The sequence below is a fragment of the Aphis gossypii genome, chromosome X (assembly GCF_020184175.1).
Source record: "Aphis gossypii isolate Hap1 chromosome X, ASM2018417v2, whole genome shotgun sequence".
NCBI lineage: Eukaryota > Metazoa > Arthropoda > Insecta > Hemiptera > Aphididae > Aphis > Aphis gossypii.
Window position 1 is genome coordinate 48,497,125 of NC_065533.1, and position 72,089 is coordinate 48,569,213.

General features: G+C 27.6%; 3 protein-coding genes, 3 long non-coding RNA genes and 1 pseudogene across 11 annotated transcripts in view; 3 read left to right on the plus strand and 4 right to left on the minus strand.

The window, feature by feature from the left end:
* The first annotated feature begins 14,531 nt into the window (after positions 1–14,531).
* Positions 14,532–19,937, plus strand: LOC114131885 (transmembrane protein 205-like). The gene is made up of 4 exons (XM_027997208.2): positions 14,532–14,896; positions 16,887–17,089; positions 17,217–17,383; positions 19,149–19,937. Exons 1-4 carry the CDS (start codon positions 14,658–14,660, stop codon positions 19,419–19,421), a joined length of 882 nt encoding a protein of 293 aa, XP_027853009.2. The 5' UTR covers positions 14,532–14,657; the 3' UTR covers positions 19,422–19,937.
* Positions 19,938–20,969: 1,032 nt separating this feature from the next.
* LOC114131887 (uncharacterized) lies at positions 20,970–24,822 on the minus strand. The gene is made up of 2 exons (XM_027997212.2): positions 24,693–24,822; positions 20,970–21,510 (listed from the first exon to the last, which is right to left on the minus strand). Exons 1-2 carry the CDS (start codon positions 24,727–24,729, stop codon positions 21,263–21,265), a joined length of 285 nt encoding a protein of 94 aa, XP_027853013.1. The 5' UTR covers positions 24,730–24,822; the 3' UTR covers positions 20,970–21,262.
* Positions 24,823–26,354: 1,532 nt separating this feature from the next.
* On the plus strand, positions 26,355–30,799 carry LOC126552237 (uncharacterized). Of its 6 annotated transcripts, none has more exons than XR_007606072.1 (6): positions 26,355–26,725; positions 27,890–28,000; positions 28,164–28,330; positions 28,654–29,953; positions 30,206–30,427; positions 30,515–30,799. It is a non-coding gene; the product is annotated as an uncharacterized LOC126552237 (long non-coding RNA). The 6 variants fall into 6 exon arrangements; XR_007606070.1 differs by lacking the exon at positions 28,164–28,330 and having other exon boundaries at positions 28,654–29,659; positions 29,831–29,953; XR_007606071.1 differs by lacking the exon at positions 28,164–28,330 and having other exon boundaries at positions 28,654–29,432; positions 29,511–29,953.
* On the minus strand, positions 26,999–29,646 carry LOC114131886 (uncharacterized). Its single transcript, XR_007606074.1, has 3 exons — positions 29,507–29,646; positions 27,643–27,749; positions 26,999–27,567 (listed from the first exon to the last, which is right to left on the minus strand). It is a non-coding gene; the product is annotated as an uncharacterized LOC114131886 (long non-coding RNA).
* A 13,715-nt stretch (positions 30,800–44,514) lies between the features above and the next one.
* On the minus strand, positions 44,515–50,019 carry LOC126552236 (RING-box protein 1A-like; annotated as a pseudogene).
* LOC126552238 (uncharacterized) lies at positions 49,817–57,206 on the plus strand. Its single transcript, XR_007606075.1, has 3 exons — positions 49,817–50,113; positions 56,668–56,937; positions 57,017–57,206. It is a non-coding gene; the product is annotated as an uncharacterized LOC126552238 (long non-coding RNA).
* An 11,093-nt stretch (positions 57,207–68,299) lies between these two features.
* The window catches only part of LOC126552514 (uncharacterized), a 7,353-nt gene continuing 3,563 nt past the window's right edge, over positions 68,300–72,089 (minus strand). Inside the window, exons 2-3 of the mRNA XM_050207226.1 lie at positions 71,166–71,290; positions 68,300–69,352 (exon numbers count right to left, since the gene is read on the minus strand). Of these exons, the coding sequence (XP_050063183.1) occupies positions 68,300–69,295 (996 nt within the window). The 5' untranslated portion in view covers positions 69,296–69,352; positions 71,166–71,290. The remainder of the gene's footprint in view (positions 69,353–71,165; positions 71,291–72,089) is intronic.

The following is a 72,089-nucleotide window of genomic DNA, read 5'->3' on the forward strand; positions in this document are numbered from 1 at the left end:
TAAATATGAAGAACACAAAATACACACAGGCGAAGCCGGGTAAAGGTCAGCTAGTATTAATATATATATATATAATATATATATATATATATATATATATATATATATATCGATAAAATAATACGATTCCTCGCGCGTTATCGATGAGTTATAAAAATGTATTAATTTATAGGTAAAATGTTGACGGTTCAAACATTTTATTTATTTATTTAATACCGACAATGTCCAATTCACAACATATTTGTATAAAAAGCAATAATATAAAATAATTTAAAATAATAAAATATGACATTAAATAAATGATAATAAAAATAATACATAGAATAATAATAATAATACACACAATGTTAATTATAGTTATTTACTGTTTCGAGTTTCCTGAATACATTAAAATGTTTGTTGGGTCGTTTGACGTACCTATACTTTTTAGAAGAGTGAGTAATATAAAATAACTACTAATTGTTGCGAGTGTAACGACTAGCGTTAATTAACTTTGAAATTTAATTGAGTTAGATAATATAAATGAATCATCAATCTCGATATTCAACATTTTGGAGAGGAAGGTGTTGTATGATAAGTTTCTATGTATTTTTAAAGTTTCTAAGTTTAATTATTTTAAAATGTTTTCATAACCGGAGTGAGGAGTTCTTTGTATATTACATTTATGACTTATGAATCTGAGAGCTTTATTTTGCACTTTTTCCAGTATGTCCTGCATTGTTTTGGCCACAAACTAATGGGGCGTATTCTAACTAGGAACGAACTAGTGAGGTAAATAGACATTTTAGAGCAAGTGGATCATACCAAATATAATAGCTAATGCTTTATTTTTTATCTCTACCTAAAACATAAGCATTGAATAATAGTTTAGAATCAAATAAAATTCCTAAATCCTTAATCAAGGGTGAACAATGTAAGTTGATATCACATATATAGGTAATAGTTAAAATGTTATTGATGAATAGGTATACTGATAAATTTCCGATTCAGATCTCAATGTTATTAAAAAACGAAATATGCATACATGTACCTAATAGCGTTTAAATAAATGCAAATATTTTATAAAACTGAAAACTGACGTAAATTTTTAATTGACGTTCCTTATTTGTAAATTATAGCTATACTTTTAAAGTTAAATGAAGGATATATACCTATATGTATATTTGTACATTTTATTTTTATTAGGTATTACGCAGTTTTACATAATCAAATTATAAAAATGTTTATCTGTTTATGTTTGGAGATATAACAACGTATATGATTATAAGTAAATAATTATATTATCATAGCTTCCTATCTCCAACACAAGCTGCGTAAGCTTACAGGAGGTATATATTAAATAGATTAATCAATTCTTAAAAAATTTAATGTTGTTAAATACCTAATAAATGTTTTGTTTTTAATTTCTAAATAAAAAAAAATTCACATACATAAAATACATTGATATACATTATTGTTTTTAATTGATGTATACCTAATATTTTCAGAAAGCAAAATCCTGAAATTGATGAATTATTAAAAAATATTATGACGTTATACGTCAAATGTTTAATTATGTTTATGAGTTTTATGTTTATTTATATTTCCATTCTGGTAATAACATTAATAATGACAATGGCGATGTTGTATATTATACTATAAAATATTGAAAAACAAGTTCAAAAATATGTGTTTAAAATTAAATTATCTTAATAAAAACTTATATTTTGACATTTATTATTTGTGCCGTAAGTTTTAACCTTGTTACTTAATGAATAATTCATAATATATATATATATATATACTTAATATACATATAATATGTTTTTTAATCTGTACAGAGAAGGCATAAACGAAAATATACCTACAAATAATGCAAACACTTATTAAACATTGAATTAGAGTTAGACTACCGAACATTTCATTATCTTACTAACCATATTATTGTAACATACTCGTTCTTGACTACGGTTGAAAACTTGAGACACTATATTCGCTGTTCCAGGACTTACTATAGTTACTGGAATTGTATAATAGCAAATAGCTATAATTAAAGTAAGTAATTTATACAAATTAAAAGAAACCTCTGTTTATTTGGTAGGTACCTTATACTTATACTTCTCAAGCTTAATGTAATAATGTCATAAAAAATATTTATTATAGCAAATGATGATTGTAATTATTAAATATTATCAAACTACCTAAGTATATTCTTAGAGAAATATTTAAAAAAAAACATTTTAAAATAATAAATTTGTATAATCAGAAAATATTTACTATACATGATTTATTAATACCCAAATACTTATTGAAATTGAATATCGATGTAAAAACTAAAAACAACTTTCGAGGGTGCCAATATTGTATCTGAGCTGCCATTTCGCGACTGTCGTCGCGTTCCGCGCTCCAGTAAATGCGCCTGCGACCCTCGTCTGCCTACCGGACCGGATGCGAGTATATGTCGCAGAGGCGACCTGCAATGGCCTATGTATATAACGATTCGTTTTTACACTGCTATTTTGCACCTCCCATTCTGCTCCGTCGTATGGTATGGTATCCCCCTCACTTTACCGATGTCTTCGGTGTTGGAGCCTTGGAGGGGGAGGTTGTGCGTGCAGGCTCACTCCTGCACGCGCACATTGCAACAGCACTTAATGCACCACCACGCTTTTGCCAGTTGGCTTCCTTTGAGTGGACGTTTTAGAAGTTCGCCTTCCTCGTCTTTCTTATCAGCAGAGCCGGCTTAAAGGTGGTTCGAGCTGCGCCATGGCACATGGCCCCACGGATTGAAAGGCCCTGAGGGCAGCAGCCTGTTACAAAATTATATTTTAGACATTTTTAATACGTTGCAAACGGAAAAAATTAAATTAACTTTTTTATGTAAATAATCAATGGTCAGTTACTAAACTGTATTGTGTTAATACCTATCAATAAATAAAATGTTAACTGCAGAAGAAATTGTCACCCTAACCTTAGAGGTTTTGGCTTAAACGAGATAGGTCCATAGATCATGTATTCAGTTAATGATTCAGATTAAAATCGAATTATCGATGTATATGAAATGAAATAAATAATGACTAATAGCCGATCCAGGCCTAAATCGTGAATGTGTTTATTCGTAGCAGCTGATTTTCGTAATACAAATTCGTTATGGCTGAACGTCGTAACTTTAAATGTTCGAAGTAAACACTGCAACCCCCTACTCTCTAGAATCTAGATACATGTATTTATCTAGATCAATATAATAATCGTACCACGTCTCGTCGTAATAATAATGATTATTGCTAGTAGGAATAATCTTATGGTATAACTAACATGACATACAGCCGCAATAAAAATCATTGTGATAGATGTATAAAATATTATATACATATACATAGGTACGTAACTATAGTGGATTTCCGTCATATTTTTGTTAGTTATAAGAATTAATAATAAAAATAAGAAAATACTTTTTTTTTTTTTAAAAGGACTTTTCGTCCGAGATTCCTAACCATTTGTGTAAATCATTATCAATATAGTATATTATACTATAATTGAAATTATTAATTATTATTTATAAATTATTTTTTTTGACACGTAGCTGTCGTTAAACTGCATTAAATGTTATAACTTATAACATAACATAATATAATGTAATATAACGACATAACGATGTATCGCACTTGGAGTGATACTATGTATAAAATATATTTCCTAAATTACGGTACTTTGATATTGACTACAACGTCCACAACATAAATAAATAGGTACTTCATAGATAATATTCATTATTGTATGAAATATACGAATGCATACAATACTTCATTATAAATGGGCGCCCAGTAAAGAAAAATAATTGTTATTTTAAAGAGAACAAAAAAAAATTATCCTTAATGAAAACGATAACATACCTACAACTAAAAGACAAAATAATAATAGATACTTGCCGTAAAAGTTCACGATATCGCAAGTCACGGCAACGACAACGGTCTCGGTAGACAAGTCTCTTCTACGCACGATTGTAAAAAAAACTTCAATACAACTCTAGAACAATGTAATATAGAAATGACACTCGATCAGCATGTACCGTGCTTCCACAAGACTAGTGAGTCTATACAGAGAGTCTCTACTCTCTGCGCAAGACCGTGGCGTAAACATAGATATTAATATTATACACAACAATATATACATTATAAATAGTGTAGGTAATAGTATGTAATGTCTATGGGCGCAAATAAAGAATGAGATAACGGTCAGTAGCCAAATCTGTGATCGACGCTTGGCCACAACTACCAACTACCAAGGTTTAACCACAGAATATAATAATAACTGGTTTAACTCAGTTTCTATATTATTATTATTCATCCGTTACACGGGACACACGGGATAACAGCGAGCTAATAGCTAATTAATAGCTGAAGTAATTTATAGGCCTTTTTTTGTGAGCTGGTCCACCGTATGTATCCACCTTGGCGACAATGAACCGTACGATAACGGATACTGCTGTCACAGATTTCTATGTAGAATGTAGCCTGGTATAGAACATCTGTGACCGCGGCTGTCCACGACTGTGAACAGTGTGAACGGCGTAACACGTTGGCCAACTTTCGCGGACGATGACGGTGGATGTCGTATTGTCGTCTGGCACTCGAGACGCGAAACTGTAATCGCACGACGACAACGGCGGCACGCGAAACAAGCGTCACGAAAATCAAATCACACGAGTCGTGAGAAAATGCAAGATAATTATTTGATGTTTGATAGAACGATAAGTAGCTCGCGACGACTTGCAAAACGAGCGCGCACAAAGCGACGTCCGGAGGTTGGAAAAAGTTGAACTGATAACAGGTAAACACAGTGAGGCATTTATTACGTAAAAGCGTGTGGCGTAGGAGTACACTAGAATGTCCGGATGTCCAGAACGCGACTTTGCGGATCGACCGTTACTTATTGTTGGTGCAAAAGTGCAAAACTGCAAAAACGATACGGATTTGGAGATAATTTTAGATATATAAGTTCAGTGAACGTAGATTTATCAAAAGTGGTATAGTCAATACCTTAGGAAATTTTCTAAACAACAGAGCTTTATTTAAATAAATTGGATACCTACAATTTTTACTATTTTCAAGGGACCATACAATCCAAAAGGCTCATTTCCAAAAAAGAATTATTAATAACAAATATCGTTTAAATTTTTAAAAATAAATCGTTATTTTTGTTGTAAAAGAAGGTTTTTGACTGGGGACTGGGAGTAACACGTTTCCACCAAATGAGTTCTACCTAATTTAACCACGTTATTTTTACTAAAACAATTTGTATACTACGCTTATATTACAACCTTTAATACATTAATAAGTTTATCTAACATACTGTCATGATACCAATATGGCTATATATCATACTATGTATAATATTGATATAATATATTATAATATTATCATGCTATTATGCTAATATTATATTTTCACGATTATATTATTTAAATTAAAATAATCTTGTAAGGATGTGAACCGCCCTTTACAAATAAACTATACATTTACTTTTTACATAGTTTAATTAAATAGCCTTATTAAATATTAAATTATAGGTATCATTATAGAAATTTAGAAATACCATCATTGAATGTGTAAATAACAAAGGTACAAACTACAAAGTATCAAGATAATGAAAGATAAGAAAATCACATAAAGGCAATATTTATACATTAAAATAATAATAATTGTAAAAATTGTTTTCAATAAATAAATAACTCACTAGGGACGATTTGACCTCCGAAAAAAAACGTAGTATACAAATTATTTTGGCAAAAACGTGGTTACATTAGATGGATTTCATTTGGTGGAAGAGAAGAAGGGGAAACGGGCATCGCCTCTCTGTCTATTATGGCCCTAAGCCCTTAGGCCACCAAATTTCTCGTTACGTCAATGAGTAGTATTATTATATATATAGTTAGAAACTTAGAAATCATGTAGTAAGATTTCAAACACAAAATAATAATAAAAACAATATAATATAGGTTCGTACTTGATGAGTTACGATATAATATGAACGTAAAGCAATATATATATTATGTATAACCATGGGCGTAGTATGCATGGGGGCTATGGGGGCTACGGCCCCCACAGAAATTTATGTAGCCCCCTCAATCCTCATGGTGTTTACTTTCATTTTTTACATTTTATCCAAAATTATAGTTTTAAATGTTTTTATAATTTTCCCTAAAATTCGTCAAGGCTTCATAATATATTAGCAGTGTAATGTTTATTGACAATACTATTGTACTTACATACATATACCTATTTATTTTTATCATAAACACATTTATTTATAGACCAACGCGGAAACACCGTATTAACTATACGTCGTGTCGTGCATAATATTGTCGCGTCGTCCGATGACGATAACCCGATAACGGACAATTATAATTGTTTAGAATACACACATAATATTTATTTATTTCAGTATATTTCTGGAAACCGGTGTTTGTTGTTTGCTCATGTACTGCAATCACATACGTCTCTTTTATTTTTCTTAAAGTATATTTCAAACATTTTAAATTAATTTTACTTTTTTTATTTCATTTTTCTCGTTTCTCTTGTGTTTTTTTAAACAAAATGTTTAGTATATTTAATATTAAGAAAAAAGCTGACAAGAATACACCAACTAGGGATAACGAAGACTTTGCAGTGGATGATCCAAGTCCAATAAATATTAATAATTCATCAATACCAGAACCGGATGCTCCTAATAATATTCAACCTGAGCATTCTGGAATTACATTAAGTGATTCGTTTCAGTTAGATTTAGGGGACTTGGAATCAGGACCGACTCAACGTATACTAAATGTAAATACTAAAATACTTGATGAAATAAAATAATTCTCGTGTACCTATTTCATATTAAATTTACAGAGTTATCCCAAAACATTAAATGGAAAGCAAAACCGTTCATTTTCTTCAAATTACTATAATACATATCCATGGCTAGAGTATAGTGTTAAACTAGATGCGGTATTCTGCTTTTCTTGTCGAATGTTTAGTACCAGTACTGGCAATACTAATTTTAATAGCGACGCGACTTTTGTTGAAACGGGATTTCGTAACTGGAAAAAGGTAAATTTAAAATAAACTATTCAAATAGTATTTTCAACTTAATATTCGTTTGCAGCTTGGTGGCAAAGATTCTAGATTAACTTACCACGCACAATCTAAAATGCATTTGAAGTGCATGGAGAGTTGGTTAGGTTACACTAAGAGTAAATCTACTGGAAGTGTGATTGCTCAAATATCAGCCCAATGTAGAGAAGAAATTATAAAAAATCGAATGTATGCAAAACATATAATTGATATTATTTTATACCTCTCACGTCAAGGAATTCCATTTAGAGGCCACGATGAGGCAAAAAATTCATTGAATCAAGGTATCTTTCCCTAAGTTTTATAGTTAGATAATTTTAATGAAATAAATAATTAAGCAATCATATATAATATGTATTTTATTTAATGAAATAGTTTAAATTGATAATGATAAATAAATATTATTATTCATTATTTATAAATGATGACATAGGTAACTTTAAGGAAGCTTGTTTGTTACGAGCTCAGACTGACGTAGAATTTAAAAAAAAATTAAATACATCATTTAATTTAACAAGTCCAGACATACAAAATGAAATAATTTCTATATGTTGTAATATTGTAGAAAAAAGTATTGTCTCTCAAATTAAAGAAGTAGGGTTTTTTGCAATAATGGTGGATGATGCAAGGTAAATTTAATTTGTGACTAAGTTTAAAATATGATCTAATTCTTTTTTATATTTAGATGCCATAAGTTGGAATATATGTCTTTATGTGTAAGATATGTAAAAGGACTAAATATATTTGAAAGATTTCTAGGATTTGTAGATGTTTCGGAGAAACAAGATTCTCAAACACTTGCTGAAACTATTTTAAATTTTCTTAGTCAATTAAATTTGCATAATGTACCTATAATAGCACAATCTTATGATGGTGCTAGAGTGATGTCAGGTTGTAAAAATGGTGTACATGTTAAAATACAATCAAAACATCCATTTGCAATGTATACACACTGTATGGCTCATAGAATGAATCTAGTTGTTCTAGATTTATGTAAAAATATTGAGGTATTTAAAAAAAATAATTAAAATTGTTCATTGTTCTTTAGGTACTTATATAATTACATTATACTTTTTAGTATTCAAACATTTTCTTTAACGGAATTGAATCACTATATGTTTATTTTGCTCGGACTTCAAACAATAAAAAACTAAAAGATATGCAACAAATTATAGGCATAAAAGCATCAACCATTATGCGAATAAGTGATACTCGTTGGGTATGTAGATACAACAATTGTAAGTCTGTTAAAGACAATTATGCAGCCATTCTTAAAATTTTAAGTGAAGAAATTTACAATAACAATGATATGGATGTAGCACAAGCAATAGGTAAATTAACCTAATTTATTCTTTTAATTATTAAAATAATTAAGTAAGTAACCATGTAAATAATTTTTTAAAAGGGATTCAAAGTATGATGAAAAAGGGAACATTTATAGTCTTTTTATTTTTATTCCAAGACATACTTACAAAAATAAATATTTTAAGTACTCAACTTCAATCAAAAAAAGCTACATTAGGAAATTCAGTTAATTTAATAAATGGTATAATAAAAACTTTTGAAACTGATCGTTGTTCTGATAAATTTAAAATAATTTGGAAAGATATAAAAGAATTTGCTGATAATTTGGACATTTCATTAGACATCTGTAAAAGTATATTTTAAAAACTTTCCTGTATTCAATTATTATTTATCAATTTAAATTCAAATATTTATACTTTTAGGTTCAAAGCGTAAAAAGAAAGAGCCAATACATTTAAGTGACTATTGTGTCAGTTCTAAGACTGGGGAAGCGGATGATTGTTCTTCTATCATGAAATATGATAATATATCTAACGATGTAGCAAATTTTGAATATTGGAAAATTAATGCTTATTTTAAAATAATGGACTGTGTAATAAATGGCATGAAAAATAGGTTTTCATTAGAAAGTCTAAAAATCGGTTTAGGAGTGGACAATTTTATACAATTAAAATATGAAGAAAGTATTGAGTTTGTTAATAAGTATGAGGTACCTAACCTAAGAAGTTTAAAACTATATATTAAGATTTATTTATTTATTTTTTAAATTTTTTTTCTAGAAAATATTAAACATAAGTCCAGAAAGATTGAAGGCTGAAATGATAGTCCTAAAAAATATGGTCAATAAAGAAAATTATGAAATAGATGACATCATACCTGTTGTAGACAACAATATTTTTCCAAATTTTTATAAACTTTTGCAAACTGCACTTACTATACCAATATCATCTGCCTCATGTGAACGTTCATTTTCTGTTATGAGGCGAATAAAGAATTGGACTAGAAATACAATGACAAATGATAGGTTTACAAATTTGTCAATACTTCATATTGAAAGAGATTTATCACATGAAATAGAATCTGAAAATGTACTTAATATTTTTTCAGAAAAACACAGACGCCTATGTTTGATTTAATAATTAAATTTTAATTGTTTTATCTTTTTTTATATTGCATAATAAAATGCCAGGTTAAGAAGAAGGCAAATATAAATTGTTTTTATTTTTAGAAAATGTTCTTTTTCTTTTTAATTCCAGTTAAACGAAAGGAGTTTTTTGAATGGTATATTTTTCTAGTCCTATGTAGCCCCCACATATAATTATGCCAAACTACGCCCATGTGTATAACATTAGCACATATGAAACTAAATTTTAGTTTTAAATAAAACAAGAATTTAGTAACTCAATTATTCCAATGCAAACAACAATGGATTCAATTTTAATATTATAAAAAAATTATGAGGGAAAAACATAGGCAAGTGGGTAACGCTCTGCTGTGACTGCTGTAAGATAGGTTAGGTTAACGTACCTACATCATAGCAAATTTGCGTTCAGCAGAACACATTTTGTGATGTTAGCTTTAATATTAGATTAAATTTAAAGATAAAAATATTATTTAGGAAACGTTATATACTTTTATGGATATTATCATTTTAAAGTGAGTTATAGCTAAGTAAAATATTACAACTTTAAAATAATAATATCAATAAAAGCATATGACATTTCCTAGATAAAATTGTCACCTTTAAATTTGATAATATGTAAATTTACTCTAATATTAAAGCTAACACCGCAAAATATGTACGTTAGTAAAACAGAGACAACACATGGGGATATAACGTCCTCTTAACAACACTTAACGTCTTCTTTTCACTTATCCATAATAGATTGAATCATTTTTGTAACTATAAAAATGTCACCATATACCTACTAAAAAAAATCGAACCCCGGTCTCATGCATGACCGGTGGAGATACTTTCCACTAAACTATTACTATAATTATATATCATTGCTGTAAAATATAAAATTGAATATAAAAGCATTTAATTCGAAATCATCGTTCACTCCTCGGTAGTTTAGTGGGAAGCAACCCCGCTTGTCATGCATGAGACCGGGGTTCGATTCCCCGCCGGGGTGGAAAACTTTTTTAGTATATAGTAACATTTTTATAGTTAAAAAAATGATTCAATCTTTTATGGATAAGTGAATCTTGTTAATTAATTTTGTTATTAAAATATAAAACCTTTAAACTTCTTATTAGTGATATGTATTTATAGTATATTAGTAGGTATGTATAAGTTATCATTATTTCAACTTCTTGAAAACATCGCTTATTTGAAACATAAAACCAAAGTATTGTTAAATATTAATAATTGCCAAAAAATGAAAAAAATATATTATATTATTAACATAATCACGAATTGTCTTATTTGTCTATTGCATTATGTTTGATTGTATAGTGGTTCCTTACTAGGGTATGGATAGGAAATTATGTTAATCAGCTATATATTAATGACATCGCACAGCTATTTTTCAACCCTAAGTATATCATCAACATATTATATTTTTTTCTTTAGACTTTCATTTGAAAGTTTATAATTGTATTGGTTTTAATGAATAAATATTATCAATCATTAATTTAAAACTTAAAATGCATTGTATTAGGTACGTATAATCTAAAGACTATCTAAGTACGCCGAATGTCGAACTCCGTAAAAACGAAAATTTACTTTTTTACGTTTTTATTTTCTAATTCTTTTTTATAGGTAATTAAATTGTCTACGGTTTTTTTTACTATAATATTTTTGCCTTTTGGTTAACTTAAAGGAATGTTTGTGAAAATAGTTAAATCGTTCGACAAATTATGATATGTTTTACTTATTAGTTATTAATGAATTCGAACTTTAAAAAAATACATTTAAAAAAAAGAAGGAGCAGTATATTATATCAATACAATGCGGCAAATACTAGGATTAAATTATTGATGCGTAAAATATTTGTGGTTAATATGGACCATGATTGAGAACCTTTTTTTTCTTTTTCTTTTTTTTAGAAGTTAACGCTATGAGCCACCTAACATAATAAATTGTAATTTACAACGTACATTTGACTGTTATTTTAAGTGAAATAAATGTAATTTTTGTAACAAATGGCCCTTTTATAAATTTTACAATTTTACAATTTTACAATTGTACAATTTGCGATGATAATTGAAAGACGAATGCTGTAGTAACACTCGTGATTTTTTAAAAGAGTTTTTATGGTTACGTTCACTTTATATTTCGTCGTGTGGTGGACACGATTAATGTCATAATTCAAGGTCCTGATGAATCGTGTGGCGCAAACTATACCCAGCCCTTTTATACGGTAGAGGGAGTGAAGGAAATTGACCATTGTGGCAAACCACTCCCCTATGATGTACATTTGTGCGTGTGTATAAAAATGCGAAGAAATAAAAACGAACGGTTCGATGTTCGAAATCGATGCGTCGAAATTTTCATCTATATAAACGGATCCTCGATTAAGGACAGGTGCTTAAACTCGGGTTTCGATCGAGAAAAATGATCAACCGACAGGCCACAACATAACAAAAGAAACGTACTTACCATCACGTTTTTATATTACATATTATTTTTATCTATACCTGTATATATGTGATGTGCGATGATACATAATACTAGTATAAAATAAAATGTTATTATATTCAATTCGGAACCATAATATTATACACTCGTTTCTCCCACGATAATATTATATCCTCAAAAGGTTATGTTTGTCGAAAAAAAAACTTTAAGCATCTCCTCTTAGGTACCCTACTAACAATTAGCTTGCATGGAATACTCGCCTAATGTAATAATATTAAATTTGTAAATGACAATACTACGGATATTATGCAAACAAACTGGTTTAAAAATATTGTTGTTTTAATACATATTATAGTAGGTACTATAGTTTATTATTCATATCTATTTCAAACATTTTTATTAATATTATTATTGACTAGCCCATAAAACAATTATCTCGGTTAATTTATAGTTCCTATGTACGATTTGTGTACAAGGTCCAGCTTACTTTTTCAATGTTATAAATTTTAATATTATACTATTTTCATAATCACAGTGAATATTAAATGATAATTAATTATACTTTTATTTGTCTGTAACAAAATAAAACTAATAATCGCGTTTTGGTATCGTATATATATAATAATTATAATAAGTATAATTATTACATAAATTATAAATTATTCACTCCTACTAATTTTTACACAGTTACTCCAGTAATATACATAATGGACAATATGTTAATAACATTAACAAAATTTGAAATGATATTTTTTGAAATATACTCGCGTGACAAAAATAACTTTTTACTAGGTAAGTGTAAGACTAAAGAAAAAGCATGCTATCATGTATATTATTTGGCGTACAATTGAAATTTGATCAATTTTTGACACTTTTGCCACTAATTCTGACACGCGTGCCATAGGTTCTCCTGTTCTTCACCCCTGATAATATACCTATACATTATAATATAATGTCAATGTATATTATTATTATTTTTATTATACAAATTACAATAAATAAATTACTTGTGATTTATGAACTGTACTTAACATGAAACTGAACATAACTTATAACAGATATTAATTAGTATATTTTTTTATAGATATACTGGCATATAATTTATATAAACAATATAATCAAATCATATTATTATATATTGTATAATATATAAAAATTATTGGACAAACAGACTAACGACCTAAAGCATATAAGCGGTAAATAAATATAATTATTATTTTAATTTTACAAAAATAACTGCAGTGATCAACTATAAAACGTATATTATAGAAGACATATAATTAATGACATTGTGTTTATATAATGTAATGAATTTGAAGAAACAGTATTTAATGTTTCGATTCCGGTCGTATTATTATTACATTTTTTAATAATTGCTTGTACTTCAAAACCAATATTGAACCAAAAAAAAAGGTTCTAATCTTTGTAGACGTTAGTAATGGTTAAATGTAAAATCAACTGATTATGTCCAAAAAATAACACATTTGTTACATTAATAGGAAAATAATCGGTTTATTTGCAGTGTTCTTCATAACACGTACAGTGTACACTGTCATACATTCAATAATTGTATTATATTATCTACGAAAATTAGTAGACAATGATAACTTTAAACAATATTTAACAATTTAATATTATTAATACCTTTTAATTTATATTTATAAATAATCAGTAGTAAATAATATGAGTGGTTCTAATTACAAAATTATAAGTTTAAAAAATAAAGTCTTATTATTAAAATATTTACAGACATATTTTCCCAAGAAGAAAAATACTCAAATTCTTAAAATGCGATTAATAATTTAATTAGTACTTTAGGATCGAGCCACACTAGAGTAGTTTTGACACGCTCTATTATATACCTACTTAGAGTGCATTTTCATCTAACATTTTTGACGCGCATTGAAAACGCGTGTTTACCCGGTTAAAACTTCTCTATGTGGCTATAGGGCCTTAGTAAAACCACTATTTTTCAAGTTTCAAAACTGTTATACCTAACATATTAAATGAAACTTAGTAGGCTCATTGGATTTTTTAAAGTTAAAAATATTGAGTTATTATTCCTAAAGATTCCCATTTTATTTAAAACTTTACTTAACAAAAATCATGGTATAGCGTGTATGTATTACAATATTTCTGGTAGCACTGGCATGGGATGAATATAACAAATTGTTGGCCACCTCCTTTCGGTTGTATGGTTTTAAAGTATTCGGAGAAAATATTGTACCAAATTTTTACTGGACATTGTTATTGTTATTGTTGTTGTTATTATTATTATTATATTATTATTATTATTATTATACTACGACGCAGTACCCTCAAAACGAGACGCCATTTATCTTGTCAGCCAAGGGGGCGTTCGCGGTCACTCGGAGTATTGTGTTAGTGCAATATAGTATTATTGTCGAACGATAAAATGCGATAGTGTGTAAACGTCGCTTTTATATCGCATTGGTCACGTAGGCCATTTCGCCGCCGCCTTTATAATACAAGACGGGTCATGTGTATGTACACTGCTTTTCATTGCTAACAACGATCGTGTTCGATACACATCCACAGTCACTGTTTACGTGTATAATACACCAAGTCGAGTTTACCTTACTGTTCCACACCACAACTGACCTAGTTTTTCAAGCACTTTATTCTATAAAGTCGTTTTTCCATACACCACAATGAGTAAAACAGCCTATAGCAAATCGAAACGCGGATACGGTCATCCACATCATTTGTTCAAGTTGCCGACGATGGCTGATGCAGCCGCCAGCAAGGATTTGGTCAAGGAAGAGGAGACGACACAACCGCTGACTGACCATCATGAAAAACCCGGCAACACGCTGACCGCCTTCACCCGATACGTCGTCAACAAGTGCGCATTATTCTACGAAGGGTTGCAAGAAAATCCAATTTTCAAGTGAGCATATTATTTTCTATATTAATCAGAGGCGAATTTTCCGTGCATGCTCAGCATGCGCTGCATCATGTTCAAGGGTATAAACATAATAAGTTTAAATACAAACATTATTTTCATCAATAATATATATAACGTGTATTTAAAAACTTCGAAGTCAGCATTCGCCACTAATATTAATAGAATGCAGTGTGTTTGTTCGTGTGAGCGGTCCACAGCCAAGTCTATATGGCACTCATAGTTCTGAAATTTGGCACATAAGTAGTTTATTATCCGCTGATGTCGTACATTTTGAAGTCCATTTTTTTAATTTTGCATTTTAAAGAATAGCTTACGTGGAGATTTGGTGCGACTCGTGGAAAATGAATATTTATTTTTCAAATAAGGTTGTCATTGATTGCGAAAAATAAAATTGTTATTATAGTTGTATTTCATTTTAATCTTGTGGTATTTTATAATTTACCTATAATATTCAGTCAATACCACCCAGTACTGTTTTAAAAATATACGTGCAGTAGTTTTCATTTAACTTTCGTAGTTAAGGACAAAAAAATTATAAAAATAAATAATATTAATATTATAATATTATAATTAATAAAATTTCAAGCGTGAGTATTTACCATCTAATTCCGTGATCATCAAAATTGACAGGTCCTTAATATACGTAATGCTGTCAATATACTTAACAACAAAATATTGCTAAACTAAAAAACTATTACTGTTTTATAATTAATCGGATAATTAATGCAATGACGTACAAATTATTGTTAATACCTAATAACAGCGTTTAAATGTAATGATTATGTCATAAAAATGACACTTCTCGTATTAAATATTGAATAAACATTTACCTTCAAAATATCTATTAGGTTTATTCAATTCGTATTGTTATATAAAAGGAATATAGGTAAAAACTTAAAGTAGCTTATTATAGTATATTATATTGCAGCTTATAAAGTGTAGGTACACAGAAAAAAAACTTTTGAAATACCTGTATAGGTAAGTCTATATAGGTTAAGGCTATTTCTAAACGAATACCATTTTTTTTTTTTAAGAAACCAACCTTTACCTATAATCATTAATCCTAAATGATGGCTTTGGATAAAAATAAACAGTTAAGTAATATACGTAAGTATAAAAACATCGTGCGTTTAATTTTCTTGGATATTTTTACGTTAAACCTGTGCAATAAGTAATATTATTACACATTACAGTTGTATGTACACAGGCAACGGGCAGACGGAAACTAATGGCATGCGAAAAAAATATAAAATTAAAATAAAATTACACAATATATATGATTAATGTATTATATAATTACTAATGTATCATTTATACTTATTGACGTTACAAATCTTCTATAGGTACCTACCGCATTATAATAATTTACAGTGGCGGCTCGTATAGATAGGGGCGATGGGGCGATCGCCCTCCTTCTAAAATTATAATTTATTAATAATTTATAAGTTAAATATCAAATTTCAAATTTTTATTATAAATAAAAGTTGTGTTTTCTATATTTACACTAATAAATATTATGAAAACATTATCGATAACCAATAACAATTTTCCGGGACACGCGAGCAGCGAATGCGATGCTTGGGCATTGTTAAAAGTCGCTCATCATAACGATGATCGGAATACAAAAACTAAGAAGGGAGAACACAATAATAATACTGCGGCGGGGGCGATGATTTTAATCGGCCGATGTGTGTACGGATTTCGAACTTGAGTGTGTTTATTATTTACTTTGTGCGGTTGTAACATAACCAAATAATATACATAAATATATATATATATAAATTAATTTATATGTATTAAACGGATTTAATTAATTAACTATCATTAATATTATTTGTGTTCGATACTTTCTATAAATAAGCAATTTTATATCGCCCTCCCGCTTTCAAAGCACATGAGTCGCCATTGATAATAATTTATATTCCCGAATTTGCTGTAGTTAATTATAATAATGATTGCTTTTATTTTTTAGGATATTGTTCTTCGTACAAACAGCACATATATTTATGGCGTTGGCCGTTATTCTGGTCGCTGTTACGATGTTGACTGCAGGTGATATCAATAAATCGTCAAGGATAGGTGAAAGAGTCAAACCAAGAAAATTGGTTAATATTATTCATTTGGCAGCTTTCTGCACACACTTCGGCGCACATATATGGATGACATTCATTTCAGGTGAATAAAATAGATCATTTTATCAAGTTGCCAATATTATATTATATAGTCGCATATAAGTACTCTCTATATAACTACTAGCAGAGACTGAGGTTATTTATTTATTCATATGTTTTCGTTTTCTCAGGAGTATGTTTGTATTATAAGTTATCAAGACATGCTTTTGCCGATGTCCAAAAGGTGCTGTTTCCAAAATATTACACCACGAGCAGTTGGCTAAACGCATTTATTCTAATCCAATTCGGAAAGATTTGCGTTTCAGACAATGTGTGGGATATACACACGTATTTACAGGTATACACAATTTATCAATAATAATAATAATAGTATTACTGAAAAATACTTAAGTTCCTGATTTATATAATTATGGTATAATCGCGTACCTACTTACATTGTACGGTATAAATTATATACATATAAGTATATTCAATATTCATATATATAAATAGTATAATTAATATACGCATATTATGCGTATAATTTTTTTGATATATTTTTATATTGTTCATTTTTCACTATTCTCCTTTAAATAGTGGACATTATTTTGACGACTGAGAATATTCGGTATTTATAGATTTCACTCTATGTATAAAAATATGTGTATATAATATATCCCATATTATATACATGCGTATAAATAACATAGGATAAACATAATTCAAAATCCGTAGTCACACAAAAACTTACCTAGATGTCTTTATATTAATATTTTAATTAATAACCTGTATGACATGGACGTTAATATTTAGTTTGAGTAGTCTGAGTTCGAAAGCTTACTGTTTCTCGAAAATGCAATCGTGTTTATATATAGACCGAAATGATAAATCATTAATAATTGCCCGGTGAGCGCATAAAAGAAAAAAATTCAAAATATAATAAATATAAAAACATATCTAGTTGAATTAAATGTATATATATAAAAAAATGTCTTGTATGCCTTTTTATTTTTATTAATCACAATACAATACACATACATAACAATAGGACATATAATAAATGATAATAAATGGACATCCCTACAATAATACGTATCTCCATATTATATATTATGGTGAATAACTATAACGAAAAAGTTTCGAGAAACCGTCCCCCTTTTTGAAGAATACCTCCCTCTTAGAAATATTGAAATCTTTTGCTATTTATGTTTAACCATCATAAAATCAGATACCTATATGAAAAACAACTCGATTCGATGTACCTATGATTTATTAGTTGATTTAACTATTTTAAGTAGGGCTGGGATTTTGATGCAAATGCATCTTTTTTTCTAGCGTTTCAAAACGTTATACCGTAAGTATAAAATGTGTTTTGGGCGATGCTGATTAATTTGAAGTAATTTTTATTTTGCATCTTTTTGTATTTTTTGTCAACATTAACCTTATATGCATTTTTAAGGCATTTTTGAAGATTTTAGGGCATTTTCTTAGTTTTTAGAGCATTTTTCACAATTTGTTCATAAAATAAACGAACATTGTTGCGATTAACAAGATATTTTCAGCAAACTGCCGACGCGCCACGGTACGATTTATAAATAATATAGCACGAAAATCGATTATCGTCGATAACAATTTTATCATAGCTAGGACTTTCCGCTTAAATTATCGCTGTTATTTACCTATTGGCTAATATTATGTACTAGCAAAAACAAGTTAAAATATTAAATAATTTTTTTTTAATTATTATTTTATAATGAATGATTAAGAAAACAGAAATACAACAAAACAAAACAAGTAACAACGTACAATAACAAAAAATTAATTCTACAATTTTTTTTAAATTTTTTTGATAAGTTATAATAAATATAAATGCATTTTTTTTATTATTATTATTACGGCTTCTACAACAAGGTCATTAGCCAGAAATGCATTTTTATATAGCAATTTTTGAGTTTTTTAAGTCATTTTTGCATTTTTTTAAGGGCATTTTTTAAGATTTTTTAGGGCATTAAAATCCCAGCCTTAATTATAAGTGTATCCTCACTGCATTGTTTGTACCTTTACAATAATCATTATTTTAATATTGATAATAATATAGTGTGTTTGCATATTTTCCTGGACAGTTATGTGCACTGAGTCTATGCTTCTTGGTGGAACTTAGCATCCGTCTGTATGTGGTACCGCCGATGTTAAGACTTATAACCGTCAAGATGGCTATAGAGAAGTCGGCGGGCATTGGTCACGAAGTTGGGCGCCAAGATCTAGGTCCGTTGCTCAACTGTCCCCATTACATGGCTTTACATCGAACTTTTCGGAAGGTGCACATGGCCATGGCAATTTGTAATATCATCACCATGATGTGTAACGTTTTTCATTTGGTGTACATCGCAACCTAATGCCACCACCGCAGCTACCATCACAATCGTCCCAGAACAATCAAAAGTAGTTTTCAGTACAACAAATAATTTAATCACTACGCATAATCTATAGGTATAAATAAAAAAGAATGTCGTTTTTTATATAATTAAGTTTTTATACAAATGAGAAGATAGATACATCAGTTAATGCTTACAGTGATGGCGCCATTTTTTTTTGTGCGAATAATATTATTTGATCGTTGTCGAAAACGGCAACACAAAACACTCATTTCCGGTGCCACCACTGTAACACCATAATAATGATGGTAATATACATTAATACATTATAATACCTTACCATACTTTATTAACTGCTAACAAAATGACAGCCATTACTTATAGTTACTATTACAACTTAGGTACAAGTTATAACTACTATTATATAATTCCTTTTACAAAAATCAACGAAGTACAAATTAAAATAATATTAATCTACGTATAGATATAATATTTAATTCATTATATATTATTTTTTATTCTTCTTTTGTTCCTATATGTATTATATTTATTATTACAAATATCTAGTTGTGCATAATACATGTATTGTAACACTATAAAATAAATATATTTTTTGTATTGTATTTTAGTTAACTTTTATTAGATATATCATACATGTATAGTTTATACCTACTCATTAGTAAACATACATTTTTCAACTACACGGTCTACACCTATACCTATAACCGTATAGGTACCAGATATCTTCTATAAAAATATAATAATATACTGTACTATATTACGACTATTTCATGTGTTCGAAATACTTACAGTGGGTAATAAAATAAAGAACGTTTTTTATATTTTATTATATAGTATAGGTATATTTGTAGGTATTACAAGAAAATAATCAAAAATAATGAGTTAAAGATATATTTAAAGTTCATATATACCTATATACTAACTATAATTAGTTTTTACATAATATTGCACTATGAAACATTTATAAAACTAAATAAACTTATTTCATAACATATTAGTGTACGCTAATTCTCTGTTAATTTAATATTGTCAATAATTAATTTAATTTTCATCTCAGACATTTGTAACTTGTACCATTAGAATCAGTATTAAATGACTAGGAAAGTTGTTATTATTTAATACATAATATGTCCAACTGAAATTATTTAATGGCTTAAAATCCTTGTTTTAAATGAAAATTATATTCGAATATACACAGTTTTTATTATTATTTTGCAAATTAAACACTCGTTATAACTGCATTTGAACAGCTTTAAAAATTAAATTTACGACAAACAAGAATCCATGAAATCTTTATTATAAAATTATTAAATTAATTGTACAATATTTTGGTTTGTTTATTCTTATAATTGATGTTTATTTGTATAGTCTTTTAGTATATACTATATACCTACCTATATATTTAAAAATTACTATTAACTAAAATGGTTATAATATTTTCAAATATAATAATAATAAGTCAAATTAAAAGTTATAAAATTAGTAGAATTTTGTTTTGTTATTTTAGTGGACAATAACAGAACATAATATTATACAAATGATACAATAACTTCTTATCGACAAGCTGTGGTTTCAGAAAATATGACAGTATTAAAAAAATTAATAAAATCTGGAAATAAATAAGTATTAATTTAATTTAAAGCTTAAAAGTCTCAAAGATAAATTATACAATGGCATTGGATATTTTTTTTAATTATTGTAATTTTTTTTTTTTTTTTGATAACCTGTATTGACTTATGATAATAATAAAATTTAAAACTAGGTACCTACGTTCTACATATTATGTTAAAATAAATGTTGAAGTTAAAATTGATACATTTTTAATGGTCTTGTGTTCATTATTACAACTCTGTGTGTTGGGCAGGAAATTTTTTTTGTATGGCAAGGTATAGAGTTCGAAATGAATATAATGCCATTGCCAGAATTAAAACGAAACTAGTAACTAATACAGCTGACATTACTGTGGCACTGATAAGATTCTTTTTTTTGCCGTTCTTTTGAAACTCTGAGGTACATCCATCTCCAGACTTTTCTTTCTGGCGAATTAAATCTCGCAAAATTTTTATTTGTTCGATTTTCTCTTCAGCACCTAAGAACGAAAATAATAATATTGACATATTATGTGGTACAATATGTATAAATATTAAGTAAACTAGGCAAATATTTAATATCTAAAAAAATTTGATCTACATGAAAATGATGTTACATTTTAAAGATAATTATTAAACTATTAATAGATACTATTCACCCTTTATATACACATTGTATGTTTTTCAATAATTACATGCTCGAGTGCACGATGTATGTTATGCACCAATTTGGTTTACACAGAAATCAATGTGATGTGGTATACTGTTATTGTATAGTATATAATTTCTATATTTATTTATAAAATAATAAAGTGCTTGGTAAGTAGATACTCAATTTTGTTTAAAATTTAATCATAAGATACTCACACTATTTTATGTTATGATGTATTAAGTAATTTATTTCATGAAAAACTTCTTTGTGCAAGTTATCAGTTACTTACCTAGTTAATAGTAGATATTATATTTCTATATTATATTGTTTTCTGTTGTACATAATTATAATATCATATTAAAGATAATAAGAATTGATATATATATATATTATTATAATACATTGATAGTTGGTTATATATAAAACATAACAAAAAATAAATAAAAATAATAATATAATACAATGTGAAAATGATAGTTATGATTATTTATTGTGCCTACTTATATTTTATGCTCAAAAAATTATTAGTTACAAATATAACATATTTATAGTTTTACAACTTTTTCTATCAATGAAACACTTATGAATACTATTTTGTTGACTTGAAGTTGATGTTTATTTATTACAAATATCTCATATCTATGATTCAATTCTGTATAAATTTTAATGAAAACTAATGAGTTTTGGTAATTTAGCAAAAATTACATTAGATTTTCCACAGTATTGAAACCATACTTATGATACATTCATAACTAATACAAATTTGTTCATGTAAATCCATTTTATTATGCTTGTGAATACTATTTTGTTGACTTGAAGTTGATGCGTATTTATTATAAGTATTTCATATACATGGTGCAATCCTGTATACATTTTATAAAAACTAATGAGTTTCGATAATTTACCAAAAAGTACATTAGAATTTTCACAGGATGGAAACCATACATATTTATTTATAAAATAATAAAGTGCTAAGTAGGTTGGTACTTAATTTTGTTTAAAATTTAGTCATAATATACTATACTCACACTATTTTATGTAAAACTTCTTGAGCAAGTTATCAGTTACCTACCTAATTAATAGTTTATACTATATTCATGGGCGCCCATTGGGAGGGGCAAGGGGGGTCACTTCTCCCCCCTGGACAAAAAATATTAAAAACTTGTAACTCAATAAATATTACCATAATATAATTATTATCTTTACATTTGAGAATTTTTTATTTTAACCCCCCCCCCCTAAAATTTTACTTAGGGCGCCCATGACTATATTACTATATTATATTGTTATTATAGTATTATATTATATATTTTATTTCATACATTATATATAAAATGTGTGATAATAATAAATTGACATAATATTAATTTATTATATATAAACTATGGGTAATAGGTATACAAAATAAAAACAGATCCAAGATATTTTATAGATCATAGCTGATAGCTCCAATAATGCATGTACAATAGATTATAAAGCCAAAGGGTTAATAAAATGAATGTATACTAATAAGTTAAAACTAAGCATTTAAAATTATAAATAATTTTTTGGTCTATTTCCTACATAATTTGGTAAGTATAATTCTAACATATTAATTTGTAGATACCTACCTATAGGTACTTATATACTAATAAAATATTTATTACTTGTTGTATTACCACCTGCTACTAGTGCTACTTTATTTTATTTTTCAAGATTAATTATTTTAAAATGTTTAGTGATTATTTATTATTTATTAACAATAAATTTAATTACAAACGTAATATTGATAAATATATTCAGTAGCTGTGATGCTTTCTTCACTAAAAATTACAGACATAGAAATTGTGTGATATTAATGGATCTTAAAAAATGGATACATAAAACACATAAAAATGTGTAGTTAGGTATAGCTAGTGCTTGTAGGTACATATACGTATCGTATTATCTAATACTTATACTACCTATATCATACAATTTTATATCTTAGTTAAATGATTTTATTCTATGACTTTTATTAGTACATTTATTATGTATATAATGAGTAATTATAGTATAGATATCTGAGTGAATAGTAAAGCATCATACCAACCCCTTTTATTCTTCAATAATCAATTTATTCAAATTCTAATTTTTGGGATCTCAGTTCCTATATCTCTAACTAAAGATCAAATTTTCAGGTTTTTATATACTAATTATGAAAAGAGTGTTAGTTTGTGATGGCATTACAAACTTCTATTTTTCAAGTGAAAATCCCCTTTTTACTGTACCTTAATTATTAGGTAGTTAAATTTTTTTTAAATATTGATATACCTAAATCAAAATTCAAACTAGTATTTTCTGAGTTATCAAAATGTTTTTATTAATGTCTAATATAGACCTTAAAAATGGTTTACAAAAGTATATTGGATCTAATATTTACTATATAATATATAGTTGGGTCACTTTTAAAACTTAATATTTATAGATTATCAATATCTATGTACTAAAATTTAAAATCACATAGCACTTTAATTTCTAAGCCCCTATCATGAACTGATTATCCTTAGTACAAATAGTTAGATAACTAAAAAGCTAAGCGTTTGAATTTTTATTTTGATACAAGATTATTAGAAAAAATATCCGCAAAATAATTTACAATAGAAAAGATGAATTCTAATTTGAAAAACAGAAGTTTGTAAATCCAAAGCAATATGTTCCTTAAGCAATAAAAAATTAGAAAAATTTAAAAACACGATTTTTATGTAGTTATATTTCAAAATTCTAAATCAGATTTTAAATACCTTCTGGAATTATTCACTTTAAAAAGTAGGCGAGAATATTATTGGTAAATCATTATTATATTTAATTTTTTTTTTGGAAACATTTGGTGAAAAACACTCAGTTATTAATATTTGAAGTTTGAAACCTATTATATTTATTTAGATATTAAAATACTTATACATATATATATATATATATATATATATGACTATAAAATAAAGTTAAAAAACTTAAAAATGTAAAGTACCTAATATTTTATTTTACAAATTAATGATTTTCATAACTTACTCATTTCATCGATGTCCAACGATGTCGTTGTTGACATTTTGTTTTATAAAAAAACAAATAAATATATTTTATTAAAACTCGTAAATAGTTACCTACTATGTATGAACTCAGCGAAAGTTGAATATATTGTACGTACGTATCTGATTATTGATTTTTATTGAGTGTCCAGGGTTACCATAGTTACACTAGGGATGCTGGAAATCTATATAAAGGGTCCGTGTGTGTGACACACTGCATCCCAAATGCCAAAACTTGTTGATAACTGCGAAACGCAACACGTATTTTCCTCTCGTAACACAATATTTGATGGTGCATCCTTATATTTAAGTATTTCAAGTATTTGGAAAGTAGATCACTGTAATAGGCATTTTGTTAAATTTGAATTCAATGACAAATCATTATAGGTATACCTACAAAAAAACGATTTTAACGGGGAAGATGTCCTTTATTTCTAAGCATATTTTATGTTTTATTATAATTAGTAATTTATTTTTCTTTAAATAATATGGAATAGTTATTAAGTAAATACAACTATACTCAATATTTATAATTAAAATTATTCAAATACTTGAGATTAAATTTTTTTTCATCACAACGAAATAACTAAAATCTTCGTTTTTCGTTAAAATATACAATTTTAACAAATAATTATTACTTCAAATATATATAATTTATTCTAGGAAAATAATCATATCTACCTTTTCATTTTTAAAATAACAATTTTGAAATTTCCAAGCATTATCTATTGACATTTTATTTGAATTTTGAATTAACTACTAAAGAGTTTTGAAATTTTCATAAGTTTGATGAATATTTATTTTTATATTTTATCGTAATGTATTCACAATATAGGACACAATAAAATTATTTTGAAAAGATTTTACATTTGTATACCAAGGGCCTAGGTACTATAATTTTCAAATCAAAATTGTGTCCAAATAAATACAATTTTTAGTATTATTTTGCAATAAAACACTAGGCTGTCATCTCACATATATGTAACTAGAACCATTAGAATAAAAATGTAATGTTAATAAAGCATAATATTGCTTCATGCCTAATAGGTGTAAATTGGGTGGTGCAAATGTAACAATTGCATACTACCTACCGTATTTAAAATGTACCTAGTGCAAGTTTATATTATTGCACTACCAGAAAATCATAAAAATGTTAAAATTTTGTACACCAATTTCTATTTTCAAAAATATACATATTGTTTTACAAATTACAAAAATGTACTCAATTAAAAAATTTTATTTTTGTACAAATGTTGTTTTGTATCTATAATCATCAATCCTAGTTGCTTCTATAGTACAACTTGGTAATTATTTTTTCAATGATAATATCAATTATTTATCATCTTATCCACCATGATCTACATTACGGCCATAAAGATATCTTATATCTATATGGCCGTGGTCTAAAGTAAGACATAGGTAAATAATTTATTAATATTTTGTTTTTTATTAAAAATTAAAATATTCCCATGTTAGTTTCAAAATCACCTATATCGCAATGTCAATTTCTTAACCAGCTATCTTAAAACTAGAAATATATACAACTCTTATAATAATATTGTTATAAAACACATATTCATACACAGTAACTATGCATTCCAAACCTATGGTTTCATATTTATTACAAAATCAATGAGTATAATAATTTTAAGGTCTTTTTGGTTTTTATGTTGTTTCTGGAAATTTTCAAAAATTAGTTATGGCTAGTTTTAAAACTACATACCTCATTTTACTCGTAATAACTCATAACAACGCCACCATCACCTAAAACAAACAGTGTGCTGACATCCTATTAAATCAAAACCTATTATGACATTTTTAATACAGAGTTTAGCTTACAGACTAACATTGATGGATATTAAGATTAATTGATGTTTACTCAGGTGATGCACAAGTCCAATTAAGGATTTTTTTATTATTATTATTCTACAAAAGAGTACAATCCTACCATATAGTATCAAAAAATTAAATGAAACAAGCTATATTATGTTGAATCAAGAAAAAGCAAACAAAAATGTATGTTATTAATAATATACTTAATATAATAATAAAATTAAGTATTTAATAGTAAGGTAAAGTTAAAATATTATATTGATAATTGATAACATATATATATATTATGTTAATGACATAATGCATAACATAATTTAAGTTTATAAACTAACCTAAAATAACTAAAATACTTTTATAGTTAAGTATAATACATTGATAGTTAGTTACATATAAAATATAACAAAATAAAAATAAAAATAATAATATAATAAAACGTAAAAATGATAGTTATGGTTATTTATTGTGCCTAATTATATTTTATGCTCGAAAAAATGATAAATTACAAATATAACATATTCATAGTTTTCAACTTTTTGTATCAATGAATTACTATTATGAATAATATTTTGTTGACTTAAAGTTGATGCTTATTTATTATAAATATCTCATATGCATGGTTAAATCCTGTATACATTTTATGAAAACTAATGAGTTTTGATAATTTAGCAAAAATTACATTAGAATTTCTACAGGAGCAAAACCATGCATATGATGTATTCATAACTAATACAAATTTGTTCATGTAAATCCATTTTATTATGCTTGTGAATACTATTTTGTTGATTTGAAGTTGACACGTATTTATTACAAGTATCTCATATGCATAGTTTTGCTTCTGTATAAATTTTATGAAAACTAGTGAGTTTTGATAATTTATCAATAATTACATTAGAATTTCCACAGGAGCAAAACTATGCATATGATACATTCATAACTAATACAAAAGTGTTCAATTTAAATTTCATTTTGTTGAATGAGTGTAATTGATCTTTAATGTTGCTGCAATTTTTGGTCTGGTTTTAAATCTATATCATAACATTACTATTAAGACACAAATAGCTCATTATTGTTATCATTCATAAAAAAATTTTCATACATACCATAATTGATTATTTTTCATTTTAGTTTATATTTGAGCTGTGCGAAACTGCATATATTTGCAGTATATTTGCTTATATTTGTAGTATGTAAGAAATTAATTGGATAACTGAAACAATAATTTATATTATAATATTTTACATTTAATTCAAGGTTTAGACTGATTTTTACTCAGAAAATGTGTCTTAATAAGAAAGAAATAATTATTATGTATACAAAATTAATCTATCAAACAATAAATTTTTTCAGAATTCTTTTCACTCGTATTAAAGCTATATCTTTAGCTAATTTAGTAGCACAAAACAAGCAATGTTATGTCGATAAATAACATTGTATGAATGTTGGTCAGACTTACAGACAGTAAGTACATGAAAATATGGTAAATATCATGTGTTTTATGTTATTGATAATGTGGTAGACGAGTGACTTATCATAAATACAAATCAAAATAATTTTTACATTCAAACCATGTAATTTACATGTTACAATGATTTAGTAAACAATTTAATTTTTATTACATTAGACATTAGGCACCTATTCATAGTGACTAAGTGATTACAGTGAACACACTCAGAAATTCCTAGTATTAATGTATTTGCAATAAAACATCAAGAATAATTCAAAGGATATTATACAATAGCAACACCTACTTCGTAAAATATTAAAAAAATGTTATTTTCCTCTGTAAAGGTATGCAAAACTCAATATTAACTCATGTTCTGACATGCTCGCAAATTATATTTAGTTTGACATAATAAACAGTAGGTGCAATAAATGTTAAATGTAACAATTTTCATGTTGCTAAATGCAAACACAAATATTCATACTAAAGTACTTTCTAATTTAATTTTATGAATTGTTATCTTGAAATGTAATATAGATGGCCATTTATGATAAATCACATTCCTAGTTCTAACTTTAACTAATATCTCAGGTCTTTTACTCTATAATAAATACTTTATTACACACAATTTACTGTTCTTACTTTGTTGAACTCACTATCTTGTATCCAGATTGCAGATCAACAAACCATAGAAATGTGTTTTCTTTATACATAACCGCTGTTCAAACTTGCTCAAAGCAATAAACCAATTTTATACAACCAATTTGTCACTATTAACATATATGTATTAAGCAATGAAATAACTACAAATTACTACCGATCCTAAGAATTATTAAAAAGTATGCTGTTTCGCAATAACTAAAAATCTTAGGACTTACTAATAAAAATTAATATGTGCAATCATATAATCAGAATCATAAGTACAATGCTGTAAAGTACAAATAACTGGATTTGACCTATTTTACAATTTTACATCAATAATGATAAGTCATTATAATGGTACTAGAGCACACAGTTGAATTTATGAAACATTAACTTACCAAGTATGTAACAAGAAGGCCATGACCAAATTAAGGACCAGATCTATGTTAAAGAAACATAGACCTGGGATGTCACATGTAAGGAAATCCTTAGCATGGCATATTCAGATGTACTAGAGTCGCAGAGTTCACCGTTTCTTTACACATCACGCTTCTACATTATACTTGTTATACTTGATTCAAATAAAGTAAATTAACTATTTGCAATTACACTTCAATTAAACAATTAATTCACGTCAACCAACTGGTGATGGAAAGTAAGCACACTACGACGAGTGAAATTCCTACTATGCCTAGTGACAAATCGTAGTTGCGACCGAGCGAGTTTAATAGGTACCTCGAATATTTTTGGACTAGTCACTACCTACCTTCTAGCTCACTCATGAATATGTTTTCCGACAAGCAGAGAGTAAATTCGCTCGCAATCAAAGATTTAATGAGTACCTAATGCACATATATAACGTATAACTTTTTGTTACTTACCTAGCTGCAGGAATACAAAATAAAAAAAAACAACAACCGCTCATCAGACATGGGTTGTGAATCACGCATAAACAATTAACAAACTCGCGACCATTACCGCACATTACGCTCCTCTTGAGTAGACAGTAGAACACCTTAAAAAGTTAAAACCAGGTATGGATATTATATATTTTTATGGCGGAGATAACAATACAATATAGTGATAAACTGATAACTGATAATGATAATAACGAATATAAATTATTATTTTAAATAAAAAAAACCGACATTAAAAGTGAACAAAATAGTAAATACACAATAAAAAACAAAAAATTATATTCTAAGATTCTTGAAACAGTATCAAATCGCCTACAATACAATTCAAATAATGATTTCTTCGACATTCGCCAGTCGAACAACGTATAAGCAACTACGAATGGTGAATGATTATTCTCAAATAAATAAATGGTAAGGAATGAGAATATAATTTTTAAATGTATTTTCGTTGTTTAGTTTGTTTCTGATCACGATTACCTACACGAGTAGATAAACGTGTCTCAGATAAATAATATTATTCTTTCGTCGTCGTTGATTAGGCCTGTTTCCTGTAGTACATTACCCTTATAGTATACGCAATACGCCGACTGGTATAGCATCGTGACTTATCCAAACTCATTATGTTTTATTTCTTCATAATGTATTATTATTCTGTATTTTTAGAGATAAATTTAATACTTACGTGAATGGATTCCATAACAGGATATCGGACTATCGGAGCATGTAGCAACATCAAAAAACCTCGGACCGGCCTGATAAATACCAACACAATTGACATTCTACAAAGAGAATCAGCAACTACCGCAATAACAACTACAGCTGCATGTTTTTCACACAAGTATGAATCAAAAAAATAAATGACGGCGTAACTAAATAAAAAATTTGGTACTACACTGTTAAGAGCTTAACAAATATATTATTAAATTAACTAAAGGGACCATGTAAACACAAATTAATCATATTCTGTTTTAGATAGTAAAGACAAACAAATGGATATTTCAGGATTATCCAAACAGCAGTTAAGGAGTAATCAAGAAAAATATACATCAAGCAGTGCCCGACAACAAAAACGAAAACCATCAGACCAAGAATCCCACAATGGTCGAAATCAGAATCGAGCCAATAAGCAGAACATTATTTTATTTTTTTAATACATAATCCACAAGATTAACCAAAACCATTGTATTGTCCTATTAGACATTGCATAACAAATAAAACTATATAACATAACTAAATATAACAGAACTTTTAAAACAACATTTTTATATAAGATTTTAAAAATTTGAAAAACATTATTTTTGTTTAAAATTATAAGTAGTTATACTGTAACAACTTTTATATTGCTAATAAATAATTCAGTACTAAACTCACACATTAAAACCATTTACCATTCAATTAAGATATAAATGGAGGCAAAACATAACATAGCTTTATAAATAATATTTTTATATAAGATTTTTAAAAATTGAAAAACATTATTTTTGTTTAAAATTATAAGTAGTTATACTGTAACAACTTTTATTTTGCTAATAAATGATTCAGTATTCATTGCAAATATTTAAGTCTTTTACCATTCAAATAAGATATAAATGGAGGCAAAACATAACATAACATTTTATATAATATTTTTATATAAGATTTTTAAAAATTGAAAAACATTATTTTTGTTTAAAATTATAAGTAGTTATACTGTAACAACTTTTATTTTGCTAATAAATGATTCAGTATTCGTCTCACACATTAAAACCTTATACCATTCAATTAAGATATAAATGGAGGCAAAACATAACATAACATTTTATATAATATTTTTATATAAAATTTTTAAAAATTGAAAAACATTATTTTTGTTTAAAACTATAGGTAGTTATACTGTAACAACTTTTATATTGCTAATAAATAATTCAGTACTAAACTCACAAATTAAAACCTTTTACCATTCAATTAAGATATAAATGGAGGCAAAACATAACATACATTTTATATAATATTGTTTATAAAATTTTTAAAAATTGAAAAACTTATTTTTGTTAAATTATAATAGTTATACTGTAACAACTTTATTTTGCTAATAATGATTCAGTATTCGTCTAACACATTAAAACCTTATACCATTCAAAAAAGTTATAATATAGGAAAAACAATAACATAGCTTTATAAATATTATGTTTATATAAGATTTTTAAAAATTGAAAAACAATATTTTTGTTTCAAATTATAAGTAGTTATACTATAAAAACTTTTATTTTGCTAATAGTTGACTCAGTATTCATCTCATACATTTACGTCCTTTACCATTCAAATAAGATATAAATGAAGCAAAACATAACATAACATTTTATATAATATTTTTATATAATTTTTAAAATTGAAAACTATTATTTTGTTTAAAATTTAAGTAGTTATACTGTAACAACGTTTATTTTGCTTATAATTGAATCAGTATTCATCTAATATATTTATGTCCCTTACCATTCAAATAAAATATAAATGGAGACTAAACATAACATAACTTTTTAAATAATATTTTTATATAAAATTTTTAAAAATTGAAAAACATTATTTTTGTTTAAAATTATAAGTAGTTATACTGTAACAACTTTTATTTTGCTAATAAATGATTCAGTATTCGTCTCACACATTAAAACCTTATACCATTCAATTAAGATATAAATAGAGGAAAAACATAACATAGCTTTATAAATATTATGTTTATATAAGATTTTTAAAAATGAAAAACATTATTTTTGTTTCAAATTATAGTAGTTATACTATAAAAACTTTTATTTTGCTAATAAGATTCAGTATTCATTGCAAATATTTAAGTCTTTTATCATTCAAATATTATAAATGGAGGCAAAACATAACATACATTTTATATAATTTTTTATATAAGATTTTTAAAAATTGAAAAACATTATTTTTGTTTAAAATTATAAGTAGTTATACTGTAACAACTTTTATATTGCTAATAAATAATTCAGTATGAAACTCACACATTAAAACCTTTTACCATTCAATTAAGATATAAATGGAGGCAAAACATTACATAACTTTTTAAATAATATTGTAATATAAGGTTTTTAAAAATTGAAAAACATTATTTTTGTTTCAAATTATAAGTAGTTATACTGTAACAACTTTTATATTGCTAATAAATGATTCAGTACTAAACTCACAAATTAAAACCTTTTACCATTCAATTAAGATATAAATGGAGGCAAAACATAACATAACTTTTTAAATAATATGTTCATATAGAATTCTTAAAAATTGAAAAACTATATTGTTATCCTATATTGTGTTCGAGCAAACGTATGAAATTAATACATTATAATATGCCTCACCGCCGACCGACACACACACACACAAACAGTCACAATGTACCTTGTGAATTTTATTATTGTTATTTATGGTTAATTTTTATCTGTTCAGTGTATTATATAACAATGTGCAAGTATTATTGTAATATTATTATCTCTAAAGCTGCCGCCGGCTAGGGTCTCTTTTCGCGTTAACACGGCCGCCGTGATACTTTTGTCTCTCTCCGCCGACGCCGCAGTTGGTTCGCCTGCATAATACTATATACATTATACCATCGCCCATCGCTAAATAACTAGGTATGATTGCAACTTAATCTAACCTTATTTAGCCATGATTATCACCAAATTCAATTTGAGTTGTCGTTTAATAGCAGTTTCCTTTGAATTATTGATATTATTATATTTCTCTAATAGGTATAAAAGAAATCATATATTGTATCAAGTCCTTAAGAATATATTTTTCTAGTACTAAGTAAATTTTTTCAAAAACGCTTAAAAATGTTACAAATTAAAATTATATCGTATACTCGATTGCATGTAGAAATTGACATAAAAAAAAAAAAAATAGTTTTTATGTATAATATAATATTATATATTTTTTAATTTAACTACTTATTATTAATATAAACATTATAATTTCGAGCCATATACCGATAATAACTAATAAGAATCACTGGAAATATATATTTTAACCTATAACCTGGAACGTAATTACGTCATAACGTAATTGTGTTTGTGCATATGCATATTTGGATGATTAGTATTGAGATGTGTTAATATAACACGAGGTTAACTTAAATTGGTGATATTTACCACTAATAGACACCCGCAATGTAGTATAACGTGCGTGGGTGTGACGCGATTGTGGATTTTACCTTTTTCTTTTGAGAAGAACGATCGTACTTTTTCTCCTAGTTATACTTAAGAAAACACAACATTGAGATTGCACAATTTGTGCACATAGAAAACATAAATTTATTATAATGTTGTTTTTAAAGTATTTCACAACATTGTGCTTTAAATATCATAATGTCTATAATGATTTGCTTACACTATACCAAAAAAACTTAGTATATAATGTAATATAATTAAATATTAATAAAGTATGCACATTATATTAGGATTGGTATATCGTATACATTTATAAATTTTATAGTAGCCGTAAATAATTGAATTCAACAGTATTAATGTTGTTGAGAGCAAAGGTAATGTGTGTGTGTGTGTGTGTGTTTTTGTATATAGGTAAGCGTAAAGACTTAGGCTGGGGCTATACACGGCGTTTTCCGCCGCGTTTCGTACGCCGCGTTTTCCGCCGCGTTTCCCGTTGGATTAGCTATACAAGGCGTATCCGTCGAGCGTATTCCGCCGCGGATATCTGTACAATATCTAAAAAATTATGGTGCAAACTCGACGTTTTCCGTCACCGGTATAGCCCATCCTAATTTAAAATAATGTAAAATTAGGAGTTTGCGTTTTTATTACTTCGGCGTTCGTCCGCCAAAACGCAAGCCGGCCGTCGTTTTCCGTCGTGGATTAAAACGCGGCGTATTACGTCCGTTGTGTTTTATAGCTACTCCGATATAAACCAACGCATTTTCGATTCGACGGGAAACGCGGCAGAATACGCGGCGTACGAAACGCGGCGGAAAACGCCGTGTATAGCCCCATCCTTAAAGGCAGTAATGGTGTTTGGGGCGCCCGAGAACACTATCCGTTGACCGGTACGATGTACCGGTGTACGTTAGGTGCCTAACCTATAGGTACCTACGTGCTTTATAAACCATTGTCACAGCAGACGGTCGACAAAATACACATTAAGGTTAAGGTACAAGACGATATTGTAGTATTTTATAACACACGAGTGTAGGTACATCATTATGTAGAATATATATAAAATAATATATAATGCATAAAAATATAGATTAGGAAATACTGCGCAGTTTTTCGACTTGCAGGAGAGAAACGTATTGTAATAATACATTGCAGGATGCGTATTTTAGTTGTTCGATTTCATTTTTAAGCTGAGCTGTGACCCAAATCGTACACGTGTGTCAAGCGTTTCCTTCCCTTTTGTATCCTAAGTGATTTATATGGCTTACCGTCATCCTCGCCCACAGACCACTCAGACCTGCAAACCTACTACAATCCAAATAAAAGAATAAACGATAATAAACATAGAATATTGGAATATACTCGAAGAGACGGTTTGCCACCAAATTACGAGATCGCTTCTACACTACAGCTATCTGAAATGAAAATTATATTTATCTAATTCGAGTGTCGTCGTGAAAATATAATAACAATTGCTCTGTTCGAAATAAAAAATTAAAATATCCGCTGCACCGTAACTGCGAATGAATTGTGGTAATTTTATAATACATCACCTCAACCTTTACTCCTCACATTTCTTTTTCATTTTTTTTTTTTGTTTAAGTACAATATATTGTGTAAATAAAGGTTAAATACAAATAATATTAAATAATTATAACCGGAAACAGCATAATATAAGATATGTATCACTAACATTATTATTATACCAATCATTTTAAATTTAAGTAGAAATAACTAAAATCTATAATTATCTAATAATAATAATAGTGTATAAACGATATAGAAACAAGTCGAATGTTATGTCTTTAAATTGTCTCATATAATATTATTTGATGAATTATAGAGCAGAATATTAAACTATACGCGTAATTTAAGTAACGAGTACGAGTACCTATACTTTAATAAGTAACTTCTGTTGACGTTGTAGAAATAATAATATAACAAATATATTAAAACGTTTAAGGCTTAAGGTTAAACTAAAAAACCAACTAATCGTTTGAACTCAATAGATTGTAATATTATATTATGTAGGTAACAGATGGTATGTTAATGATGGTGATGGCCGTTGAACAAGTAGCTACCCGCTGCAAAGCCCTCGTGGACGCCGACGACGACGACGACGTCTAATGCCAAAAAGAGTACTTAGCGACGGAGTCCTGGTATCGTGGTCTTAATTTCAATACCATACACAGCACAGTAAATCGGCCAAACAAGCGTCTACTTTGCAAATGTCCCCCACACAGCCACACTGCAACGGTGGCGATATAGCATTAAAATGGGACACAATTTTACCGCCACTGTTGCAGTACGTTTGTATAATAAACGTTTTTGTATTCATTTTTTTACTTATTTAATTGGAAATGGTAAATATTTCTGTGTTCCAGCGTAAAATTTCTTCGATTTACTTATTACAAATGACTTTCTGGTTCATTCCAATGTAAGTACGTATTAAAAAAATTTAATAAAAAAAAAAAAACTAAAAAATATATTTCAGCATGCCTTACACGAGTTTATAACTGTTTAACATTTTAGCGGCTTCTGTAATCTATAATACGGATCTATCAGTAAATTTATGAATTCACAAGTGGTAATTTTATAAAATAAACACTATTATCAATAACGACAGCTTAACTATGGCTAAAACTACTATGAAAATATTCATTAATCTTAAAATAAATACATTTCATCACAATTTAAAAACTAATTTTTTTTTTCATAAAACTTCAATGAAATAAAAAATAATTAATAAAAAAGCATTCAATAAAATAAATAATTATAAAAAGTCGGCAAGTGGGTACCGCTCTGCTGTACATTAGGGGTGGGTAGACCTCGGACTAGGGTAGATTAAATTGAATGCAATGATAAGTATCATTGTATACGAAAACGATTCTGAACGGAGATGATTTGTCAGTCTATATATATTATAATTAATATTGTCATATATTCTATTTTGAAACAAATATTCCATTTCATTTCATAAAATTTAAAACTCAAACGCTCAAAACATTTTTCCTATAATGACTCTTAAAATTTTCTCTATAGCTTTTTAAGCAAAACTTATGGAAAATCTTGTATTAAATTTCTACTCTTAGCTACCTATACAAACAATTTATGAATTTTGAAACTACAAAATAATTTGCAAATATTCATGATTTTGACGAATTTTCGTCAAAATTTGAACTTCAAATGCTAATAAAAAAAAATTGTGCCTATGTATTCTTATAATTTTTTATCACTATAATAATAACTTATGAGGATTTTTTATTAAATTTTCAAGTATTTTGATAGGGCCAAAAAGATTTATATCGACACATAAAAAAAACATTTTCAGAAAAATTGAAATTTTCAGTTGTCTATAAGTAGCTCAAAAAAAGTCAAATATTTTGAAATTAAATCACGTAAAGAAAACGCGAATCTAATAACTGGTAAAATTTTCAAGTATCTACGACTTATACTTTTTGAATAATAACAAATATTTAAAATCGTTTGAGGATAATCTTATCTTACGCTATATTTCGTTAAAATTTAAAATTCAAACGCACTTAAAATTTTTCCTATAATGATGCTTCGAGTTTTCTCTATAATACTTGAAGGTAAACTTATGGAAAACTTAGTGTTGTATTTTTAATCCTTAGTTATAAACACAAAAATTTTATGATTTTTCAACTTCAAATAATTTGCAAATATTCATAATTTTGACGAATTTTCGTCAAAATTTGAACTTCAAATGCTAATAAAAAAATTGTGCCTATGTATTCTTATAATTTTTTAATCACTATAAGAATAATATATGAGGAACTTTGTATAAATTTTCAAGTATTTTGATAGGGCCAAAAAATTTTATCGACCCTTCAAAAAAATTTTTTCAGAAAAATTGAAAATTTCAGTTGTCTATAAATAGCTCAAAAAAACTCAAAATATTTGAAAATTAAATCAAGTAAATAAAATGCCAATCTAAATAACTGGTAAAATTTTCAAGTATCTACGACTTATACTTTTTGAATTATAACAAATATCAAAAATCGTTTGAGGCTAACCGTTATTTAACGCGGTTTTGTAAAAATTTTAAATTTCAAACACTCATAAAAATTTTTTGTCTGAATCCGGTAGAGTTTTTTTTTACAGATATTTGAAGAAAAATGTATGGAGAACCTTGTACCAAATTTTCAAAACTTAGTTATAAAAGAAAAATTTTATGATTTTTCAACTTCAAAATTACTTGCAAATTTTCGCGCGTTTTCGACATTTCGTAAAAATTTTGAACTATAAACTCTTATAAAAAAAAATTGTGACTAACGATTTTTAATTTTTTTAGCTACAATAAAAACAACTCATAAGGAACCTTGTATTAAATTTTCAAAACTTTTTGGTCATCCAAAATTTTTTATCGACACTTTAAAAAAAATTTCTCAAAAAATCGAAAATTTCAGTGGTCTATAAATAACTCAAAAAAAGTCAAATTTTTTTGAAAATTTAACTATATACATACCACTGACATTAACATTTGGTGAAAATTTCAAGTATTTTCAGTGATTAGTTTTTGAATTACAACCATAAAAAAAAATCGATTTGGTCGAAAACTGGTTTTGCGTAAAAATTGCCGTTTTTCCGTCATTTTTTTTTTTTGTTTTTTCTCGATTTTTTTGAAAAACTGTTGGAAAATGTTAACTTTTTACCTCTATAATGCACCAAGGATATTCACTTTTACATCGGAAACCACCCCCATTGTTTGAAATTGGAGCATTATTTCGACTAGTTATGCTGTACACAGACACAAAAAAAAAAAAAAAACAAAAAAAAAAAAAAAAAACAAAAAAAAAAACATCCATCATTGTAAAATCAATACATTCTTCACTCCGTTCAGAATCTAAATAATAAAGCAATTAGACCAACTAGATATGTTATTAATTCACTTACTGTAGATAAAACGTATGATTCATACATCCGCGGAACAAATATTTATTTGTCATACTCATAATAATATAGTATTTTTAATAGATTTATAACAAATTGTATTTAACACAAGAAGTTAATTTCTTGTACACATTGATACCTAATATTATGCAATAAATTGTTAAATACCGTTCACAACATAAAATTATTTTTTCGGAAGTTAATAATCAGTATGTAATATGTATGTGGTTTGTTTATCTTACTTTTTCTACACTTATACTTTGTATACCTACTACACATATCTTATTTTATAATATATTCATTAATTATTAGTATTAACATCATTTAAATAATCGAATGTATAATTGTATTGAAATAAATCACCTTATTTGTAAATTCAATTGTAATTGTTATTTTCAAAGTAATTTATTACAAATTTATATAGTTGTGTTCTATAGGTCTAATATATCTAATAATCTAATAGTGTATCTAATACACTTATTATTTTATGAAATAAGTTTATTTTTAACAAAATAACAATTATATTATATAAAAATTATGTTTAAATGTTTTTCAAGGGATTTTTTAATGATGTTATACAAAATTAGAAGTCTCTATTTTTGATATTTATTTTCAGAATCCATAAAAATGTTTTTTTTCACTTATTGATTTGTGAATAATTGATATAATAATTATCATCAAAATCTTACCTTATTTGTTAATATTCAACTCTCCTCTTTAACTTGTATACGAGGTTTTTTGGTCTAAAACCAGTCCAGTTTTTAGATTTAAAAAATTTTTTTTACTCACACTGCAACTAACATGTTTTTATGGTAATGCATGTCTATTTGATAATTTTTTTTAAGTAAAACTATAATATCTAATCATATTATGTGTAAAAATTCGCAATTTTTAAATTTTTAATCGTTAACAATCATTCAATATTACACAATTGAAACTTTTACCATTGATTTAAGAAAAAAATTTACCATTAGCATATAATTATTAAATTCACCGTGTTACTAGCGGTACATGTAATGTGGTATAATAAGATAAACTGTGATATGGAATGGTTTCTCAGATTTATTGAAGTACCCTAGTAGAAGATTGGATATAATTTTCATACAACATTTTAATTTTTATAATCAGACTTTATTTTCTCAAAACATGCACATTAATTTTAATGTTAAAGTAATATAAAAATAATAAAAATAACATATGTATGTGTCGTAGACATATAGTCAAAAAATTAAATTCTTTTACTATACCTATTCCTACGACATATATAATATTATTAATAAAACAAGTATAATTATTAGTGATGGGAAATTTATTTATAAAATGAACTCGTTCATGTTAAGTTCATGTAATAGGAACGCATTCTTTCCCATCACTGGTAATTATACTTACATTTCATGAGACCATCTTATAATTCCTTCATAGTATCTCAACAACGATGTATGACAATGTTCACTTGCATGTTAGTCTAAACAGTGTTTTTTTTTTCACACTTCCCACTTCATAAGGAAATACAGAATGTCATCGAGTTCGTAAGTGTGATTATTTTTTCAGCTTTGTCCATATTTGAAACCATTAAAATATGGGCTCCTCATCTGACATTTCATTAAGTTTCTTCATCATTGTTTTCTTGTCCATGATATCCTGTTAAGAAAAAATGTAAATGTATTTAATAATTTTTTAGGTAGTATTTTCTACATGAACTAACAACTAAAATTATTGTTCTTATAATTTAATCTTTATTTTTAAAAATTGAATTGTATTATAGGCACAAATTAGGTACTGAGAGTTCAGGACTTCATGACCCACTCTTTCTATTATTCAAATCACTAAATTCATTACAATTATTTTTATTCAATTAATGAAATTTTAAGAAGGGCTGATTTGCACTATAGAAATAAAACAATTTAAAACGTGATAGTGAATATCTTGTAGATAGTACCAATACTAACTCAGTTTACGCATTGTTACTTAAGTACATTTTAATATCTTATTGTGATTTACCTATTTAATATAATATGGTATTAGATCATATTGGTATTTTTATAAAATATTAAATTTTCATAAAAAAAACAAATTACACACAATTTGAAAATTTAGCTTGGTTTATAGTTAACGAATTATAAACAAGAAAACAATGAAAAACACCCTAGCTCAATTTCATATGGAATTTTCTAAAATTTTCAAAATAAGAAAATCACAAGTTTCAAGTACCTATTATGTATAGCAAAACATTTTAAACAAAAATCCAATTTTATTGAAAATAGGTTTGAAAATGTATTATACAAGATTCTTCATCAGTAATCATTCTGAATCTGTAAATATATTATAATAATGATACTGAGATGTCAGATAACATTGCTGTAATGATCTATACATTTTGAAAGTATCATTGGATTAGATACTTCATTAATTATTTATTTATTTTGTGTCGGCTCCAAAAATATTGGTAGATAATATAAATAATATTATATGTTTTGTCTTTTTTTTAATTTGTGACATCTATTCAGTGGCAAATTTTACTCTGGAGTATGGGCATGCTCATTTACCATAATGCATTATGATTTATAGTTCTATTTATTTATAATTGACAAAAACAATACATAAATTTGTATTTATTTATAAATTAATAAAAATGCATACAATTGCCACCACTCTTACATGTAATTATATAAATCATTGTCGGAGCACGACACATATTGAGCATGCTCAGGTGTTTTTTACTGCAGCTGATGGTTGAGCGAGTCTCAGAATACAAAATATTTTACAGCAATAACAAGCGTTGCATAGCTTGCGCACACAGCTATCGCATGCTCTGTTAATGAATGCTACGATCAAAATAAAAATAAACTTAATAAAATAAATAATAACTAACTTGATTTTTACATGTATAAATTTTTATATAAAAACCTGAAGATGTTCATCCGATACAATTGGAAACAGAACACCGTTTGGGAATTTGTAATGACAAAGGTGAAAGATAAGCAATATATGCATTATGCAAAGCCAATCAACAACTACAAGTAGAACAACGGTTTTGGTTAAACAATATTAAGGTATACCATATTAAGAACTTTAACGCAAACTAGTAGAATATTGAGTAAAAAACACAAGACAATGTTGTATCCATGGAATGAAGTGGCATTAAAATAAGCAACAATACCTGCTACAAGAGTGACTATGAAAAGTATATTTTCCAACTTCAAAGACTGCTCAAATTATGTCGGCCAGGTGCAACAGATTATTGCCCAAAATCTGGATAACTTGATTTTCTTTATAAATTGTAGAATCACTATAAACCAACAAATCAACTTGTTAATTTTTAATATTATTTAATAAAAGAAAAGTTTTTTGTATCTTTCAAAATAACATATACGAGTGACAGGTCGTTCATGAACGAGTCGTTACAAACGAATGAGTCCGACCGGCGACCGGTGAATGATCAGAAACGATTCCACGCGATTATTTTTTTTTTCGTTCCATTTCGTTCCTACCTTCCACCCGTTAAATATACATCTACCGTGACTGAGACCGAAACATGACGTAATATTGTACAACTGAATAGTGAATACTGATAAAAATCCTTCGTTATCTCGATTGACGACTATCGAATATTGATTATTACCACGGACTAAGATAATAAAAAATAAAATAAAATATTCTTTGATTTTTTTATTATATTTTTTGTTAATTAGGCTGTCATATAGTATGCGGTCTACCGATGAATTTACGAGTATAATATACGGTCTACCGTAAATTAATTAAAAATTATATCATAATATTATAGTATAATTATTATTGTAGTAGTAATAGGGTAGAGAGCCTAGATAATAAGAGAGTGGCCAACTCGGTGATAACTTTCTATTGGTCGACTGTGATCAGTCACCCTGGACGCCGTTTTTCGTTCAAATATTTAATATTTATTAATAACCTCATATGAAACACATGTAAAAAAATAATTTAATTAATTTGTAATTAAATTTTTAATGTGCAGGATAATAGGCATTATTTATTTTATTGAAATACATATTACAGGACTTACTTAGTTTGTAACATAATATAAATATTATTTATATTTGGGTCACTGAACTATACTAGTACCTACATTGAAATTTGAAAGTAAGTTATTAATTAATTTATTATCTATTAGATTTAAAATTAATATTATTTTCTAGTGCATACCAACTAAATGCAATTATTTAATTAATAATTAATAATTTCTCCTTGCAGAAATCGATGTATAATGATTAAACCGATTTATATGCATTTTATTTAAAAAATATGCATGCAAACATGCACTAAAAAAATCAAAACCTGCAAAATACAATTTCAATTATTTTACATTTTATTAACCAACCTAAAAATTTCTTTTTGTTAAAACAAATATCTATAACTCATTTTCTATACATGAAAATGTTTTCAAAATTTTTTTACTTTTGAACTATTTATTAGTAATTTTCAATTTTTTATCATGTAAATTAAATACAAATTATGGACTGGATAATATTAACAACTCATGGTAGCACTATACAAAAATAAATATGTATCTATAGTTTTTGAATACTGTATCATTAATCTTATGCCTATATTAATTTAAAACATACTAGTACAACAGAATGTTTAAGAATTTTATGTGTGCACGGTGTAGGTACTCCACTTATTAGATAAAGAAAATTATATATATAGATACTCACATAAGTTGAAACAATCCTAACAGTAATGATTTTGGAATACGATATGAATTTGAGTAATACTACTCCACTGCCAAACCTAAAATACATTATTTTCCCCAAAATATATGTTTATCACACTATAATATATATACTGATACAGTTATACATTTATAAACTCTTTAACCATAACTTATTATTTTTATAATAGCCCATTTTTAAATATTTTCAGAAGATTATTTGTAGAACCAGAGTTGTTTAGGTAATCAAATAGTTTAGTAAAGATTACATAGAAAAAACCTCTTCAGTACAGAACCTTAAAATTTACTTCTACTACTACACTTGACAGTCATATTTTCCAAACAAATGACATATCACATATTTTATAATTAATAGACTGAGGTTTATTATTGATCAATGATGTCAATATGTATAAAGTTAATACAGGATAGGTTAACTAACCTAATCGACATAGGCGTAACTTGGACTCTTTTCACAATTTCACATGGAGGCAAAAATATTTTTTTTGTAACACTGAACATAATTTATGTTTAGTCGGTGGGGGCAATGCCCTGCCAATTTTTGGCCTGGGGCAGTTGCCCTCATTCTCCCCCACCAAGTTAAGCCTGCTAACCTAAGTTACCAGGATGTCTTACATAATGGTTTATTATAAGAATATTTAAGAAATAGAAAAAGAACATATTCAGATGACTGTTTTAAAAAGGTAGCAACATTACGACAGATCAATAATTTTGCAAAGATAACTTTTACATATACAGATTTTACTACATATTGTAATAGTTACCTTTAATTATGAGAACATTAGAAGTAGTTATGTTCAGAGTTAATTTACTAAATTATTTATTAAATCAGAGCTATTGGCAAAACTGGTAATTAAATAACATTAAAGTTGGTTAAATTTATTTGAATTTAATATTATTTATGATTTAGATTTGTATAGACTGTTACCAGTACATTATTGTAATTTAAACTTCATACATATAAAATAACTATAACCATTTATATCATTAAAATAAATAAAACAATTTTTATCTGATATACACAAATTTTATTATTGAATAATATATTAAATTTAATATTGTACAAGATAGTAAAAGTTTGATATGAAACTATGAAGGAAATTCAGTGATTGGTAATTTAATTATTTTTTCTATAAATATTAATTTAGGGAGATTTATAAATACTTTAAATTTTATTATGCATATGAGGAATGAAAAAATGTAAATTAAATTTGTATTTCAAACTTATTTCTATTAATGACCGTACTTCTGGAATTCCCATTCTCTATTATCAGTGGGCATACTTGACGAGTTTTTAACCAACGAGATATGCAGTGAAAATGAAAAGCATGATTACACACACCCCATGCAACAGTACATTCTTCACTAGTACTGATGTTTGGTTGCTTGACATTCAATACAAAATCCATGATATGATTACGACAAATGGCACAATTGTCTACAACAATGTCCCAAGCCCATAAAGACACAGCATTCCCTTCTTTACTTCAAATCTTTTTTTTTCTCTGCGACTACTGGTGCTCGATGATGGAGCTTCAACATACTCATCATCAACTTCCATATTTCTTATAAACAATAAATGTATAATTATTTTAATGTTAAAAATATTAACAACTGTATTCAAATATTAAAAATAATAAATTTGAAATTCTTTAAAATAGGATAGAAATTGGCATTGTGAATTATTTATTTTTCTGACAATCCTTTTTAATTAAGAATTTAACCATAATTTGTGCATGATCCTACATTTTAAATAGTTGAGATGTTTACATTCAAATAATTTGTGTAACTTCTTTTAACAAACTTAAAACAAACATCCAATAACATTGAAGAAATTGGCTGTTCTTACTACTTAGAATGATTGGGAAAAATTTTAAATTTGATGCGTGTAAAAACAATTTTAAAAGCATTTCTCAATTCAAGCACTGTTCTTAGTAAAATTACAGTTTGATTTTAATCTTTTTTCCAAAAAAATCAATAATATTTTATTTATAAGCTAACTTTGAATATAATACATACTTAAGATAAGCATTATACACCCGAAATATTGATTAGATCATGTATCTATTATTTCTTTAATTAAATTAGAAATTTGATCAATATTATGACAACATCTAACCAAGTGTAATTAACCATTATTGGTAAACGTGCAAACCTATACCAAATTTTTACAACACCTAACTAACTAACTAACAATTTTCTTTCTTATTTGAGACAATCCTATAGTTAAAAGGAAACAACAACTAAACGAAAGTTGTTTATTCAAGATAAAAAAAGTTATCATGTCGTTTAAAAATTAAAGTTAACTCGTTAATAATGGATCAGCAAATTACTTCTTCTAAGGTAATTACACAATCCAATGTTTAACCACAGTAAAAATAATATAAGTATAATGTTTGTACTTCAAAATAATATAGTTGATAGAATGAAATTAAAAAATTAAGAAAAATTACCTTCAGTCTTTAAAAATTGTATAATTCTGTAATCGTACTACTTAAATATTATGATTTTATTTTTATAAAATAACAGTCACAACTTTTTCAAATGTCCAGCCATCCAGACTCCAAAATCAGCCAAGCAGCGACCAGGAGACAGAAAATATTATTTTGTTTAATAATGATGATAATGCAAAATAATTAATAAATATAACTTTAAAAAAAATTTTTTATCTATGATATATTTTGTTCCACGATCTTATATAATAATCACGAATTACCGCGAATGACCGTGCTTTACACTCCTTTGTGAAGAACACCTGAAACCAGCAGCTGCTGGTAAAGGACTTATATGACGGAGGTAACAATACAATATAGTGATAAACTGATAACTGATAATGATAATAACAGATATAAATTATTATTTTAAATAAAAAAACCGAAACTAAAAGTGAACGAAAATAATAAATACACAATAACCAAAAAATTATATTCTAAAATTCTTGAAACAGTACCTAATCGCCTACAATACAATTCAAAACGTTATTTCTTCGACATTCGCCAGTCAAACAACATAATATGAGCAACCACGAATGGTGAACGGTTGTTGTCAAATAAACAAATGGTAAGGACTGAGGAATAAGAATATAATTTTTAAATATATATTCATTGTTTTGTTTGTTTCTGATCACGAGTAGATAAACGTGTTTCTGATAAATAATATTATTCTTTCGCCGTCGTTGATTAGGCATTTAGGCCTGTTGCCTGTAGCACGTTACCCTTATAGAATACGCAAAACGCCGACGGGAATGGAACCATGACTTATCCTAACTTATTATGTTTTATTTCTTCATTAAGTATTATTATTCTGTATTTTTAGAGGTAAATTAAACCCTTACGTGAATGGATTCCATAACAGGATATCGGACTATCGGAGCATGTAGCAACATCTCGAAAACCTCGGACAGGCCTGATAAATACCAACACCATTTACATTCTACAGAGAGAATCAGCAACTACCGCAAAACAACTACTAAATGTTTTTCACGCAAGTATGACTCAGAAAAATAAATGACGACATAACTGAATAAAAAATTTGGTACTAGACTATTAATAGCTCAACAATAAATTATATTATTAAATTAACTAAAGGGACCATGTAAACACAAATTAATCATATTCTGTTTTAGATAGTAAAGACAAACAAGTGGATATTTCAGGATTATCCAAACAGCAGAAGAGCAGTAATCAAGGAAAACATACATCGAGCAGTGCCCAACAACAAGAACGAAAGCAATAAGACAAACAATCCCAATATGGTGAAAAACGAAATAGAGCCAATAAGCAGAATATTTTTTTATTTTTTTAATACATAATCTGTAAGATTAACCCAAACAAATTTATTGTTCTATTAGATATGACATAACAAATAAACTATAAAACATAACTAAATATAACAGAACTTTTTAAATAATATTTTTGTATAAAAATTTTAAAAATTGAAAAACATAATTTTTGTTTAAAATTATAGGTAGTTATACTGTAACAACTTTGATGTTGCTAATAAATGATTCAGTATTAATTGCAAATATTTAAGTCTTTTACCATTCAAATAAGATATAAATGGAGGCAAAACATAACATAACATTTTATATAATATTTTTATATAAGATTTTTAATAATTGAAAAACATTATTTTTGTTTAAAATTATAAGTAGTTATACTGTAACAACTTTTATATTGCTAATAAATAATTCAGTACTAAACTCACACATTAAAAACTTTTACCATTCAATTAAGATATAAATGGAGGCAAAACATAACATAACATTTTATATAATATTTTTATATAAAATTTTAAAAATTGAAAAACATTATTTTTGTTTAAAATTATAGGTAGTTATACTGTAACAACTTTGATTTTGCTAATAAATGATTCAGTATTCATTGCAAATATTTAAGTCTTTTACCATTCAAATAAGATATAAATGGAGGCAAAACATAACATAACATTTTATATAATATTTTTATATAAGATTTTAAATAATTGAAAAACATTATTTTTGTTTAAAATTATAAGTAGTTATACTGTAACAACTTTTATTTTGCTAATAAATGATTCAGTATTCATTGCAAATATTTAAGTCTTTTACCATTGAACTAAGATATAAATGGAGGCAAAACATAGCATAACTTTATATATTATATTTTTATATAAGATTTTTAAAAATCGATAAACATTAATTTTGTTTCAAATTATAAGTAGTTATACTGTAATAACTTTTATTTTGCTAATCAATGATTCAGTATTCGTCCTACACATTACAATGTTTTACCATTAAAATAAGATATAAATGGAGGCAAAACATAACATAACATTTTATATAATATTTTTATAAAAAATTTTTAAAAATTGAAAAACATTATTTTTGTTTCAAATTATAAGTAGTTATACTATAACAACTTTTTTATTGCTAATAAATAATTCAGTACTAAACTCACACTTTAAAACCTTTTACCATTCAATTAAAATATAAATGGAGGCAAAACATAACATAGATTTTTAAATAATATTGTAATATAAGGTTTTTAAAAATTGAAAAACTTTATTTTTGTTTCAAATTATAAGTAGTTATACTGTAACAACTTTTATATTGCTAATAAATAATTCAGTACTAAACTCACACATTAAATCCTTATACCATTAAAATAAGATATAAATGGAGGCAAAACATAACATAACATTTTATATAATATTTTTATAAAAAATTTTTAAAAATTGAAAAACATTATTTTTGTTTAAAATTATAGGTAGTTATACTGTAACAACTTTTATATTGCTAATAAATAATTCAGTACTAAACTCACAAATTAAAACCTTTTACCATTCAATTAAGATATATATGGAGGCAAAACATAACATAACATTTTATATAATATTTTTATATAAAATTTTAAAAATTGAAAAACATTATTTTTGTTTAAAATTATAGGTAGTTATACTGTAACAACTTTTATTTTGCTAATAAATAATTCAGTACTAAACTCACACTTTAAAACCTTTTACCATTCAATTAAAATATAAATGGAGGCAAAACATAACATAGATTTTTAAATAATATTGTAATATAAGGTTTTTAAAAATTGAAAAACTTTATTTTTGTTTCAAATTATAAGTAGTTATACTGTAACAACTTTTATATTGCTAATAAATAATTCAGTACTAAACTCACACATTAAATCCTTATACCATTAAAATAAGATATAAATGGAGGCAAAACATAACATAGATTTTTAAATAATATTGTAATATAAGGTTTTTAAAAATTGAAAAACTTTAATTTTGTTTCAAATTATAAGTAGTTATACTGTATTAACATTTATATTGCTAATAAATAATTCAGTACTAAACTCACAAATTAAAACCTTTTACCATTCAAATAAGATATAAATGGAGGCAAAACATAACATAACATTTTATATAATATTTTTATATAAAATTTTTAAAAATTGAAAAACATTATTTTTGTTTAAAATTATAGGTAGTTATACTGTAACAACTTTGATTTTGCTAATAAATGATTCAGTATTCATTGCAAATATTTAAGTCTTTTACCATTCAAATAAGATATAAATGGAGGCAAAACATAACATAACTTTTTAAATAATATGTTCATAGGTATAGAATTTTTAAAAATTGAAAAACTATATTGTTATCCTATATTGTGTTCGAGCAAACGTATGAAATTAATACATTATAATATGCCTCACCGCCGACCGACACACACACACACAAACAGTCACAATGTACCTTGTGAATTTTATTATTGTTATTTATGGTTAATTTTTATCTGTTCAGTGTATTATATAACAATGTGCCAAGTATTATTGTAATATTTATTATCTCTAAAGCTGCCGCCGCCGCCGCGCCGGCTAGGCGACTAGGCGAGCTTCGCGTTAACACGGCCACCGTGATACTTTTGTCTTTCTCCGCCCTACGTCGCAGTTAGTCCGCCGTGCATAATACTATATACATTATACAATCGCCTATACGAATATAATTTAGTTTTATATTAATATTGTAATATTATACTTTTACAGTTCGCTAATTTATATTATTATTGTAATTCGTACTGGCGCTAATCGCCATAATATATTATATTGCCTTACCTTTCTTTCTATGTACACGTATGCAAATCGCCGCGTCGTTATTCAATTATTATTATATTTCATTCCGTGTTAAAATTTGTTGCCATATATTTATTTATTTGTTTTATTGTAATTATATTAATAATTGTCGTTTGTGGACCTTATGAGTGTGTAGGTAGGTAGCAGCTGGCCAGCAGTTTTCTGTCAATCTGTGAGTTTTATTTATTTATTTTTTCTATTTATTACTATTGTTATTTGTTACCTATTTATCTGTATTATTGCGTATATCTTCTGTTGTGCCACAAGGGCTTATATACATTTATAATTATTTTGTCGTGCCATAAGGGCTCATTATATTTATCTGTTGGGCCAGGAGGGCCACTTATTATTACGTTCTGTCAGGCTGTACAACATATTATTTATATATATTTTATATATCGTGTTTGGTCATAAGGGCTGCCTTTTATATTAATATTAAAGCTTTACAGCTCCGCAGCCCCATCAGCTGACATATATGATTATATTATACTTATACTATTGTTTACCAGCTATATAGCTATAATAGCTGCTTATAATATTGTGTTGCTGAGATTTTTATAATATATTTGTTAATTTATTATCGACATCGTGTATTGTACAGCAATGAATTATTTACCTGCAACGTGTTATCGTTTTATTATTATTTATTTGTAAGCACATACATACATATTATACACCGTCACACATTCACCACACACTATAGCACTCTCCGGTCTTGCTCGGCGACCCCGTCCATCTCCTTTGAGTCGCTATACATACATCCAGTGATGTAGTCGTAATTTGTTTAGTGAGTATAAACTCTTAAATGTGCTTGGTAAATAAACGTGAGGGACTTTTCCCCCACAACCCCCACAACCGTCAAATATTTACTATACTTTAATATATTATTAAAGCGTGGGTTTGTATGTATTTATTGTAATTACAAATTTATTCTGGTTGATAGTATAATATGCTAACTGCTAAGTGATCAAAAAATTTGTTTCTTGACATAACGATTTAAAAAACGAAACTTTTAAATGCATATTTTTTGCATTATTTTTCTATTTTAAGGGCTTATTTTAAAATTTTATTTGTGTATTTCATCTTTTAGCGCATGTATTTCGATGTTTTGTTTTTAAACATTTTTAAATTTATACTATTGTTTTTTATGATATAAGAAAAAAATATTACATATTTATACTTTTGATTAAAATAAAAACAAATTAATAGGTATATAGGAATACTTGTAGGAATAAACAGTTTTTCCAAAAATGGCCTTAAATAGGGCTTAGAGCAATCGGGGAAATAAAATAATAAAATATCGATTACGACCATGATTGTCGATTGACATTATTTTATATGATCATCATTTTTTTTAGCATATTATTTATTTTTATGATTATTTTAACATTTTAATGTAGGTATATATATTAATACATATTTAAGCCTTTTCAGCGCATGTTTTGTTGGTTTTTAATACATATACCTAAATTCACGCTTTAATTAATATATATTCAATTTTTTATTATTATATCTATATTATGAATTGATGACACATAGATAGTAAGTAATTATGTAATATAAACAGCTGTTTTAATTATATGAAAACCGTAAAATCAATAAGGTTAGGTTATATTTATTTATTAATTCAAAATCATATATATCAAATTTGGTAAGTATGTAGAATAATTAATGCAATCCCATACGGGCCTACGCGTATACCCGCGTATCATGTGTTATTCTATAAGTATACGCACTTCAGAAAAACTGAGAAGTGGGTATACGCCGGGGCGAATGTAAGTTTCTACCTAGTTGGTAAACAAGATCATATTATGTTAGTTCCTACACAGTAAAAAGCAGGTACACGTGTAAATTTCTACACTAAGTATATTATAAGTTATCAATCTAATATCAGTTATATCATATTATAATACTGTCATACAGTTTAACCCTTTATTCTATATAATAAATAATTCTTTATAATATTTAAGAATTTACCTAAATAATAATTCATCATTTATTATAAAAAAAAATATAAGTAGTGCATTTTATATAATATTTAATAATTTTAAAAATAACAATTGTAATATAGTAATAATTCATCATTTATTGTAAAAAATATAAAGCAGTGCATTCTATACAATATTTAATAATTAACCTAATAAATATTATCAATTTAATAATTTTAATATAATAAAACAAAAAAAAAAATATATATTATATTTTATGAGGTTTATTTCTGAAGCTTATAGCTTTAACGTGGTCATATTGATTAATTTGTTTAGTTAAATATTCTTTTATTTTTTGATTTATACAATTTTTTTTTCGGTATGTTTTTGACTTATTTTAATTACTAAATTACTCTCAGTTGTTCTTATTTTTATGTACGTATTAACTTGAAATAATTTGAGAATTTCGATAATTTTAAAAATATGCGGATGTTGATGGTAAAAATTTGAATTAAAATCCGAATGAAAACTTTCGCATGCGTTTGTCGTGTGTATTCTATCAGAAGACTGTTTAGCCCATATTTTCGGTGGAAAAATACTATTATTTGTAATATAACTAAATTATATAAATTAAATTAGATAGATAGCTTATAAATTATATATTATACAGAATAAAGGGTTAAAATTTATGACAGTATTTTATAGACGTGGATTGATAACTTATAATAGACTTAGTGTAGGTCGTAGGAACTTACACCTGTACCTTTCTTTTACCCTGTAGGAACTTACACATGTACCTGTCTTCCATCGTGTAGGAACTAACATACGTACCTTTTTTTTTCGTGTAGGAACTTACACATCACATATGTAGGAATTAACATACTATGTAATTGTCTACCTGTTACTCTCGTGTAGGTACTTACGATTCCCCATACGCCGTACACCCGCGTATATGCTCCACTACACCACTGGCCACTGCATACATCACACACACACACACACACACACACACACACATATAGGTCGGTCGGTGAGCAGTGGTGTATCGTGTACCTGTAACGCGCGAAGTATTTCGGTGACCGGGCGTCGCGTAGTATAATTGTTGTTCGTACCCGACCCGGCCACTGTGTATACTGTAACAATTTTTATTTCACTAAAAAATAATCATGTATTCAACCCGAACTTTTGAAATAAATGTCATTCGATTGAAAAAGGAACGGAGACTAAATACAGCGTAACTTTATACATAATATTGTTATGTGAGATTTTTAAAAATTGAAAACAATATTTTCATTGCATATTATACGTGTTTGTATAATATACTGTAACAACTTTTATTTTTGTAATAAGAAACTCGGCGGTATTCATAGCCCATACTTGAAACGTATACCACTAGAACATAATAAAAATGGAAAATGAACATAATATTACACTATAAAAAATTGGTTTTTATGAGATTTTTAAAAATTGCTGTATCATAATTAAAATCATAATCGTGTACTAATCATTATTATAATAACATTAAAAATATTATGTTTATATGAGATTTTTAAAAATTGAAAAACAATTTTTTGTTAAAAACTATGTGTAGGTATAATACTGTAACAACTTTTATTTTGCTAATAAATAATCAAGTATTGATCTAACAGTTTTGAAGCAGTTTCCATTAGAATAAGATTTAAATTTAAAATAAATACAATGTTAAATTATAAATAACATAGTTATCTGAGATTTTTAAAAACTGAAAAACATTATTTTTATATAAAATTAAATGTAAATAACCATTTTTTTTATATTTTGCTATTAAAAATCAAGTATTTATTTCACACATTTGTGACATTCTGAACATTTGAATCACTTATTGTCTTCACATTCCACGAGAAAACGATGTACTTATTGCCTATTCACCATTGTCGTGTAAATTTGTAATATGCTCTTTGTGCTCTAATGCAAATGTGCCAGACAGTTTTCTAATCTCATAGGTGGGATCATTATAAATATTTGAATTAAATACTCATAATGTCATAAATTTAGGAAACGGATTTAAATGCTCTAAAATGCTATAAAAAAGAGCTCAATAAGTACATTGTAATGCACTCATAAGATATTTTTTTTTTTTAATCCTCTTAAAATTATTTTTAATTAATTTGTTTTATTATATACATTTTTGGAAGTGAAACTATACGCGCGCTGGGATTAAATTTTCAAGGCTACGACACACGAGCCTTTGGACGAAAATCTCTCACGATTTACAAAGCTATGGCTGTATATATATATTTGTCATTATGATTATCGGCGGTCAACGGCGTCGGTGCCGTGTTCTGTTCCTGAATCGGCTAGCTGGCGCACTTCGATGCGTCACAGAACACGGGACCGGCCTCAACATTCGCTACTAGTCCGGCGACTCGTGTGCTCCGTGTTTGTTTTATTGTTAAGTATAATAAGTAATCCAATTTAATTTTCATGAATAATAATTTATAACAATCAAAAAAAATGTACATATTATGTTGGACACACTAACGTATTCGAAATCAATAATTTTGTCGTTTAAATTGATTGTTAATGACTAATCGATTGGGAATTAAATAACTATTATTATCACATCATGTAGTATTAATAAATTTAATTATATGCAAATTGGTCATTTATCGTTTTTTCGAAAATATAAACATTATCTCTGCTTAATTGGGTGTAGAAAACGCTATACGCATTTGTAAATTATAACCGATAGTGAAATAATAATTAATATTATCACCAAATTCAATTTGAGTTGTCGTTTAATAGCAGTTTCCTTTGATTTATTGATATTATTATATTTGTCTAATAAGTATAAAAGAAATCACATATTATATCGAGTCCTTAAGAATATATATTTCTAAAACTAAGTAAATTTTTTCAAAAACGCTTAAAAATGTTACAAATTAAAATTATATCGTATACCTACTCGATTGCATGTAGAAATTGACATAAAAAAAAAAATAAAATAGTTTTTATGTATATTATGATATTATTTATTTTTTAATTTAACTACTTATTATTAATATAAACATTATAATTTCGAGCCATATACCGATAATAACTAATAAGAATCACTGGAAATATATATTTTAACCTATAACCTGGAACGTAATTACGTATATTTGGATGATTAGTATTGAGATGTGTTAATATAACACGAGGTTAACTTAAATTGGTGATATTTACCACTAATAGACACCCGCAATGTAGTATAATGTGCGCGGGTGTGACGCAATTGTGGATTTTTTACCTTTTTCTTTTGAGAAGAACGATTGTACTTTTTCTCCTAGTTATACTTAAGAAAACACAACATTGTGATTGCACATTTTGTGCACATAGAAAAATAAAATTTATTATAATGTTGGTTTTAAAGTATTTCACAACATTGTGCTTTAAATATCATAATGTCTATAATGATTTGCTTACGCTATACCAAAACTTAGTATAATAATGTAATATAATTAAATATAAATAAAGTATGCACATTATATTAGGATTGGTATATCGTATACTATGTTATAAAACTTATAGTAGCCGTAAATAATTGAATTCAACAGTATTAAATGTTGTTGAGAGCAAAGGTGATGTGTGTGTGTTGTGTGTGTGTGTGTTTTTGTATATAAGCGTAAAGACTTAAAGACAGTAATCGTGTTTGGGGAGCCCGAGAACACGTTCCGTTGACCGGTACGATGTACCGGTGTACGTTAGGTACCTAACCTACCTACCTGATTTATAAACAAGACGATATTGTAGTGTTTTATAACACACGAGAGTAGGTACATCATTATGTAGAATATATATAAAATAATATATAATGCGTAAAAATATAGAGTAGGAAATACTGCGCAGTTTCTCGACTTGCAGGAGACAAACGTATTGTAATAATACATTGCAGGATGCGTATTTTAGTTGTTCGATTTCATTTTTGAGCTGAGCTGTGACCCAAATCGTACACGTGTGTCAAGCGTTTCCTTCCCTTTTGTATCCTAAGTGATTTATATGGCTTACCGTCATCCTCACCCACAGACCACTCAGACCTGCAAACCTACTGCAATCGAAATAAAAGAATAAACGATAATAAACATAGAATATTGGAATATACTCGAAGAGACGGTTTGCCACCAAAATACGAGACCGCGTCTACACTACAGCTATCTGAAATGAAAATTATATTTATCTAATTCGAGTGTCATCGTGAAAATATAATAACAATTGCTCTGTTCGAAATAAAAAATTAAAATATCCGCTGCACCGTAACTGCGAATGCATTGTGGTAATTTTATAATACATCACCTCAACCTTAACTCCGCACATTTTTTTTTCATTTTTTTATTGTTTAAGTACAATATATTGTGTAAATAAAGGTTAAATACAAATAATATTATATAAGTATAACCGGAAACAGCATAATCTAAAATATGTATCACTAACATTATTATTATACCAATCATTTTAAATTTAAGTAGAAATAACTAAAATCTATAATTATCTAATAATAATAATAATAATAGTGTATAGCCGATATAGAAACAAGTCGAATATTATGTCTTTAAATTGTCTCATATAATATTATTTGACGAATTATAGAGCAGAATATTAAACTATACGCGTAATTTAAGTAACGAGTACGAGTACCTACTTTAATAAGTAACTTCTGTTGACGTTGTAGAAATAATAATATAACAAATATATTAAAACGCTTAAGGCCTAAGGTTAAACTAAAAAACCAACTAACCGTTTGAACTCAATAGATTGTAATATTATATTATGTATTTAACAGATGGTATGTTAATGATGGTGATGGCCGTTGAACAAGTAGCTACCCGCTGCCAAACCTCCGTGGACGCCGACAACGACGACGACGAAGTCTAATGTCAAAAAAAGTACATAGCGACGGAGTCCTGGTATCGCGGTCTTAATTTCAATACCATACACAGCACAGTAAATCGGCCAAACAAGCGTCTACTTCGCAAAGGTCCCCCACACAGCCACACTGCAACGGTGCCGATATAGCATTAAAATGGGACACAATTTTACCGCCACTGTTGCAGTACGTTTGTATAATAAACGTTTTTGTATTCATTTTTTTACTTATTTAATTTTAAATGGTAAATATTTCTGTGTTCCAGCGTAAAATTTCTTCGATTGACTTATTACAAATGACTTTCTGGTTCATTCCAATGTAAGTACGTATTAAAACAATTTAATAAAAAAAAAAAACTAAAAAATATATTTCAGCATGCCTTACACGAGTTTATAACTTTTAACATTTTAGCGGCTTCCGTAATCTATAATACGGATCTATCAGTAAATTTATGAATTCACAAGTGTAATTTTATAAAAACACTATTATCACTAACGACAGCTTAACTATGGCTAAACTACTATGAAAATATTCATTAATCTTAAAATAAATACATTCATCACAATTTAAACTAAATGATTTTTTTTTCATAAAACTTCAATGAAATAAAAAATTAAATTTATTAAAGAAGCATTCTATAAAATGAATAATAATAATAATAATATAAGCAATTAGACCAACTAGATATGTTATTAATTCACTTACTGTAGATAAAACGTATGAATTCATACATCCGCGGAACAAATATTTATTTGTCATAACTCATAATAATATAGTATTTATAATAGATTTTATAGCAAAATGTTATTTAAACAAGAAGTTAAGATTCTTGTACACATTGATATACCTAATATTATGCAATTGTTAAATACCGTTCACAACATAAAAATATTTTTTCGGAAATTAATAATCAGTATGTATGTAGTTTGTTTATCTTACTTTTTTCTACACTTATACTTTGTATACCTACTACACATATCTTATTTTATAATATATTCATTAGTTATTAGTATTAACATCATTTAAATAATCGAATGTATAATTGTATTGAAATAAATCACCTTATTTGTAAATTCAATTGTAATTGTTATTTTCAAAGTAATTTATTACAAATTTGTATAGTTGTGTTCTATAGGTCTAATATATCTAATAATCTAATAGTGTATCTAATACACTTATTATTTTATGAAATAAGTTTATTTTTAACACAATAAACAATATATATTATATAAAAATTATGTTTAAATGTTTTTCAAGGGATTTTTAATGATGTTTATACAAAATTAGAAGACTCTATTTTTGATATTTAATTTTCAGAATCCATAAAAATGTTTTTTTTTCACTTATTGATTTGTGAATAATTGATATAATAATTAATTATCAAAAATCTTACCTTATTTGTTAATATATTCAACTCTCCTCTTTAACTTGTATAGGAGGTTTTTTGGTCTAAAACCAGTCAAGTTTTTAGATTTAAAAAAATTTTTTTTACTTACAACTGCAACTAACATGTTTTTATGGTAATGCATGTCTATTTGATAATTTTTTAAAATATAAAACTATAATATCTAATCATATTATGTGTAAAAATTCGCAATTATTAAATTTTTAATCGTTAACAAATCATTCAATATTACACAATTGAAACTTTTACCATTGATTTAAGAATAAAATTTAACATTAGCAATAATAATTATTAAATTCACCTTGTACTAGCGGTACATGTAATGTGGTATAATAAGATAAACTTGTGATATGGAATGGTTTCTCAGAATTTATTGAAGTACCCTAGTAGAAGATTGGATATAATTTTCATACAACATTTTTATTTTTATAATCAGACTTTATTTTCTCAAAACATGCACATTAATTTTAATGTTAAGAAGTAATATAAAAATAATAAAAATAACATATGTATGTGTCGTAGACATATAGTCAAAAAATTAAATTCTTTTACTATACCTATTCCTACGACATATATAATATTATTAATAAAAACAAGTATAATTATTAGTGATGGGAAATTTATTTATAAAAATGAACTCGTTCATGTTAAGTTCATGTAATAGGAACGCATTCTTTCCCATCACTGGTAATTATACTTACATTTCATGAGACCATCTTATAATTCCTTCATAGTATCTCAACACGAGTGTATGACAATGTTCACTTGCATGTTTAGTCTTAACAAGTGTTGTTTTTTCGACACCTTCCCACTTCATTAGGAAATACAGAATGTCATCGAGTTTCGTAAGTGTGATTATTTTTTCAGCTTTGAGTCCATATTTGAAACCATTAAGAAATATGGGCTCCTCATCTGACATTTCATTAAGTTTCTTCATCATTGTTTTCTTGTCCATGATATCCTGTTAAGAAAAAAATGTAAATGTATTTAATAATTTTATTAGGTAGTATTTTCTACATGAACTAACAACTAAAATTATTGTTCTTATAATTTAATCTTTATTTTTAAAAATTGAATTGTATTATAGGCACAAATTAGGTACTGAGAGTTCAGGACTTCATGACCCACTCTTTCTATTATTCAAATCACTAAAATCATTACAATTATTTTTATTCAATTAATGAAATTTTAAGAAGGGCTGATTTGCACTATAGAAATAAAACAAATTTAAAACGTGATAGTGAATATCTTGTAGATAGTACCTAGATACTAACTCAGTTTACGCATTGTTTCTTAAGTACATTTTAATATCTTATTGTGATTTACCTATTGAATATAATACGGTATTAGATCATATTGGTATTTTTATAAAATATTAAATTTTCACAAAAAAAAAAAATTACACACAATTTAAAAATTTAGCTTGGATTATAAGTAATAACGAATTAACCCTAGCTCAATTTCATATGGAATTTTCAAAACATTTTCAAAAATAAGAAAACCACAAGTTTCAAGTACCTATTAAGTATAGCAAAACATTTAAAAAAATTCAATTTTATTAGGAAATAGGTTTGAAAATGTACTACACAAGATTCTTCATCAGTAATTCATACTGAATCTGTAAATATATTATAATATTGATACTGAGAAATGTCAGATAACATTGCTGTAATGATCTATACATTTTGAAAGTATCATTGGATTAGATACTTCATTAATTATTTATTTATGAGTTCGGCTCCAAAAATATTGGTAGATAATATAAAATAATATTATATTTGTTTTGTCTTTTTATGTAATTGTGACATCTATTCAGTGCAAATGTTTACTCTGGAGTATAGGTATGCTCATTTACCATAATGCATTATGATTTATAATTCTATTTAATTTATAATTGACCAACAATACATAAATTTGTAGTTATTTATAAATTAATAAAAATGCATACAATTGCCACACACTCTTATATGTAAATTATATAAATCATTGTCGGAGCACGACCCATATTGAGCATGCTCAGGGCGGTTTGTACTGCGGTTGATGGTTGAGCGAGTCTCAGAATAAAAAATATTTTACAGCAATAACAAGCGTTGCATAGCTTGCGCACACAGCTATCGCATGCTCTATCAATGAATGCTACGATCAAAATAAACATGAATTTAATAAAATAAATAATAACTTGATTTTTACATGTAAACAATTTTTAATATAGAACCAGAAGTTGTTCATCCGATACAATTGGAAACAGAACACCGTTTGGGAATTTGTAATGACAAAGGTGAAAGATAAGCAATATATGCATTATGCAAAGCCAATCAAAAACTACAAGTAGAACAACGGTTTTGGTTAAACAATATTTAGGTATGCCATATCAAGAACTTTCACGCAAACTAGTAGAATATTGAGTAAAAACACAAGACAATGTTGTATACATGGAATGAAGTGGCATTAAAATAAGCAACAATACCTGCTACAAGAGTGACTATGAAAAGTATATTTTCCAACTTCAAAGACTGCTCAAATTATGCAACAGATTATTGCCCAAAAATCTGGATACACTTGATTTTCTTTATAAAAAATATATAGAATCACTATAAACACAACTAAATCAACTTGTTAATTTTTAATATTATTTAATAAAAGAAAAGTTTTTTGTATCTTTCAAAATAACATATACGAGTGACAGGTCGTTCATGAACGAGTCGCGTTACAAACGAATGAGTCCGACCGGGGAATGATCAGGATTCAGGAACGATTCCATCCGATTAATTTTTTTTTCGTTCCTTCGTTCCATTTCGTTCCTACCTTCCACCCGTTAAATATTGATTATTACCACGGACTAAGATAATAAAAAATAAAATAAAATATTCTTTGATTATTTTATTATATTTTTTGTTAATTAGGCTGTCATATAGTATGCGGTCTACCGCAAATTAATTAAAAATTATACCATAATATTATAGTATAGTTATTATTGTAGTAGTAATAAGTATCTAGAAAAAAATTCGGGATGGGTCGGTTCTTAAAAAGTTATCGATTCCGGTTCTTGTCCGGTACCAAAATATCCCCCCTCGGTTCTCGATACCGGTTCTTCTTTAAAATAAATCTTTAGATTAAGAATAATAATTAATTAGCATATTGTATAATACTACAATTTATAATTATGTATACTAATGAGTTATTATATATTATATTTATATACTGTGTCCCGTTTTATATGTACCACTAAGTATCTCAGCTCAATGGCCTTAGATTGAAAAACGGTTTGCTGTGGTATATAGGTGGTACTGAAGTGCACATTTTCGGAAAATTTCAAATTTTGAACTCCTTTGCTAACGCGCATGCACAATAGAAAAAACAATTTTTTCGAATAGCGACCTTTATTATTAATATCAAATATGGGTAAATAATTGTTGCCTTTAATTAATTTTTATTTAATAATGTTTCTTACAAAAATTATTATTAGGTAATAATTATTAAGATGTATAACGTACATCGAAAATGTGCGCAATACACGTTATAAAATTGTTCGGACTACAATATTTTATACGGACATTCGACTCCGGTTAACTAATAAATTTTATCGTCCGAGTATAAAATGATGACCAGTTGTTCGCATACGACATTTTTCCTCGGGGGGACCAATTGTCCGGGGACGACCGATTGTCCTAGATCCAAATCACTCGTTACCACCGCGTCACTGGACTACAACCGTCCAGCTCATGCGGTCTTGGTATCGCGGACTCGATTTCAGTGTCATACACGGCCACGGACAAGAGTCCACAGCTGCACAGTAAATCGAACCGTCTACTCTACCACCACTCAGGTCGGTGGCGGCGTATCCGTCGCGTTTTGGACGTTGCATATTCCGCGCCGTTTTCCGTCGAATTAAAAATATTATAATAATATATTCGTCGGTCGCGCTACTCTCCGATATAAACCAATAATGCGTTTTTAATTAGACGGACAACGCCCGCGGCCTTGCATAGTTGCTCCACCCTTATCGTCTTTTTACTAATCAGCTCGGATTTTATAGCACTAATATTTACAAAAATATGCGCTACAATATATTATTATGTCCTTTAAAATAATCTTAAAATAACCGCTAAAAACACGAGAAATAGCAAAAATGAAAATTTATTTTGTTCACAAATTAAAAAATTTAATATTTATAAATTAACATACATTCAAAAAAAAAAAATAATAATAATAATAAATAAAAGAATTTGTAAATAGGTAATAAAAAATTTTTATTACTTTCATAAATATCAAATAAACATAGAAAATGTTAAAAAATTGACGAATCATAAAAATAAACGTTAAAAAAAATTTGACTTCTAATATTTAGTTTTAGAATTGAAGTGGTACGGCGATCGGTCGTATTAAAACATGACGTATGGTGGTACTTGTGGGTAAAAGGTTGGGAGCCCCTGCCTTAAGAAGACGTGTGTTCTCGGCGCCCGGAAAGCACCGATGTGCACAGTTTGGGAACCGCTGAATTGTAGATTTTATTATATTACATTACGTAGCGGTGGTATCGGCCGTCGAAATGCGTAATTTAGACTGAAAACCATAATATAATTTTCGACCGCTCGTCATATACACACACACACATACACACGTGCGCGCATACGAAAAATACGATCTTTACATAATATTATGATAACATCCAATTACCACTGAGTCACTGATCGCTGTAACTCAAATACTACGGAACGTAAAAACTTGAAATTTGAAATAGAGGTTCTTCTCGTATATTTTCACCGTGCAATGAGAGAAAACATTTTCAAAAATGTTTTAGTGGAGTATTATAACATTAACCGTAATGATTCACCGCCAACAAGCATTGTGCTGCACGCACGGCGGCCCGAGGGTTTCCGGCTACCTAGAATCTATCCCTTTTGTCCGATGAGATTTGTACCGTGAAGTTAATCGATAAAAATAATCTCGTGGCACGTACACCAAATTCATACTCTTATATTATATACAAATACATGAAAAAAAAAAAACAACAATACGCATGAGCGAAGCCTACAAATTCGGCTATAGTAATACTATAATATAAGCGATATAACGTACGACCGGTCCGCGTATCGGCGACGGTCGGTTCACAGTTCAATCGAATTTCGATAAGGTCGATCACCAGAAAACCTACGATTACCTAAATATTCTATAATTTATTATTAATAGTTCTACAAAATATTATTAATTTTACTTTGACTATTTCGATGATTCACTCGACTATGAAATAAAAACGCTCTTCGAATCTGACAACCAGTGGCGGATTGTGGGCGCTGGTGGTGGGGGTGCGACTCTAACGTATAAAATATGCCTAATTCTGGTCATATGCATAACAAATCGACGAATTAAATGTAATATAATTTAATAATTACTATGTTATGAGCACAATTCGACGTGTTGAACTAATTAAAATTAAAAACAATACAATTTATGCTTAAAACACGTATACGTTGACGATCTACTTCCTTCTATTTGCAAGCAGCAGTAGAAAATTAATTTAATTTAATTAACCTATTAATTATTACTATTATAATTTACTAATTGTTATTATTATTTTACCTATTTTATTATTTATATTAATAATTATCACGGTTGTAGTATAACATTAGACTTACCATAATTTAATTTTGAATTATATATATATATATATATATATACATCATTTTTATAATTTTTTTTCTTATTATTTTAATGAAATTAGTTTCAAATTCCCATTTTTCCCTTTTATAAATGTTGACATAAAATTATTTGTTTTGTCAGTTTTGTGCAGCATGAAATACCTATATATAATAATATAATGTAATTATAGATGAAAATGTAATAAAATATTTTAATTATATTTTCGGACTTTCTGTCCGACAATAAAAAAAAGAATCCGGACATTTTGTTCATTTTTTTTTCAAAACGGACTTTTTGTCTCCGGATTTTTGACCGATTACCGTATTTTACCGTATGGACGACGCTGTCTGTCGTCCTGAATTCGAATATAAGATCGCAGCTTAAACCGCACGCACACTGTTGCAGCGTCTCCGCCTACGTACATTGTACGTGTTCGGAATTATTATTGCTAAATGCACGGACGACGCTGCTGGTCGTCCAAACCCTGCTCGTGTGTGTATGCTCCTGTTATATTATTATGAGGGGAATAAATTTAATGTTGGCCCGCAACAACTATTTATTTTCTTACAACTATTTTGCTAGTCGAATACGAAAAAGCTCGCAATAGCGCGTGCGTCCTTTAGAGTCGCAAACGGTTACATTTTCGTAATTTCGTGAGGTACACTACAACGATTTCCGCAATCGGTGGGAATCCGTTCAACACACCATGCTTTTTAATTTTTTAGTAATATTACACGACGACCGTCGACCTGGGTGGCCTTGTACAACATCTGCACAGTATATTTGCTGGCGGTTTATGTGCGACTACCTGCAGTGTCCTGTATACATTGTCCCCAATCCTGATTCCAGAAAAATATGCATTCGATGACAAAAAAAGGTGGTCGAGTTAGAAAATATGGTAATGCTCTGCTGTACAGTATAGGTCACTGTAGTGGATGTATTGAATTTGAATCCAGTGATCGGTATTTCATTGTATACAAAACAGTAAACGTGATTATGAACGGAGAAGATTTGTCAGCCTATAAGATGTTATAATATATAAAATATATTATAATTTATATTTTAAATTGGGTGGTGAAAATCTATATTGACGGGATACCGTTTTCAACACATTAATGTGTACCTATATATTAATTATTATTAATGAATATTCTAAATTTTTAATATATTGTATAATATTCATGCATAATATTATATATTGTTGTTAACAATTTATTTAAGGGTTGATATAAAGTGCACAACTATAGGTTTCTGAATTATGCCACTGAAATACGCGCCACTTTTATTATATAGACTCACATAAAGGTCTAACTTTTCTGTTTATGCACCTATCTGAAGAATAATATGCATATATAATTCAAAAGGTTTATGATAATTTCGTACCTATGCTATTTATCTATTCTAATTTTATTATTACAGATATATCACTCTTATATATGTTGATTTAATAATTAATTATCTAGTATAAATATTATGTATATATTATTTTACGTATCTTCATTATACGTTCTATCTTGTTAAATCCGATTTGCGTTAACATAATATAAGTAAGTAAATAAATAATGTACGGTCATATATGTGTCGTATAGGGACACAAAAATAGGGATTATCGATGGCGACAGTGCATCAGGTTTTAGAAACATCTGTCATCTGATAATAATAAAATATTATAACACGTTATCGCTCATATGCGTGGAGTATACCTAAGAATACTTACCTATATATATTATACCCTCTCCGGGGATGGTCGCAATGTTTTATTCGTGTTTCTATAGGAATAGCCGATTGTCCGTCCTACAAAACCTCAACATATTTTACAGTTTATGGTAGTTTTAGATTTTAAATTGTAAGTAAAAACTGTATACAATAATAAATCGTGTCTTTGGACGAGCAAGGTTAACTATTATATTATATACACCTAGGGAAACTTCGGTGCATCTCTATATATTGAATTTCGGTATTGTTAAATGTTTCCTGCCGAGATCTGCTAAAAACATTTATAATACCTATATACAGGCGTCAGTCTATACGTGTGTTATTTTTTAGACGTTTCCGCTGTAGGCAGGAAATCGACAGGGGGCCGGTATAGTGTACGATACTGATCGACACGATACACCCATTTTATTTTATAATATATATTATACATAGTGTACTGCGAAGAACCTACTTTATACATTTTTATACAAAATATAGCAGACGGTACTTACCACGACAGCGGTCGAACAATAATTATTCTGACCATTTGAGATTCTGGAAAATAAAATATCTGCTGCAGGTTAATTTAACACACGTTAAGTTAACGAATATTTTAAATATTCCGAGGAGAGTGTCAGGACATTTTAAACGGATGTCGTATACTTTTACTTGCATTTCGTGTTGTCTACGTATCTGACCGACAAGAAAATGGGTTAAAATGAGCGCACATTTTACTCATTAACACCATACACCTTAATTCTATTAGTTTTCAAATAGTATCTTTAGAGCATAGCATTATATACATATAAATTGTTCGAGCGTACGTACGGTCTATATTATTGTCACCGGCCGACCCACACTTACACACACACACATTCACGCACGACAGCCGATATTTTTATATTTATGTCATTTTAGTTATTTGTGTCGTGTGAATTATATAATAATGTTCTGCAACGGCGTCTTATCGTCTCCCCCACCCCGTATCGTACGTTAATATTATGAAAATAATTGTTTTTAGTTCTTCTTCTCCAGCGTTAACGCAACAACGCATAAACTACGTGCGCCAATCGCTGTGATTACAAACGTCAAACTGTTTGCAAAATTATAAGTGTAAGTACGCAAATCGCCACCCCTTTCAATAGCTCGTTATTGTGTGGGCGTGAATCGCCACTAATTTGTGATTTTTTATTCAGACAATCGTATACTTATTATTTTATTGTAATTATGTTTGTTGTGTGCGAGTCTTACCGCGTGTGTAGGTAGCAGCTGGTCAGCTGCAGTGTTCTGACAAATTTGTGAGTTGTATTTGTCTATTATTAATTATTATAATATTATATTTTTGTTACAATTATTCAGTTGTTTGGCTAAAAGGGCCGCATATCTACTATTATATTCTGTTGTGCCAGAGGGGCCATTTATAATACTATTATTATTCTTATTATTTATATTGGTTGTGCCAAACCGGCAAGTAAATTAATTATAGTTAACACACACACACTAGCACCGTGGAACTATTCAACTATAATATGATAATTGGAATGCTTACCAGTCATATAAGATCAATGTTAATAAGACCGAAATAATGTGTTAGAAAAAGATAGTAGATAAGAATGGTGTTGCTATCCTTATCTATCAGTTATCTTATTATTATATATAGTTCAACGACTACACTCTATCTGGTCTTGCTCGGCGACCCCGTCCACTTCCTGTTGAGTGCTATACACACATTATACACACAGAGACGCAGGTCGGTCGGCGTGTGCGTGCAGCGCACGAAGTAGTCGGTTACCGGGCGCGTACTTATTACTATTCGCTCCCGGCACGTACACACATTTATATTATATACATCAAATAAAATTATTATTATTATCAAATGTTACATATATTATCGGCAGCTCATCAAATAATAATTGATTTTATACTTACCACCATATTGAATTATTCTGTATTTATAGCTGACTATAATATGAGTATTAGTCATGATATATTATTGAAAATAATTACGAGTATATTATGCGTCTTAATGTTTCAATAAATGGCACGTCGATATTATTATCATCGTTTAAATGTTTTCAAACACAGGTATTTCACATTTGTAAACCTATTCAATAAGTTTTGTAAAGGTAATTAAGTGTAATCAGTTAAAATAATTGTAAAAACTAATAATGAATCGAATACATTATTATTTGAATAATTATAAAAATCATAAGTAAATAGATTTTGATTCTGACATACATTTAATAATAATAATATTTGTATGCGAATAGATTAAGATGAGAAATTCTTTTATAAGCAGAACATTTTGTTTATTAAGTAAAAATACAACCCATGAATTTGTACGACAATACAATTATTATTAAAATACCCATCTACATGATCTTAAAAATATTTACCATATTTTAATATACAATAAGACAGTTTTTAATATTATGAGATAATTTTTACAAATAATAGTTACTCGTTTTTAAATTTATAATCTGTTAAAAAATGACGAGTCAAATTACTTATACATATATTACGGAGTCTGATAATAGTTGAAAACAAATATTATTATCAAATAATAATCGCAGACGATTATTTATCAATCTTGGAACGTTTATGCAAGTGGCGATCAATTGGAGTTCGTTCGGGTTCATTATTTGTGTTCGGAAGATGCAATATGAACGGCTCGCCTTCTCGTGGACATCCTTTGTTGAACGCATAATTCCAGCAGTCTATATTTCCGTTCGACAAAGCCTCGTTAAACGTTCTGGAGTCCCAAGGACAACCGTTTTCGTGGGCGTATATTAAACAGCCAAGTGACCGTTACGTGCGGCTTGATAACAACGGCCTCGTCCCAGGGACAACCGTTATTGTGACATATTGCAAACACTCCAACTGTCCAGTCCTCGCAGCCTCTTCAGTCGTTCTTTTATCCCAAGGACACCCATTTTGGCGAGCGAATTTCAAAATGTCTATGTGTCCGTAAGTTGCGGCATATCTACAGGTCGCCTCATCCCAAGGACACCCGTTTTTGTAACAATAAAACAGACAATCCAAATGTCCGTTTATCGCTGCGTGATAGGACGTTACTTCGTCCCAAGGACAATTATTCTCGTGCAAGTACTCGAGCACGGATTGATGGCCGTTGACGGCCGCTTGCATCGTGGCGACCTCGTCCCACTCGCACCCGTTTTCGTGGGCGTATTTTACGCAATCCAGGTGTCCGCCGGCCGCGGCCTGGTTGCATGTCTCGACGTCCCATTCGCACCCATTCTCATGCAAGAATCGTAGACATTCCAAGTGTCCGTCCGCCGCAGCAGCGGCGCACGTCGACTTGTTTCGCCGACTGCCTTCGTAGAACGCCACCTTCAGGCAGTTCAAGTCGCCTATGCCCGCAGCCAGGTCGCACGCTGAGTACTCATAGGGCAACGGGCTGTGCCACGGGACGCCCAAATACCGCGCCAAGTTCAAGCAGAGCTGGTGCCCGTAACTAGCGGCTTTCTCGCACACGTCCTCGATCACGTTTGCTTTGGACTTATAATCGATCAATTGCAATACTTTAGCGTACAAAGCCTTGTGCCAGTCCGGGTTTAGATCTTGTTGTTCTGGTCTGTCTCCGGTCCAGCCCAAGTCTACAAGAATGGTCTCCAACGACAACAATATTTCGACGACGGTCTCGCAACAGCTGTTAATGTTGATGTCTGGAACAAACCGCAAGATGAACCTGCATTTTTTTTCCTTGTCGGCAAAACTCTTGGACACTAATGTCCTGTTCATAAGTCTTTTGAAGTCTACTTGCGTATAGTCCAATGCAGCCATCGTACTATATTAGCTGAGTGGTACCGTCGAATAGCTGCTGCTTGCGTCTATATAGTACTGTAAATATAAGATTAAAACATATACATAATTATAATAAGCGATGTCAAAAACAAATGTATTATTTTACTCATATTTTAAACCTGTTCAAGTGAATATTATGCATTAAATATATACAGAACTTATTTTATTATATTCAATAGACTAAATATAGTCTTAATTAGCATGCGACTATACACATAGTAGCTGTATATCTTTTTTTTCAATGAAGTAATACGTGTTATGCCCAATATCAAATAATAATATATGATGAAGTCAAATGGATTATTATTTTCAAATTGTTAATACGTTATAAATGCTTTATTTTTAATTAAAAAGGAAAAAAAAAATTAAATATGTATGAATATGTATATTAAATATGTATGAACAATTTTAAATGTTTACATAATGTTTAAGACTAAATTTTAAAGATTAAAAAGAAAATGTAGAAAAAAGTTATTATTTTTTGAATTGGGTAATGAGTGTAATATATTTCAAAAAAATATTGACAATTTAAGAATTCATAAAAAATAAACCACTTGAAAAATGTCTTTTCCATCACATTTAAAAGAAACTAGATAAACAAATTAGAGAATTTTAAATTTTTTTTAAAATTATAAACTAAATTTGAGTATTAAAAAATAAAAATAAATCTATTTATATTATATCTCTAGAGCAAGCAATTATAAATTATATATGCCGTGCAGTATAAAAAAATTAAAAAATGTTGAATAGAACAAAATATTTAAAATATTTCATTGGTCATATCTTTTTATTACACTTGTATTTAAATTATTATAATAAACAGTTAAGTTTCAAAAATTAATAAATTGAATAGTTTTTCAGAATAAGTATGTATTCGTTATATAATAATAAAAATTGATAATCAGTTATCCAACTTACGTAAGTAAATAGTAAAACTCATCTTACATAATAAATATCTTGATTAACTGTTTAATAAAATAAGATAAAAAAAAAATCATTTCTCATTCCAACAAGTGTAATATATAAATTATTTAATGTTTATAATCTAGAAACATTATATAAAAATTAATTATGTTTATTATTATATAAAAATATAACATCTTATAACTTAACAAATTATTTGGCATGATGTTCCATGGGCATTAATATAAGAGGATAATTTTTTATAGTAAATTATACGCGTATATAATATAGCGTAAATTAAGAATACTTATTACTCACTTTAACACTAAATAAACGTAAAAAATCAAGTTACGAACACTAATAATGTTCTTACTATCAAGGTTCATAATAAGTCGATTCACTCTAATTTTTAAACTATAGGAGCTACACGTGATTTGCTGAGCGTAAATTTACTATGTTACGTACTTGTAAGACGGATACAACACATGTGAATACGTCTTCTTAAATTATTGCGTAAAACAATATTAGGAACAAATGAACTTTACCAACGCTCTCATTATTTTTAATTTTTTTACTGGAAACAGTGGAAACTACTATTTAAGAAGTTTCCAAAGTTTGTGCTTTTACGTTTATGTGCTTAACAAATATAAAAGCATAAAAAATATGTCATTTAAAAAAAAAATTGAAAATCGTAGGGGGTCGGTAAAGTGAATTTTGGTCCAATATTAATATTGATTCTTTCCCAACATTAACTTAATTTAAAATGTATATTACAAATTTAATTTAATTCTATATATATATATTTAATTTAAAACATTCGTCAGTTGAAATATCGACAAACAAGTGAGCGTTAAAGCATATATACTAAAAGACAACTGAGAACTGAGTTGTATTGGGCATAGAGACATAAGAGGTTCGTTTAAACATCAAAAGCATATAGTCTTACCTGAATTAGTAAACAAAATAATTCAATGAATAGTTGTTAGAACACCCTCATGCTTTCATCCAAATTGCGATAGTTATTATTCAAAATTAGTACTGCGTTTCAACGATGAGCATCTTTAAAATAGTCTGAAACATATTAAAAAATAATGTATACCTGGAGTGCAAATTCGTTATCTTAAAAGATACTCCTGACTAAAATAGGTTATGTTCTTTTTTAACAGGGCGCAACTCACATGTACATAATAATTTCAGACACAAGTGTTATGCAGCGACAAGATTTTTTAATAAAAATCGTTTAATATATCGATATTTACATCAGAGCACTCAATGTAATCAGGAAAAAATTAAGTAAAAACTTGAATTTTTACACAAGACTATAAGCTATAAAATCAGATTTGCTTATTACTATGATTTAATAGACAACCGTTGACGCTTGGCATTTTTAATAAATATACTCATACAAGCATTTGTTAGACATATCATTTTTAAAAAAATTTTGCACTACCTATTTATACTATTTATAATATAGTTGAGTTTAAGTATTATTTAAAATAATTATAAATATAGTAAAGATGATAGGCAAGTTAGTAGGTTTCGCTCGGCTATGCGGTAAGAATCACTGCTATGGATGTGTTAAATTTAAATTTGAATTCAATGATATATCACTGTATACGAAAAATGATTCTGAGCGGAGACGGTTAGTTTCTACTAATTAATATTTCATGAAAGTTTTTTAGTATAAAACCTAGAATGATATGTATTTAAACCATATTATGTGTATATATTTAAAACATAAAATAGTGTAAATAGATACTTTCTTAAAATAAATTAAAAATTTGATTGCGTGTATTAAAATTCATAATAATACAATGCATGTAAAATTGTAAAATATTTACAGTGATATAAAAGTATTGTTAAAACTATA

Bases quoted from the DNA above. Each gene is read 5' to 3' on its own strand.
- LOC114131887 (XM_027997212.2), bottom strand. From the start codon at position 24,729: ATGTCAACAACGACATCGTTGGACATCGATGAAATGA. The intron at 21,511-24,692 runs GTAAGTTATGAA...TTTCGTTCTTAG, and splicing joins GTTGGACATCGATGAAATGA to GTGCTGAAGAGAAAATCGAA.
- LOC114131885 (XM_027997208.2), top strand. From the start codon at position 14,658: ATGAGTAAAACAGCCTATAGCAAATCGAAACGCGGATACGGTCATCCA. The intron at 14,897-16,886 runs GTGAGCATATTA...TTTATTTTTTAG, and splicing joins CAAGAAAATCCAATTTTCAA to GATATTGTTCTTCGTACAAA. The intron at 17,090-17,216 runs GTGAATAAAATA...TCGTTTTCTCAG, and splicing joins ATGGATGACATTCATTTCAG to GAGTATGTTTGTATTATAAG.